The sequence below is a fragment of the Pongo abelii genome, chromosome 8 (genome assembly GCF_028885655.2).
Source record: "Pongo abelii isolate AG06213 chromosome 8, NHGRI_mPonAbe1-v2.0_pri, whole genome shotgun sequence".
NCBI lineage: Eukaryota > Metazoa > Chordata > Mammalia > Primates > Hominidae > Pongo > Pongo abelii.
The window spans coordinates 54,346,981-54,419,069 of NC_071993.2; the positions used below are offsets into that span (position 1 = coordinate 54,346,981).

At 46.3% G+C, this 72,089-nt stretch overlaps 1 long non-coding RNA gene across 2 annotated transcripts; it reads right to left on the reverse strand.

The window, feature by feature from the left end:
* Nucleotides 1-28,938: 28,938 nt before the first annotated feature.
* LOC129048518 (uncharacterized) lies at nt 28,939-50,005 on the reverse strand. Of its 2 annotated transcripts, XR_008510891.1 has the most exons (5): nt 49,880-50,005; nt 45,848-46,088; nt 43,219-43,295; nt 29,935-30,149; nt 28,939-29,231 (listed from the first exon to the last, which is right to left on the reverse strand). It is a non-coding gene; the product is annotated as an uncharacterized LOC129048518 (long non-coding RNA). The 2 variants fall into 2 exon arrangements; XR_008510890.2 differs by lacking the exon at nt 29,935-30,149.
* Between the last annotated feature and the right edge of the window lie 22,084 nt (nt 50,006-72,089).

The following is a 72,089-nucleotide window of genomic DNA, read 5'->3' on the forward strand; positions in this document are numbered from 1 at the left end:
GCCTCCCCAGATGCTCTAGAGAGCTCTGGGCCCAGGCCCAGGCCCAGCAGGGCAGCCCTGTGGTTTGCAATCTGGCCATGCATAGCTGGCTCTGAGCAGGCACTTATTCTTCCACGACCACCCAGTCAGTCCAACGCAGCCTGGAAGTGCAGCTCTAGCTGCCCAGACCGGTGGCGGCTCAGTCCTCACTGAGCCCTGCTGCTCCCACTCGCTGTCTGCCACCCCCGCTGTAGCCGGCCCCGCCTGCCCAGCTGAGCGAGCGGTCGCTGGAGCCCAGAAACAGCAGGGTCTGAGCATCCCTAGCAAACCACAAAGGGAGATTCACAAATCAAAAGGGCCCTAGAGAACAAAGCTGTCACATCAGTCCATCATGGAGCCGGATCTCAAAATACCGCCGGGCCAGAGTCCTGCCAGCTGTGAGTCACCACCCGGCCAGAGCAGCCGCAGCGGGCCCCCAGCCGCACGGAAAAACACCTCGGCAGCCAGCTGGCTGCTCTCTGCCCAAACTTGAGAGGTGTAGGGTGTCTGTGGGGTGGTTCCACACCTCCATGCTGCGGTGTGGAGAGGAGTCAGCCGTGGTATGCTTGCTGTAGGAGCAGGAGGGAGGGGACAAGGGAACGGCCATACCGATGACGGCTTCTGTCTTCCTAAGGACGCAGTCCAGGCCCGCTTCATCCCTCCAGCCCTGCTCCAAGCCTCTGGGATAACCAGCAGTGTGAGGCTGGTTGACGACAGTGGCTCAGCACAGCCTTTGATGTCACCCTTTTTATGCCTCCCTGTGGCCCTACACTGCTGGTCCGCCTCTTCCCAGGTGACGAGGAGTTGGAGTCAGGGCCTATGTGAGTCCAGCATCTCATCACACAAATGCCTATGGCAATGCACAGACCAAGAGCCTGCACTCGGTGTGCTGAGTCCCTCTTCACGCACTGCTCCAGTTCCTACCCCAAGCCCTATCATTACACGTGGTGGGGAGGGGCATGGGGGCACCCACATAGGGATCATGTCCTTTTGTAGGAGTTTAGGCATTCTCCTGACATTGCTTCTCTCTCATCCACCATCCTGAGACCTCATTCCTTCCAATCAGCATCCTTTGTTTCTCCTGGCTTTGAGGCCATGACACGTGTGCCTATAAATATGAAGTGGCCTGAATGACAAAACAAAAAGTTCTGAACTTATTTTTGTTGTCAGCTCATTTCTTCCTTCTGTGCCTCATTTTCCCCATATGAAGAGTGAGACGAGATCTTACAGAGACTTTTGGTTCTAAAGGCTGAGGGTTTTAGAATTTGGGGTGCCACCTGCCATCCCTCCCTGAGCTGGAGCCATAGCATATTCTAACGGGCTTCATCTTTAGTGAACTGAATATTAATGAGGAACATTAATGTTTTATTCAGGCAAGGAGGCAACAAGGACTCAATTTAAGGGAATATGAGATGTCAGTCCCAGCCCCTTCCATTTTCTGAGCCCCCTTGCTGTCTTGTCCTTGGCGCTCTCCTCTAAACCCTGGCCTTGGGGCTAAGGCCCCATCAGAGCTGAATGGGGTCACCTCTGGGTTGGGTAGAGCCTGCTGGGGCACAGATTTGAGGCTTCAGTCACCTCTTTGCCCTGCAGAAATGACCAGAGCCTGCCTTGAACTTCTTTGCTTGCAGCCAGAGTCTCCTGCACTCAGCTGGGAATTGACCAGGTACGGGTGCAAGCTGTGATGCCCATTTCCCCCTCTCTCCTGCTGTTCATCCCCATGCAGCCCCTCTCCACCCTGCCCATGGCCTCTGCTTGGCTGTTCTGGGCTGCTGTGTGATCATGCTTTCCTCCTTGGAGGCATTGATGCTGAAGGCATGGAGAGAACCTGGAATGGCAGAGTCCTGTCCACTGTGCAGTGATCTCTGCAGACCTGGGCCAGGAGGTCCTTAGAGAGAGAAGTCATGGGCCTCAGCCAGCAGGATGAAGGCTGCTGAGCAGCAGCTATGCAGAACAAGCATAAGCGGTGACATCTTCCCTGTCCCAGATGCCACAGAGGGCAGGGGTGTGCCCAGATATGTATGTTCCTAGGTGGGGTGACAGAAGAGCACTGGCCACCTGCCACCTACCACCTCTCCCTGAGCTGGAGCCACAACAAATTCCTGAGTACCCAGTGTCCCTCTACCCAGCAGTCAAAGTCTCTGAGAGCTCAGGTACACCTGGGCCCGTTCACAAGTTCGTAGGAAAGGGCATGAGTGTTTGCTCTCTGGTGTTACATGCCCTCCAAGGAATCACTAAACTTAAGCTAGAGGAGATTTGCCTCTTATGATCGCCCATTCTCTCCCCTGTGGGTCCCCCCACCACTCACTTTATTTAGTTATCATATTCAGTAAATACCTTTGAGGGATCTGGAATTTTCCAGTTGGCATAGACACCATGCATTAGTTTGTAGCCACCCAATTTGAGGGATCCTGAGTGTCGGAGATAACTGTGATCCTGTAATTAACTTAAAAGTTCCTGCTTCCCCTTTTAACCATAACCTAAAAATTACGTTTTAAAAATTAAGATGAAATTCACGTAACATATAATCAACTGTTTTGAAGTGTATATTTCAGTGATAATATTCTCAACACTGTGCTACTTCTAGCTGTCTAGTTTCAAAACTTCTTCCTCACCCTACAAAGACACCTGTATTAACTAAGTAATCATTCCCTATCTCACCTCCTGCCATGCCCTGGTAACCTCTAATCTGCTTCCCATCCCTGTGGTTCTACTTCTAGATATGTCATATAAAAATAAACACAACATGTGACTTTTTGTGTCTGTCATCTTACAGCACTTAGGATAATAGCACTTAGCACTTAGTTTCCTTGGTCCACTCATGAACCTTTTCAAGATTTTTTCTTTTTTATAGCTGAATAGGATTCCATCTTATGGATTAGCCAAATTGTGCATGCTTTCATCCTTTGATGGATTTTTATGTTGTTATTCATGAATAATGCTGCTATAAACATTTATATACAAGATTTTGTGTGGATGGATGTTCTCATTTCTCTTAGATATATGCCTAGGAGTGGAATTGCTATATCATATGGTAACTCTATTTTTAACTTTTTGAGGTACTGACGAACTCTTCTCCAAAATGGCTGCACAGTTTTACATTTCCCCCAGCAGCATATGTGGGTTTCAACTTCTTCGCTTTTTCACCAACACTTGTTATTATTGGTCTCTTCAACTCAAGCCATCCTAGTGCGTATGAAGCAGTGTCTCATAGTTTTAAGTTGTGTTTCCCCAGTGACTAACAGTGTCAATCATCTTTTCATTTGCTTATTGGTCATTTATATAGCTTCCTTGGAGAATGTCTATTTAGAAATTTGCCTATTTTTAATTTTTTTATTATTAAGTTATAAGAATTCTTTATAAATTATGGATGTTAGGCCTCTATCAGATATATTATTTGCAGGTATTTGCTCCCATTCCATAGCTTGCCTTTTCATATCCTTGATAATGTTCTTTGATGCACAGCTGTTTTAAGTTTTGATAAAGTCCAATTTATCTAATTTTTCTTTTGTTGCTTATTTATTTGGTGTCATATCTAAGAATCCTTTGCCAAAACTATGATTGTTATATATTCTTACATTTTATTCTAAGAGTTTAATAGTTTTAGCTCTTATATTTAGGTGTTGACTGATTTTGAGTTGATTTTTGAATACGGCACAAGGTAGGAGTACAAATGAACTCTTTGCTTGTGGATATCAAGTTGTCCCACTTGAATGGGCATGTTTAGAGAAAGGATAAATCAATAAACTGATGTCTTTTACTAGTTAGATGATCAAAGGTGTCCATATAGAGATACACGTAAACTGGTTCACATTTTTCATGTTCAGCATTGTTGTGAAGTTATAAAATAATGTGTGTAACACTCATGTAGTTGAATAGGACCTAATGGTGCCACTGAAGGTGAATTTAGGAGACATAAATGATTAGAATCTTTGGCAGAAAAAAGTACAGGAATCCCTCCCTTCGTGGGGGCTGCACTCATCTGTGTGGCATTTTCTGTTTTGCTCTGAAGCCCTGCATGACGTCTCAGCCTACATTCACCCTGGGTGCACTGGCGGCATCTGCCTCGTTGCTGGGTCATTGGGGCAGACAAGGCCAGCCCTCAGAGACAGCTTCTGCCCTGGGAAGGCAAAGCTGCCACCTGGAGCATCTCCCAGAAGCCATAGTGCCTTGCATCTGGCTGTGGGGACCAGCTCTGGGTCTCTCCCTATTAGTGGAGGACTAGTCCCAGATGTCACCACCACATGTCTGGCTATCCATCAATACAGGAGAGTGCTGAACTGAGAATGTGATTTTTTTTTATGGGTTCACATCCCAGGAACAGGGTCATGAGCTCCACTGAGCTCAGTTCTTAAATAGTCATTATCCTAGGTGGCCACCCTTGGGAGTGATTGCTCTGCCCTCTGGGACTTAAGTCCCTTCAGTGATCTCTTGCTTGATCACTTCTAATGATTGTGCTTGCTTCTCTGCTACCCACTTATGCCATCATCCAGAACAAAATGTTCTTTCTTACTCCAGAGCTTCCTCCCTTCTAACCGTCATCTTACAGCACTTAGCATAAGTGCTTGAATCTCCCAGGCCATCGCTCTCTCTCTGCCTTCTCCCCACCTCTTGGATCCCCACTGCCTTCATCTGCTCCTTGCTTGCTTAGACTCCATAGATCACCACTGCAGCCACTCTCCCGCAGGTCTCTCCTGCTTTACTTTCCTTTGGTTTAGGCCCCAGCAACACCCCAGCCATGAATTAGTCCATCCACCCCTTTCTCAGCACTGACACCTGGCCTGTTTGGTGCTGCCAAAGAACATCAGACCACTGGTGTATGTTTGGAACCAGAACCATCAGAACTCACGCTCCTCCTTCACTCTCAGCGTTGCCTCACCTCCAGCCCAAAGCCACGGTGGGAGCAGCAGACGCTCTCTCTTCAACCCATCTGTCAACCTCAAGACGGCTCCCTGTGCCCTTGCCCTTAAGGACTACTTGCTGGGGCTTTGGTGGCACAGTTTTGCTCCTGTCATCCTCTTTATTTACCCCTTTTTGGTTGCCGGTTGCTGCCTTACTCTTCCTTCTGAAAGAAAAAGGGAGCCCAAATTTGCCCCATTCCTTCATGTCCAGCCCCTTCCTTTGCTCACTGGCTTCTACCCCATAATCCCAATGAGCCACTGTAGCCCAATTATCGAGCCCCTTATGGCTGAACTCAATCCAAGGAGCATCCTCCAGCATTAAGCTCTCATGGATTCTCTGCAACACTGGAGTGTGAACCACTTCCTCCTTGGTTTCCACAGTGACATGTCCCTTGCAGGTGCTCCCTACATTTCCCAGCATGCTTCTTCTCCGTTTCCTTTACAGGCACCTTTTCTCTGCTGGTAGTTTAGATGTTGAGTTTTCTCTGGCCCTCTCCTTGCTCTTCCTCTCTCCTCTCCCTGGCTCACCTTGCCAACCTGGAGTCTCCCGTGGTCTGGTGAAACCTGGAGGTGGGTGGCCCTTCTCAGCGTGTGCTACCTGCTGTACTCTTTGTGTGGCAGCCGGGCTGGGAGCAGCTGGTGGCTCCACCAGGAGCACCATGAAGACATTGGCCTCTGGGGGTCTGGGTAGTTGACCCTTTGGACAGCAGTTCTGGGGAGGTCCCTGTGACTGTGCAGCCAGTGAAGCAGCATCATAGGCATTGCCTGAGAGCTTGTTGATCTAACTGAGAGATTGGTAGATCTACCCGAGAGCTTGGTAGATCTTGGCTTGTTAGCTGAGAGCTTGTTAGATCTGCAGGGTCTTGGCCCCCCAAGCTCCTGAACCAAATGCACGTGTTGACAAGCCCCCAGGAGTAGTGCCCATACAGCAGCATGTGAGGGGCTGCTGGGGACCCGTGTCAGCCTGCTGAGATGGGGCAGAGCCGAGAGAGAGTCAGGGAACTCAGTTTCTTAAGATGCTTTTGCTTCAAAATAGAGGTCAGGTTTCCAGTAGAAATTTGATGGAAAGAGCCCTATATTTTTTTTCTAATGGAATGGAAGCTTATACTTGGTAAGCAAAAGATTCTTATTTGAAAATAACTCTTGCTCCAACTTTGTGGGCTACCAAGGGAATCGAATTAGAGTAGAGGGGAGAGAAGAAGTAGCAGCGAAGCAGCCTGGCCTTGCCTGACGCGGGTGGATCTCAGGGCTGAACTGTTCCCACCCTCAGTCTGGGGCCAGGCCTGGGCCCAACACCACTCTGGGAGAAGGAGATGATGATTTTCTCTGAGGGGCTGTGTGCACCCCCTCAGGTTCCTCCTTCCTAAAGCAGCCAAGGGCAATGCCGTCCAGGGTACTGCATAGGTCCAGCGAGGCCTGTCCTCCCAGCCCTGCCTCCCTCTGCCCCTCAGGCCGAAGCTCAAACCCTTTGCTCACTGAACTGGGCCTGCAGAACTGGAGTACATGGGCCTGCGACAGCTGCATATAACCAAAATCACCCCTGGTTTTGAGCCGGCTCCTGAGGCCAAAAACTACAACTCCTTCTGCTACGCATGACCAGGGTGGTTTGGGTTTAGTTGGTAACTCGCCCGTTGCCATCCCTGCCTCCATAATGAGCACCCGTGGGCTGGGCAGAAGAGGCTCGGGCTGTTTCAAGAAACAAGAGCCCCTCTGTGGGGCCAGTGTGTTCTGGTTCCACATTCCAAATAGAGATGATGGGGATAGAGAGGAAGTGAACTTGGGATGGCACCAGGCTCTTATGGTTTCAGACAGAAGAGAAACAACAGAACAAGAAAGCTCCTGGCACTGTCTGGAAAGGGCCAGGGTCTGGGCTTCAGTCCTTCAGCCACAGTCCAGGGTGTTGCCATGACTGGCCATCATCTCCTGACCCTTCCTGTGCAGATCCTTGGCCATGGGCACCCTCCTCCACTGCTGAGTGCCTCTCATCCACTGCTAAGCCCTATCCCTGACCTTCCGGGACAGGTATGTCCCACATCTCCATAGGACCCTGGTTCACCAGCCCCTGGGTACTAAGCACTATCATTGTAACTGCATCTTGCCTTTCCTGTAAGACCCACATGGCAGGCATGGAGACTCACTGCCTAGGACCCCTCTAAGAAAGTACTTGCTGTTGCCCAGATGCAGGGTGTGGTTAGTTGAGGGCTAACCTCTGGGTGCTTCCTAGCCAACGCCACTCCTCCTGGGGCCTCCCCCAGGCACTGACTGAGCAGAGTGGTGGTATAAGGGCATAGCTGTTCCTGTCCAGCAGGGCCTCTCCTAATGGCAAATCCCTGCTGCAGAGCTCTCTGGGCCTGGCAGAGACATTGTCTCAGCTGCATCCCAGCCTGGCCACTCCCTGCCCAGTCCCACTCCCCGCCTTTCCTTCCTGTGTGGTACTCCCAAGACACCATTTGCACTCTTAAATCTGTCTCACCCTCTGCTGCCCAGAGAACCCAGCTGGGGCAGCCTGGCAGCACTGGGGCCAATGCAGCTTCAGCACCTGGCATGCAGCTGTCACCAAGCCCACCGGCCAGGTCAGACTTCAGAGTAGGAAGGTGATGACTAGGCCAGAACACAGAGAGCTGCATCCTCAATGGGGACCATATTCCTGCCTTTTGGGGAGGGAGTGAGGAGACTGGGTGATCTAGAACCTCCTTTACCACCTGGTCTGCCTGAGGCATGCTCTGGCTGACACCATGGTTGCAGGATTCCCAGGGATGCCTGCTCAATGTTATATCCCTGAAAGTGCATCTGAGGTAGAAAAGCATGGGATAGGGTGTGCATGGGTGTGTGCATGTGCATGGAGGGGCAGCTGTGGGCGGTGGGTAGTGGGAGACCTTTGACATCCCCTTGTGGGCCTCCTAGGCCTGGGGACTGGACTTGGGAAGGGAGTCAGGGTGGATGAGTTCTGGGCCTCAGCCCAGCTCCCTTCCCAAACACAGGGAGGATGTGAGAGTTTAGGAAGAACCTAGGAGGCTCCATCCCCGGGTCTCAGCCCCAGGGTCAACTCCGTATGGGTCCAAGTCCCTGAAGGGTGTGGTGTAAGTGGGGCCAGAAGGAAGTCTTGACCCCAGGGCCTCTCCCTGCCTGTCTTCCAAAGCCTGAAATGCCACCATTTGGGAGGCCTGCCTTTGCAACTGCACAGCTTCAGTTTTTTGGGGGGCAAAATCCTAGGAGGTGGTGAAGCTTTAAGACAAATTCAGCCTTGCAGAAGCTACCTCAGCCTTCAACTCCCAGCTCATGTGCCCTCACTTGTGCCTTGGCCACACCTTGAGGCACCTACAGCAGCAGCATGGCCTGTACTGCAGGTCTTCTCACAGCTATGAGGGACTGAGCCCAGTTATCCCCTCACCTGGCACTGCTTGGCACACAGCATGCGCTCATCAATGAAGATGCGGTGAAAGTCAGGCCAATGGCAAGGGAGACAGCACTGTCACTTGTGACTCAGGGTTGGGTGCTGGTTTGCCTGGTGCGGGAGGAGCTGTTCTGAACACTCCACGTTAATCCCTTTGCTTCATCCACACAGCTTCATCCTCATGAGGGTGGTGCTATTGTGATATCTATTTATGAGGAGGACTAAGACACAGAGTAGTTAAGGAATGTGCTTGGGTGTCACACAGCCCGGCAATGGGAGGAAGACCCCGCATGATGGGTCAGGCTGCGGTGGGGTGGGTGTGGGGGTCCTGGGGCTGATGCTCAAGCTGCAGGGCCATCTCCAAGAATCATTCATGTCCCATCAGGCTTACATTGTCCTGGGGCATTCTTGAAAAGGTCCAAGGAGCCTGGTGGGAATGGGAAGAGACACTGTGGTCTGGGCATCTGTTTCCAATGACATCTGCACTGTTTAAGCTGCAGCCAGGCTTCCCTCCTGCCAAAGCACCAGCTCTGCAGTGCTGCTGGCTGGCTGTGCCTCAGCAGGTCTGCACTGTGCTCAGAAGCCTCATCAGCATGTTTTTCCCCAGGAGGCTGGGGCTGGTGGGCACCCTGGGACACGACTGTGAGTGGAGGAGGCCAGGGCTCTGGGGCAGAGGCAGCCCAGGCCCACTGCAGGGCTGGCCCATCCTGTGCTCCAGCTGCTGAGCCTACCCCCACCACGCCCCCCCCCCGCCACCCCGCCGGAGGGCACAGGGACAGGCACCTGCCAGGTGAGCTTGTGCCCAGAACACCTGGGGTGTTTTCACATCCCCGTCTCACTGAATCCCACGGCACCTCTGTGTTCTCCACTTTTCAGGAGAAAACAGGCTCAGCAGTCAGGGAGTTCTAAGGCCACCCAGAGGTGAGTGGGTCGGGTGGCCAGGGTTTGGACTCAACATTCAAAGAGATGGAGAAACATATCCATCCCGGGTCTGAGTCTAAGCGGTGAGTCACTTGGGCCAGGCATTAATCCAGACCATTCTCATTTGGATGAGAAAATGAGTGGCAGGTGAGGCTCCCCCGAAGAGCCAGCACCCCACATGAAGGAGGGGCAGGCCCAGCCCCCCAGCTTCAGGCAGGTCAGCCGGCTCCTGCATGACACATCTACATTGTTCTGGGCACTTCCCCACCTCATCTTCATGCATGGGGTGGGGTCAGGAGGGAGCCCCGCCTTTCTGCCTGGACCAGAAGCCCCTGGTGTTCCCCACGTGGTGGTCCTACAGACCTGCCCTTATCCTGAAGCACAAGGCAGGCTGGGGTCCTGCTGACCTGTTTCAGCATTCTGTTAATCTGGAATGCTAACGCATTTTTCACAGAGCCGTGGGGAGGACACGAAGGCATGTTATAGGCATTACAGAGCTGCAGTGCAGAATCATAAGCTATTGCTATGAGAAGCTGAGGAAGAAAACTGGACCGGAATTCAAGTGTCGAAGGCAAGGGTTAGTTTGTGGGGCAGGGATTTCCAAATTTCTGATCAGGGGTCTTTGGGTGAGGCCCCGGGCTGAGTGAGCCCCTCTGCTCTTGTCTGTCCCTGCCTGTGGCTAATGTCAGAGCAACTTTCTGAGGGTCCTGAGAGGCGCGGTCCTCCTTCAGGTGTCACACTGGTGAGATGCTGTCTGGGTTTTTATTGAGCCTGATCAGAAGCCATAAATCAGCCGTGAAGCAGATGCTGGGCCTCATCCCAGAAGTGTCCACTACGTATGAGAGCTTCCTGGGTGGCCAGGCAGTGCCCTGTCTGGAGCACACTGGGGCTTGGCTGGCCAAGGCCGGCAGGCTCCCAGGCTCCCTGGAGACTCTAGGGAGGAGGATGGCTGTGCTAGGAAGAAGGGCCACTTTTTCACTTTGCTTCATTACCAGTGATGAGAGGCTGCAACTGGCTTGCACAAGATGGTGCAACCCACTCCCCGGGGGCCCACAAGTCAACAGAGGCTTAAGCGTCTTGCCTGCCCTTGGCTGTGGCTTTCCTGGAGGCAGAAGGCTGGCTGTGACATGCTAGGAGGCCCCTTCTGATTTTACATTTCTTCTCTGGGGCCCAATAGGGCCTCCCCTTTCTCTGAGCTGCTGGAGCAGAGTGTCTAGGAAACACACGTTTTCAACTCCTGCACAGAGTCCCTGGCTTTGGCCTGGGCTAAGTTTGCCACTCTCCCTATTCCTTTCCACTTTTTGCCCTTATCAGAGAATCAACCCAACCTGCCACCCTGTTGGGCTCCGTGGGACTGAAGAGGGAGAGGCAGGGCAGGCCCCACTTCTTTGCTGTGGAACCGGAAACCCAGGCCACCCTCAGGTGGGAGAAGCAGCACAGGCTTAGCAGAACATGGCCCACAGGGAGAAGTGGGACTCAGCAATCCGGATCATGAGCTTGAAAGGAGGCAGGGCCTGGGTTCAAATTCAGATGCAGACTTCCCAGCTGCACTACTGGCCCCCTGCGTCTCCCGGGGCTGTATATGAGCACCCTGTAGAGCAGTTACAGGTAAGCCCTTTAGTGCAATGTCTGAGCCCCACATGCAAGGGGCTGGGGAAGTCGTGGGAGTTATTACTGGTGCCATGCTACAGAGTGTATGTGGCTCATCTCAGCCCCTTGATGGTGCGGGAGGTAATATTATACCCATTTTACAGGTGGGGAAAGCTAAGGTAGAGAAGACAATAGACCATTTTGATTTGCCCCAAATCTCACTGGAATCCTGATGTTTTTAGCCCCAAATCCTGGACTGCTATTTACTAACTTTCGCATTATCTCCTGGGGTTGAGGTTTGATGCTCCCAGTACCCTGGATGCTGGTAGAACTGGGTTCCTCCAGTGCAGGACTTAGAGCAACAAGCTTGTTTTGGCACAAGCAACACCCACCATAATTGAGCATTTCAGAGATGAGAAAGTATGGCTTTCTTCTACTCCCCACCATCTTCTAACAAAGACATGTCCATTATGACGCCACAAAAATAACAAACCAGACCAAGGAAAACAGAAAGTAAAAGTGGAGAAGCAAGGCTAGGTAAATAAGACACATATCCATCCACTGCAAAGACCAACATAGATGCTATAATTGAGCCCTGGAGTTCACCCCGAACTTCTGGCAGCAAAAGAGATCCTCAATAGGTTATAACATTCTCACAGACACAAAGAAGCCCCACTGGTTGTAGTTGTTCAGAGACACTCAAGATTTCTATGGCAGGGCTTGGCATGTGTGGCGGGGCTTCCAGACCTTCTCAACCGCAAATGGTAATGGCCCTCCCTCAGCTGCCCCTGAGGCATTTCCTCCATGGAAGCCGAGATCTCAACTCCTTAGGTTTCTGCATTTCTGGAAAGGGACAGGCTTATTCTCCTTTCATGGAACACAGGTGGCTAACTCCACCAAAAGTCGGTCGCTCAATGGGGGAATTTATCTAATGGGGAGATGCCTGTCAGAACAGCCACTGGACTTCTAGACAATGACTGTGTACTTCCCAAAGGTTCACATTTTCCAAAGACATTCTGGCTTCATGGACACCCAGGGCTGTGGCCACACAGAGGGTGGGTGTGGGTTCTGGTGCTGCACTTGGCTGCAAGTGGCAGAGAGGTGGGCTTGGGGCATGTGGGGCCAGCGGCTGAGATGGCGATGCGGTTAATTAGAGTCACACGCCCATGATCCCTCACTGCTCCCTGGCACCTTCCAAAGGAACCCAGACATTTTCTCAGAGACACAGCTAGTGCCAGAAGCTGATTCCTTTTGATTGATCCTGGGGCGATGCCACGGGAAGTTTCCTCTGAAATGCAAGTCTGTCTATTCCAGGCTGCAGAGGGGCCTCTAAATCCAAGGGCCCTGCTCTCTTCCCCTCCCCAGGGTAAGTGAAAGGCTGTCTCAGCTTCTTGCTTGAAGAATACTCCAACTTTCACTCTCAGAAGAGAAGTGTGAGTCAAGAGGGAGAGAAATAATTCCTGAGCACCTACCTTGTACCTGGTGCCTCCAGTGGGAGAGTCAGCTTCTCAGTTTGTCCACAATGGAGGAGTTTTCTGGGACACTCAAACTGGAATAGGTGGTCACCCAGCTTCATTAACCCCGCAGCATTCTCATGAGGTGGGAGCTATCACTGCTCATTACAGATGCAAAAGCTGAGGCTTTAGGAAGCCATTTGCCCCATTTGGGGTCCCCAGGGTCATGGTCCTTCCACTCCCACATCTTGTCACTCCTGAGGGTATGAGAAGACATTGAAAACCTAGCAAGCTGAGTTCCCTGAAACCTTCTGGCTTTCCTGGGCTTGTTCTTTGCTTGCTGGTGGGGAGGCCCTCCTTCCCCCTGACTCCATGTCTCTATGGAAAAGGAATCCCCCCATTAACCTCCGAGGCCTCTGTGTGCCCCAGATCTCACTGGAATCCTGTGGCTGAGGAATCCTGAGCCCCATGTGGCTCAGAGCCAAATTACAGGCTGTGCTCAGATTTCTGTACCTTGTCGGGATCACTTGCCCTGCAGAGAACACTCTTGGCCATGTGAGGTTGGAGGAGGAGATATGTCTACCTGACAGGTCTGTATAGCTGCACATCTAATGCCGCATTCTTCAATCAGCTTTGCCCTACTTGCCACCAATAAGTAGGGCTACTGCTTGTCCCTCCTAATGGATGCCTAAAAGGAATGTTATGTTTTGAAACCCCAAAAGCCCCAGTATGTAAGTTTTCCTGTGTGTCAGAGACTTCTAGCAAGACCTTTTACCCCAGGAAAAGCCGCAAAGTGCTTTGCTAGAAGTAAAGCACTTTGTGGCTTTTCCTCAGGGACCCATGGACCACCACAATTTTGTTTCTCAGAAGAAAGGAGCCTCGTGTGCAGAGGCTAGTTAGAGTCTTGTGAGAAGTCAGGCTCTGAGCTTTCCCAGCTGAGGGTCCAGCATTAAGGCCAAACCTTTCTGTGGCTCCCAGAAATGGGAGACTTGAGGGCTTATGGGACAATGCAGAGGCTTCCAAATCATTCTCCTGAGAAATGTTATGCAGGGGCTGCAGGAGACCTCTGTTTCTTTCTTGCCCGAAGAAATCCTGCCTCTCTGGTCTCTGGCTGAAGCCAGAAAGAATTCTACCCTCCTTACCCTTCCCTCCTCCTTGCCCTAGAGGATCCTGAATCAAAGGGGACCTCACGCCTGGCTAGTTCTTATCTTGATTGGTGCCCTAAGCTTCCCCCCTTGGTATGTTCAGAGTGAGGGCTTAGGTTAATCTGAAAGTCCTGCTGGAGACCACCCACCTCCGTTAAGCAAGCAGCTCACCTTTCAGCCTAGTGCCGCCTGTGCCTGGGATGTTTGACAGGCATGCTCACACTGAAAGTGGCTGATAAGCCCTGGGAACTGTGGCTCTTTCACAGATGTTGGAGCCAGAAAGCTCACTGGCAGAGTCCTTCCTCTGAATGGCATCATTTTGTCCATTGGCCTGGGACAAGGCAGTGAAGGTCAAAGGTAAGATGATGTGGCAGAGGGGACAAGCACTATGGTCCCCTGGCTGGAAGATGGACGTGGGAGGCTAGAAAGCTCCCGACCTCCAGACAAAGCTTCACAGGGATCTCACCCACATTGCCCAAATGTATGGCTCTGGGGCAAGGATTTAGGGGGTGAAGATCAGATAGAGCTCACAGTTTGGTTTGCAAATCCTCAGGCGCTTCTCCTGGTGTCCTCTAAAGAGGAAGTCACCGCCTCAGGCTAAGAATGGCATGTGCAGGGCCCCACCTGAAGTCACTTTCCTGTGTTTGTCACTCTGTTGTCTCATCTTTGTCCCTGTAAGGAACCTGTAGGAAAAGCCTTAAATTTTGAGTGACCCTGGGCTTATTAACAGCAGAAAGTAGGGAATGATGATACCAAGGGACAGGATGAGAGAGAAGGCCACACTAGGAAGAAGATGAAGCTGTTCAAAGTGTAGGGTCTCAGGCAGGAGAACCAGGGGGTTCAGGCACCTGCAGGTCTGTGAAGAGCTGTTTCAGTTAAACATTCCACTCCAAAACTTAGTAGCTTGAAGGAACAACTTATAATTATTTCTCCTGGTTATGTTTTGGGTTGACTGGGCTCAGCTGGGTGGTTCGTGTTGAAAGTCCTCATGCAGTTGCAGTCATAGGGTGCCTGGGCTACAGTATGTGAGGGCTCTTCTAGGCAAGACACAGCTGGCTGCTGATGCTGGCCTTTGGCTGGATACTCAACTGGCATGTCAACACCTGTCTGTGGTCTCTCAGCGTGGCTTGGGCTTCCCACAGCATGAAAGCAAGAGGCCCAGAGAACATCCCAAGGGTGAGCTGGCAAGAGGCCCAGGTGGAAGCTATAAGACTTCTTTCAACCCAGCCTCAGATGTCCTAGAATGTTACTTCCATCGCACTGTATTAGCCAGGAAGTTAATGAGGTCAGCCAATTTTTAAGGGGGCGAGGATTAGATGCCACCTCTTGATGTGAGGAATTAGTTGTGCATGCACAGGGGGGGCAAGGACAAGAGGGCAGCACCTGGCATCTGTCTCTTGCTGGACTTGCCAGGTAGAGTGTGGAAGGCAGGGATGAGGGTTTTCTTCAGGCTCTATCTGGTATTGCTGTTGGCAGCAGTGACAGTGGTGAGGCTATTTCCCAAATGCACTTCACAAAACATTTTTCACATCTACATGATTTGCCAGCGAGTAAGCAAGAGGTTAGTGAGAAGCAGAATGTTCTTTACCTACCTTTGTTAAAGGTGAAGAGACAGGCTTGAAGCAGTCAAGTGACTGCTCACATGACACGAGTTTTCTGCCATTTGCCCCAGCTCAAGCCCACCCATCCTCACAGGTGACACCCTCCATGTATTAATGTGCTCCTGTCCCAGGCTTTGCCAGCATCCCCAAGACCTCTTCATGCCTCTGGGCAACAGATCTCCTCCTGGGCTCTGACCTGGCTCTCTTGCTGTTTGCTGAATGCCCAGTTAGATGGCTTCACTTCCATGTGACTCCGTTTTTCCATCCTTAGTGTGGAATTGGAGCCAGGACTGGGGAGCAAGGAAAGGAGTTGGAGAAAGCAAAACCTTTCTGGGTGGTGCAGAGTGGGCTCTGGGAATGGCCTGGGGGCAGACAAGAAGGCCAATTCCAGCTGGCCCCATGGCCTCCTTGCTGGCTGTCACTGGGCAGCTTGTTTTCAGGCCACTGGTCCAAGGGGAGCACAGGTCAAGGGTGATCCCTAACCCAGGGCAAGCCCAGAGGCTGCAGTTATGTGTGGAACAACTGCCCCAATCTTCAGCTGTTGAAACATGAAAAGTAATCCTGTTTTGCCTAAATGTACTCAAATCATTCAGGAGTGTGTGTGTGTGTGTGTGTATGTGTGTGTGTGTGTGTGTGGTATTTAATGAGTGAGTGGATATTTTAAAACAGATTTCATTAATAAACTGTACTTACCATTCCCTGCCCAAGCCCCTACTCTACCTCCTCCAACTCTGAACTATCTGGGGGTGGTCTTGGCTAGTATTACACTCAACACAGGTGAGGACCATCAGTAACACTGGCTGGAGTCCCCTGAATGTGCCAGCCAGTCTGGAAACTGTGGGCCCAAACAGCAGCAATGTCCATGGCTGACCCCTGTCTCACTGTCACATCCTGGTACTGTTATGGAGCCCTGGCCCTCAAACTCAGGGAGCACACTGGTCACTTCCGTGAAAAACCACACGGTGCCCCTGATGGGGTTAAAGCACTTCATCTACGGAGTGAGCTTGTGTGTCTTACAAAAGGGCTGGGCATGGGTGTAAGAATGGAATTTCACCCCAAGGATCAAGCTCTGTTTCGACCCTGATATAAGAGGAGGAGGAGGAGGAGGAGAAAACTGACACCATACAGAAGAATTAAACCCCTGACATATGATTTCCCTCCCCTGGATGGCAGCCCAGGAAGTGGTGCCCCCTGTTGCCAGCATAAACACTATTTGCAGCTTCTGCCCTGGGCCACCGGTCATAAAATATAAAGTACACAGAGCCCTAAGTCAACACCAGGGAGAGCCACCACACATGGTGGGCTCCAGTATGGCCTGGGGGTCAGCTGGCATGGATTCCTTGAGCCCCTGCCCTTTCTAGATCTTTCCCAGGTTCCCTCGGGGAAGCCTCACCATGCCTGGGATGGGCAGCAGCAGGACATTTCAGAGCTCAGGGGTGGAGAAAGGGAGACTTAGCCAGGAAACAAATGGCAGGGCCCTGGGCATTGCCCATATCACTGGGTACTGCCAGGGAAACTAGCAGTCAGCAACAGGCAACCCCAGGAGGCTCCAGGGCTCCGTGCCCGGAAGAGCTGTTTGGAACCTCTCTGACTTCCGTGGGCAAGAGTAAAGTGGGGAGAGGCTGGTATCCTTGGTATCCACATCTGGCAGAACTACTAAAGCCAGTGGGGGCTGGGGGCAGGGGTGACACTCTCCTCTTGCTCCAATCCAGGGAAGTGGTCCCGGTGTCTGCAGAGAGGGTGGCCTCATATGGCTTCTTCAGTTAATGTTTCGTGTATTTCTGTGTGATAAACTACCCCAAAACTTAGACACTCAAAATAATTTATCATGCTCTTTCACAGTCCTGAGGGTTTATGGGGCTCAGCAATCAGATATCACCTAGGACTAGAGTCATTTGAAATCTCACCTAGGCTGGACACTCAAGACAGCATTTTCTCTCTCATGCCCAGTGCCCAGACTGAGATGGCTGGGCCAACTTGGCTGGCTGGGAATCTTTCTCTACAGTTGACTTCTTTGTGTGGGTAGCTTAGGCTTCCTCACATCGTGGTGGCTTCAGAAGAGTTGTACTTCTTACCTTGTCATGCTTATTATGGATTAAATAAGGATGTGAATATTGGGAAACATGGTTCATTAGGGAACCATCTTTAGAGACCAGCTTCCATAGGTAGAAAGAGAGGGGCTAATATTGGGGTGATTTGGAGACCTTTACTTCTCTTTGTTATACTCGCTGTAGAGCCAAAATGGCCAATGGGGGTCATCTGGTTCACTACTTCAGACTGTTAAGCATGGCCTCCCAGTGCCCTGAGGGTTCTGGGGTGATGTCCAGGCAGACCCCCTGGTCCCTGCAGCAGTTTGCTTGCCATCAATATATCCTGAAATGCTCCTCAGACAACTTGATCCCTTGTTTCCATGTGTCCTGCTATCCTATTGTCAAAGCAACTACCCAGTCCTGGGAAGTCTTATTATTATTTGTCTTTTTTTATTATAGCCATCCTAGTTCTTGGTTCTTTATTTCCTGTAGCGATTTCTTTTCTATTGTTTTCACTGTCTCTAGCCTCTCTTTGCTCCAACCCCTGCGGCACATGATTGCCAAGGTAATTATCATCAGATGTAGATCTTAGCCTAATATTCTCCTATAGAGGAACTTGGAGTAGACATGAAAATGCTCCAATGAGAAGTTCAGGGAAAAGAAAATACATCAGGTCCATATGAAGTCAAAGTCATTTCTCTTTGTTTGATCCTTAAGTGCATAGATTGCTTCTTTGAGTTTTTTGGTGTCGTATATATACAATTCACACATTCATGAAATTCATTCTTTTAGTGTGCAATTCAGTGGTTCTTAGTATGTTTACAATGTTCTACAAGTATCGTTCCTATATAATTCCGGAATATTTTTATAACCTCAGAATGAAACCCCATACCCATTAGCATTCACTCTCCATTGCCCCCTCCCCACTCCACTGACAATCTAATCTATTTTTGTCTGTATGGAATTGCTTATTCTGGACATTTTCTATAAGTTGAATTCTACAATATGAGGCCTTTTGTGCCTGGATGTCTTCACTTGGTGTACTATTTTCAAGGTTCATCCATGTTGTGATATGTATCAGTACCTCATTATTTTTATAGCTGAATATTTTATTGTATGGATACACCACGTTTTTTATCCATTCATCTAATTGATGCACACTTGGTTTGTTTCCACTTTTTGGCTATTCTGAATAATGCTATTATGTCTATCCATATTCAAATTTTTGTGTGCACATATGTTGTCATTTCTCTTGACTGTATACCTAGGAATAGCATTGCTAAGTCATGGTGTAACTCTATGTTTAATATTTTGAGGGACTGCTGGACTGTTTTCCAAAAAGCCTGCACCATTTCATATTCCCACAACAGTGTATGAGGGTTCCATTTTCTCATGTGCTCACCAACACTTTCTATTATCTGTCTTTTTAATTATAGCCCTCTTGGTGGATGTGAGCAGTATCATATTATGGGCTTTATTGCATAAAAAAGGCTAATGAAAAGATACAAGTATCAGGTGGTCTAAGTGTAAACAACCTTGAGATTATGAAGGCAGAGTTGCAATCTAAATGCCTAATGGGAAGAGTTCCCGATCCTTCTGCATCATAAAGTCCAAAGAGTCTTGATGGGACAGAACCCTCTGTGAGGGCTCAGAATCAGGGCTAGCAGACTCCTTTCTAATTCTTATAACATGGCCTTCCTTCAGGAAAGCTGGAGTCCCATCCCTTTTAGTAGAGCCGACTGACCACTGCTGTCATCACCATGAACAGGACCTGGTCCACCAAGAACTTGACATGATGCAGATGTGGGACCTCACTCACACACATGAACCCAGCAGGCCAAGGCAGGACATTGTGTGAATAGGACCAGCAGCATGAGAGCATTGACCTTGAGGAAAGTGCTCAGGCCCCTCTCAGGCTCAGCTGACCCATTTCAAAGGCGAACAGGTGGGATTGCTATTCTACTCTACCGCTTTTGAAAGAAGAAAATCAACAGCCCCCGCCTCTATTGGTTGCCTAGGGCAAACATAACAAAGTACCACAGACCGATGGCTAGGTGACTGAAATTGATGCTCTCGCAGTTCAGGAAGACAGAAGTCCAAAATCAAGGCATCAGCAGGGCCATGCTTTCTCTCCTCATTTCTTCTGGTTCCCAGCGATCCTTGGCCTTCCTTGGTGTGCAGCTGTCTAACTCCAGTCTCTGTCTCCATCACCACAAGGCTGTCTTCCCTCTGTGTGTCTGTGTCTTCATGTGGCTTTCTCCTCTGTGTGTGGGTCTGTGTATGCTTCTCCTCTTATAAGAACATTCAACATATTGGATTAAGGGCCCACTTCACTTCAGCATGACCTCATTTTAATTTATAACTTAACTATATACGCAAAGGCCTTATTTCCAAAAAAGTTCACATCTACAGTTACCAGGGGTCAGGACCTCAACATATCTTTCAGGGGGACACAATTCAATCTACAGAACTGCCCATGGCTCGATCTTTTTTGCCATATTCTCTACACTGCTTCTCGGTCCATCAGGAATGTCTTTCTTCTTTCCTATTCCCCCACCCTCCACCACACTTCCCCTCAGGCCTCTACCGCTCCTTCCAGCTTCTACTATCCTAGTGCCTCTCTCTATGCCCTGATGACAAAAGCTGTAGAGTTAGCCACTGCATTGTACCTGGCACTAAGTGGTACCTTTCTCCATCTGAAGTTAAGAAACTTGGATAGCCTCTCCTACTAACTTTATCTTCAGAAAGCATAAAGTCCTTCCCTGTGCTTGCCCTGGATTCTTCCGCAGGTGGAGGGATGCAGAGTTGTCTGCAGGAAGGTGTGTGCCTGGTTCTGTAGTCTGTATAAAGCAGCATACTGTGCAAATCAGCAGCATTTAGAAAGCTCTCTGCATCTCCTGAGAACTTGTCAACCACACAGATTTTCAGCCCCTAGATCAGACCTACTGAATCAGAAACTCTAGGTGGACCCCGGCATTCTATGTTCTGACAAGTCCTCCAAGTGATTCCGATTCATGCTGAAGACTGAGAGCCACTGGCGTAGACAAGTGCTTTAGATCTCTTGAAGAGGCTGATAAGTCAGAAGGCAGTAAATAAATTGCCAAATGTTTAGCCTGCAAGTGATGAACTGAGACCAAAATGTGTGTCTGGCTGACCTGACAAAAGCTGTCCATGGGCTGCTAGCTCCTGGGCAAGGGACAAAGCAAGTCTTTAACAACTAGGGGGAATTGGTGACCTGGTTCCATCATGCTGCCCCAGTGAAACTCTGCAGAGTGAAAAAATAAAAGAAAAGGAGTAGAAAAGTAAAAATCACATATGAGGAAACTAGAAAACAGGTACATTTGAGCCACAGTTGGTGAGGAAGCATGCATGGCCTTCCAAAGGCAAGCTGCACAAACTGAGGGATCTAAGGCCAGACTCCCCCTTTAGAATGACACTGGGGGACATGGGAGGGTTCTTTATGCAGCACAGCGTGTAAAGGGTAGGGAAGCAGGGCAAAGAGATAGAACATGGGGAAGCATGTGGACATGCATCTTTGCAAAAATGTGGATACCAGCATGGGGGCCAAAACAGGGAAGGCAAACCAGCAGTCTTACCATTCTGATCTTGGTAACTAGAAGGAAAGGAAACATGAACTCCTAAAGATGTACATAGAGATATAGAAATAAACCAATTTTCTGCATACATCCATGATATTAGGGGCTTCACTCTAAGCTTGGAAGATCTCATGACTTGGCAACATCAGATTTTCAGGGAAGAATGTAGATGGAAATACATTCACAGACAACAGGGCAGAACCAAGCTGCCTACTTATCTGCTATTCTTTAACACTTAGCAAGAGTTAAAGACTCCCTTCCAAGATAAGTAGTGATCAACAAGAAGCCAGCATGATATCTATGGAAGGTATTGAGGAACATGAAAAGGAAAAGAGTAAAGACAAAGGGCAGACGAGAAACACATATCTGGAGCATGATGACATCAAACACATGAAATTAGACCCCAAAGCCAAGAAATCAATAAAATTAGAGGAAATGTCATCACTCTGAAATGAGAGCTCAAAGAAGAGGTATGAGAACTTGAAGAAGAGATGATAAGATAGCTAAGAAGATTTAAAAAATGAATCTGTAGCAATAACATTAAAAATTGTATAGAAAGAACAGCTACATGACAGTCATCAAAAAAGAGACCAGATACTGTTGAGTAAATCGGCAGTGAGAAGAAGGACAGAATTGAGTAAATGAAGCACAATGAAGTAGAAAAAAATAAAGATCTAATATAGATAAGAAGAAAGGGAATACATATGTAACAAACCTACAGGTTGTGCACATGTACCCTAAAACTTAAAGTATAATAATAATAAAATAAAATAAATAAATAAATACAGAAGAAAGTGAGATTTGAAAGACAGACAAATGCTGCCTCAAGTACAAATAGTTGATTTTTCTGAAGACAATAGCAGAAAACACAGAATTGAAAAATAAAGATATAGTAGAAGAAACTATCCTCGTGTAAAGAAAGATCTAAATTTACCTGAAATTTCATGACCCAGAAAAATGGTCATAGCACAACAAAATATGAGTGATATTCTGATGGAGATACTTTAATTAAAATGTAAAAAAGTCCCAATTCATTGGCCATCTAGGTTTAAAAACAATGAACTCAATTGCAAAAGAAGAAAGTTTCTGATAGTGGCCTGCAGTTTTCACCACAGAATCATTCAAAGTTAGAAGACAATGTGGTAATCTTAATCTTCAGAGAAGAAAACATTATTTAAGTTTAAGCAAGTAAAGCTGTCATTTTAAGAGTAAATGGTGGGCTGGGTATGGTGGCTCATGCCTGTAATCCCAGCACTTTGGGAGGCCAAGGCAGGTGGATCATTTGAGCTTAGGAGTTCAAGACCAGCCTGGGCAAACCCCAGTCTTTGTGGTAAAACCCCATCTCTACCCAAAATACGAAAACTTAGCTAGGTGTGGTGTCATGCGTCTGTGGTCCCAGATACTTGGGAGGCTGAGGAGGGAGAATTGCTTGAGCCCAGGGGCAAAGGTTACAGTGAGCTGAGATCTCACTACTGCACTCCAGGCTGCGCAAGAGTGAGACTCCATTCCAAAATAAAAAAAAAAAAGATTAAATAATGATAATGGTAATAATCAATTTTACTGAAAGCCAGACCCTTTTTAAGTGCCTGGCATGTGCAAACGTGTGCCAGAGAGAAAGGGGATGAAATACTGTTTACTGCTGTCATCCTACCACCTCAATCAGAGTGACTCTACAACACTCCACAGGCATGTTCTCCTGATAGGAGGCATGTGTGTTTGTGTGTGTAGGGGTGGTGGCTGGGGCCGGTTGTTAAAAATCACTTGACCAGCTGCGACAAAAATAAGGACCACAATAATGAGTCATGGCTCCCATTTAGCAACTAAAACAGAATTAACCTTTTCTTTAAACAAAACAAACTCTTTTTATTATAAAATAATACTCATATAGACTATTTAGAAAGTATAGAAAATAAAGAGGAAAATAATAGTTGCTAGTAGTATAACTTTAACAAAGAATAATTTATTTCTTTTTTTTTCAGTGCAGCCTCTTTTATTTTTACATAGTTGTTCCCAAATAAATATAGTTTTTATTTTGCATGTCACATTTAATGTTTTTGTACCATTGGCATTTTTTAATGTCTTCATACATTTTATATTCATAGCCTAATAATATCCCTTATGTGGAATACATGTATACCTAGCTGGGGGCATAAAGTTTATTTCTATGTGCTGGCAGGAGAAGGGTTTGGCTTCTGCTGACAACTCTTATAAATAGCAGTGCAGGGCATAAAGCCTTTGGAAGGCGGATTGCTTCTTGGAATAAATTCTCATGAGTGAAAATAATTAGTTGCAAGATACATCTGGGCCTGACACAGAATGCCAAATTATTTTTTGGAAGGTTCATGATGGTTCACACTTTCACCCACAAGGCAGGGAGAACCACTTCATTACACCCCGCTCATCCCTTGAGTATTCTTCCAGAGGAGAAAAATGACTCTGCAAGAGGCTTTTAATTTTTTGTTTCATTGATTGCTAGTGAGGCTAAACCTTCATTGCATGTTCTGCAACTGAGTAAATGATCTTCTACTGTGGCCTGTGCATCCACTGCCCGGCTCCGAGCCCTGTTTTACTTCCTCCCAGTCTTCAGCTCTCCAGCCAGATGCCACCCATCCCAGCCCCAGTCTGGGTCAGTGTTCTGAGCACACCCATCCCCACCCAGCTGGGAGATTCCTGCATTGAGATCTGTCCTCCACTACAGCACGACTTCCTGAGAGCAGGGAGACACACAGGGTAGACACATCATCTGTGCTCAGTGCTGAACCAATCTGTGTCTTCCTCCCAGTGCCATCTGATGAGACTGCCTTTGAACTGTTATTTCCATCTTGAGGTCTTGACTTCTAGGCTCTGATCCTAGAACTGTGGCTGCCACTAGCTACAGAACTCACCCCAAATGTCTTCCATTTCTTAATAAAGTCATCTTTCTGGGCCTCAGGAATCTCAAATCCCTTCTGTAGAGCCTCCCAGCACAGGGCTGCTAAGAGTTAATTAATCCACTTGGGAAGCCAGTCTGCCCTGGCAGGGTTCAGTCCATGGAGACCATCACATTTATCAGTTAGTTAAAGGCTTCATTTAGCCCCTGCCCTGAGGTGCGCACAGAGACGTTTTCTTGGGCAAACTTAATTATTGCATCAGAAGAAAAAACATGTTCTCATGTTAGTTTTGGGGAGGGAGCAAGCACCAGCAAGGCTTCCTGTAATTTTCATTACCAGTAATGACATTTTCCACAATCCTGAATTCATTGGGTTATTTTAATTCTTTTTATATTCTTTGTCTAAATGGTGAAGGAATCTATCAAGGGGAGGCATGATATCACTTTTCATAAACTCAAGAAGTTGTAGGGTATTTTGAAAATCACCTAATCCATGCCTCTACCTTCAGACGGCAGAACCATAGCTAAATCCTTTGACAGCTAGAACCTCCTGGATCAGTCAAGATTTCTAGAGGAATGACTTCCACAGTCTCCCTGAACAAGCTGTTCTGTGGTTTGGAAACTCGGAATCAGGAAGGTCTCCCCAGGTCTGATAATCGTCCTTTGCAATAGCAGTGACAGTGTAAGGCTCCCTGGGTGCACGTGGAAATCACTGGGAAAATTTGAAGTTCCTGATGCCCAGGTCACACCCAGACCAATTAGATCACCTGCCTTGGGGAGGGAGCAGAAACCTGTCTTTTCAATGTCCCCACCCTAGGGGATGCTGATGTGGAGCCAGAGTGAAGACCCTGACTCCATTTCTGCTTATTTGTCAAATGTCTCACCTGCAAGAGACATTAACGTCCACCTGGTTCATGGTTCCCAGCCCTGCCTGAACAACAGAATCACCTGGGAAGGTTAAACAACCTATTGGCGCAGGGACCCCACCCCCACTGGTCCTGACTGAATTGATCTAGGGCCTGGCTACTTTTTGAGAGCCCCCCAGGGCTCTCTATCCAAGTAAGGAAGGTGGCCAGGTCTGCTACCTTATGTGAGAGGAGCTAAGGCGGACTCCAAGAGACCTTCCCATATGCGAATGCATTCATTTTGCAAGGGCATTAAGAGTTCCTGAGTTCTGCTGTCAGGCCAACGGCGACTCTAGGACCCAGCGGCCACTCCATGTGGGTTACTCAGAAAGATGATTTCTTATCATTTGGTGCCTGAGAAGGTCCTAATCCCTGCAACCTGTGAATGTGAATTTCTAGGCAAAAACAATGTATTCCAGATGTGATTAGGTTAAGGAATTTGATAAGGGGGATTATCCTGTAGTATCCAGGTATGCCCTAAATGCATCACAAATGTCTTTATAAGAGAGGCAGAGGGAGACTGAAAACAGACAGAAAAGAAATGATGTGACCATGGAGATGGAGAATGGAGTGATGCAGCCACAAGCCGAGGAATGCTGGCAGCCACCAGAAGCTCAGCCAGGCAAGGACCACAGTCTCCCCTTGGGACCCTGGAAGGAGCATTCCCCAGCTTCTTACCTGTAGAGGGTCTTGACTGCAAGTTGTCCAGGTTCTTGGTGTTTTGAACAAAGAATTGAACAAAACACACAGCAAAGCAAGGAAAGACTGAAGCAACAAAAGTAGAAATTTATTGAAAATGAAAGTACATGCCACGGGGTGGGAGTGGGCCAGAGCAGCAGCTCAAGGGCCTTGGTTACAGTATCTTCCGGGGTCCGAATATCCCCTAGAGGTTTCCCGTTGGCCACTTGGTGTTCACCCCATGTAAATGAAGTGGTGACCGGCAATCAGTCTAATTGTTTTGGAAAGCAACCAGAGTCTGAAGTTACAAAGTTACTCTATGCAAACATCTGATTGTCTGCTGCAACCAATCAGAGGTACTTTCAATTATCTATCTGCCTCAAATAATGACAGCTTTGATTATTGCTTTCCAATCTCTCTTTTATTTATTTTTTCTTCTTACTGCACTGCCTAAGCCCTTTAATGCATTACAGCGTTGAAAAGATAAAACATTTTTCTGATATTAAAGGGAATATCTTAAACACCTTTACATGTGATTTGCCATAGGTTTTGTTTCTTTATTAAGTCATGAGTGGATGTTGAATTTTATCAAACAGATCTTTGCATCTATAAACCTGAGCATGGACTTTCTCCCTTCGATCTGTTGATATGACACGTTACATTAATTGATTTTCAAAATTAAACATCCCACTGACATTCTGGTGGCTTCCTGACCTTGCTGCCTTTTATGGCTCTTCAGGCTTCTACACTTTTTTCTGTTCCCATGGGAGTATCTTTGGAAGAGAGTGGCCCTGCTCACCCCAGAACTAGACATTACATTTTTCATGACTCCAGCAGTGCACTTGCAATCGGGCTTATGTTGATGGACAGGGCTAGCTTCCTTCCATCATGCTGCCTCCCTCGACTGTCCGATCTTGGGACATTTGACAGCAAGCCTCTCGGGTGACCCTCAAATCATCTTTCTCCCAGACTTTCTGACAGTTCACCTTATTGTCTTTGGCCTTGGGACCTCTCTCTTCATCATTCTCCTGCATCCCTGATTCTCTAGGACCTCAGTCCTAGGGGCCAGGCCTTTGCCTGGCTGAGGAGCACATCCTCCCCTCTGCTCCCCTCCCTGCTGTGCTGGCCTTTCTGGCTGTGCTGTGAGACTGGCCACATTGTCTAATGGGAACCCCTATTTCTGGGCCTCCTGTTGCTCAGCTTGGTCTTTCAGAGGGCACCCCTCAAAACCCAAAGCACCAGATGGCAGCCACCCCCAGGTCTCCACGTCACCTATGAGAAGCGTTCAGGCCCAGCACACGTCCTGGCCCCAGAGTGGTGCTTAAGAAATGTTTGTTGGTTCTTGCTCTTTCTTATAGCTGAGCCTGGGTCTAGTGATGCCCACCCTGGCCAGGCATGGCTAAGAGGTGGGGTGAGGGGCTTCATGGGTTCGCTGTGTCCCCTGCAGCACCCCTCACTGCAGGCTCAAGCTTACCGGGACCCCCACTACCAACTAAACACACATGTTGGATCCTACTATTAAAAGCAATGAGAATGTAATCCTTCAGAGTTCAGCTCAAACATCCTTTTCTCAGAAGACTCCCTAACCTCCCAGACTAGGTCACTGGGTTGGTCAGAGTCCCTGCGGGAAACGGATGGTATATTTAAATTGGGTAATTTGATCAGAGTTCAATGAGGGGACTGTCTACAAAATGTGACTGGTTTAGGTGAAGCCCCTGGGGTGGGGTAGTCCTCTAAGCCAGTGGAACTACTTTAAGTGGGACCTGATGGAGTGGGGGCAGGAGTGATTCTCAGAACCTTGTGCAGCATGGGGGCTGGGCGGGAGCTGGGCCTGCTGCAGAGAATGCAGCGGTCAGGGAGTCAGAAAACCAGTGCCCACATTCCTCCCTGCTGCCTCCAGCCTCTGGTCTCCAGCTGGCCCTCCTATCAGGTGAACGCAGCTGGAAGGCATGGGCCAGCCTGTAGGGAGGCTCTGCAAACTGCACATGTGTGCGATTGTGTGATTGTGTGTCTGCCCCATGAGAGTGTGAGCTCCACGAGGAAGGAAATGTGCACATCTCACTCACAGCACAGCATCTGGCACATTACCAGGGCTCACTAAAAATCTGCTGACTGGTGCAGAGGTGTAATCAATGGACTGTCCTGGAAGACATTACTGAGGAACCCAGTAGGGACTCATCACCCCTCATTCCCTCGACTACAGTGCCCTTACTGTTTTCTCTTGTCTCTTCATGGAACTTGGGAGGTCCTAGATGAAAGGTCTCAAGGGAAACTCCCGCCTCATCTCCAACTCCATGGCTAGAGCATGCTCACCCCAGCATGGCTAGGGGCCTTCAGCGTGGCTTGACATCCTCCGAACACGTGACTGCTCTCCTGAGATGTGTGGGTGTCTCCTCTGCTCTCATGCCCCAACTTCCCCATGTGCCTTGCTATGGACTGAATGTCTGTGTTCCCCCAAATCTGTATGTTGAAGCCCCAAGCCCCAGGGTGATATTATGGGAGGTGGTGCCTTTGGAAGGTAATTACGGTTAGATGGGGTCATGAAGGTGGTGCTTCCATGATGGGATTAGTCCTTACGAGGGGATGAAGAGACCAGAGCTTTCTTTCCCACATGTGAGGACACAGTGAGAAGTCGGCTCTCTGTCAGCCAGGAAGAGAGTCCTCACCAGGGACCCACCATGCTGGCTGGCACCTTAATCCCCAACACCCAACCTCCAGAACTGTGAGAAATACATTCTTGTTTTAGCCCCTAGCCCCTTGGTCTATGGAATTTTGTAGTGAAGATATCTCCTGGAAGCTTCTTTCAGACCCCCCAACTTCCCTGTCTCTGGCCCTTGACACCACTCTTGAACTTCCCTCCTGTCCTACATGTGGTATCTAAGGAGGAGTCAATGTCCCTTCTGAATGCTGAAAGGCCCTGAATGGTCGGGAGTGCCTCTGGCTTCCAAAAAGTGAAAGTTAGTCCTAGAATGACAGGTGGGGGCTAGAGGGAACAGCCCCTCCATCCTCAGGACAAGTGGGGGCGCTGGCCTTCCAAAGCTTCTCTTCAGGTGCAGAGGAGGGCAGGCTCATGTGAAGCAGCTGCTGGCTCTTTCCCTTGGTCTGCACGAGGCGCATCCTGCCCTGGGCAGGCCTGAAACTGAGCGCTGGGGATGCAGAGGGAACAGCCTTGAGGGGTTCATGTCTGGTCACCAAAGAGACAGACAAAGAACAAGCTGACAGGATGGGATGGGAGTGTGCAGACGGCCAGGCCTCAGGGAGGAAGGAGTCATGAGGAGGTCTGCAGCATGGGGGGGTACCGGGACTCAGAGGGAACCTGAGCAAAGGGGAGGACTTGAGCTGAGTCTAGGGGGACCAGGCCACTTTCCACATGCAGGGAAGATGTTGGCAGAAGCCCTGAAGAGAAGCTGTGCCTGCTGAGAACCATCAGACACAGGGTAGATCCATACAGGTCTCACTCAAGGGCATGGTGACCTTGAGGCCCCAGCTTCAGATAGGTAGGTTGCCTGCATTCTTCTGTCATCCCCGACTCCTCTCATTTGACTAGGTGTGAGTGTTAGAGTCAGTGTCTCCTAACTCATGAGATATCACCTGGCCACACATCAAAGTCATGTAGGCAGCTCTGTGAAAAGACACTGGTTTGGGGGCTCCTCCTCCTGAGATAAATATTGACTGGGCTGGGCAGGGGCTGGGAGATTTGACAGTTTTTAAACCTCCTGCAGCTATTTGAGTGTGTAGCTGGGATTTAGAACCACTCGTCCAAGGAATGTCTGCAGAGGCAGGCAAGCTCTTTCTCTGCGTGTCCCAGCCTATTAGCCGCCAAAGATGATTCCAAAGTCCATTCTTTCCACTTTAAAATACAAGATGCTGTTTGATAGATCTCATTTTATGTTTTTCAAAGCAATGGTTTTTTTTTTTTTTTTTTTTTTTTTTGGCAGAATTGAATGACTGTGGAGTTTGGGGAGAAATAGAGGCTGAGTGCCAGCTTTTCTTCCTCCTCTTGGAACTGGTGCATCAGCTTGTGGAAGCATGTGGAGCTTCTGTGGGGTCCTGGGGCATGGACAAGTGGGAATCAGTCAGCTGATAGTTCAGTAGGGCGTAGGGAGTGAAGCTTTGACTGCACCCAGGAGAGCTGTAGAAAAAAGTCACCAAGAGATATTAAATGTCATCACTTTCAGATTATTCATTATATATATAGGAATAATTTTAAAAGCAACTTGAGAGATCAACTGAAGAGGTGTGGACAGAGTTTTATGCACAGAGATACACATATTGAAAACCACCAACTTTTTCAGCAAAAAGAGAAAGCTGCTGTGCCAGATGACAGAATCCAGTGGAGAAAACATTTAGTGACAGGGAGATCACGGTATACTGCTAAGCCAAAGAAATATATAAGCCTATACATAAAGTAGCATCTCAACCGTGTAAAATTCAAGAATTAGGCCACAATTTTTAAGTATTTTCAAATACTGCAGCCTTTCAATTATCAGTTAATGGTATTACATATGAGTTATTATTTCTTTCTTATTTGTTAGTATTTTTAAAGATTTTCTGTAGAGTGCATTATTTTCATAATCAGAAAAAAAATTATAACAAAAATGTCATAACAAGTCAATTAAGTGGCAAGTGGCCAACTGGAGGAAGGGTTTCCACATCTAGCAAATAAAAAGATAGAATGTTCATTGCATTTGAATTTTGGATAAATGACAAATAAATGTTTAGTATAAGTATATCCCAAATATCGCCTAAGATATACTTATGTTAAAAAAGTATTTGTTACATCTCTGAAATTCTAATTTAATTATGTATTTCTTTAATTTATCTGATAACCCTACCTGGAGGGGAAGGTGAACAGGCCCAGGCCATGTGGGAGATTTCAAGCCATCCTGAGAGCTCCCGGGCTGCCCAAGACACAGGCTTAGGCTGGGCTTCCCTATGCCAAGTGATGGAAGGCACCATCTATGCAGCAGCCTTGCTGTCTTCTGAGTCCTCAGATCAATTGTCTTCTTATTTCTGGACTTAAGTACAGCTGTTCCAGCATATACACCTACTTCATGCAAATGATAACAATAATATTTATTTGTGTTGCATGCTAACATTCTCAATGGGCATCATATTACTAATCACATGTGTGGATTTTTATCTCTGATGGGACACCCAGCAAGTGTCAGGTCTTAACACAGCTTCTCTAAGACAGGGTCTATTCTTAGTCCCATTTTGTGGCTGAGGAAACCAATGTTCAGAGAGGACAGAAGCTTGCTGGAGGCCACACAGCTGCAGGGTCTGGTCTCAGAGCCCGCTGCCCTGCCCCCACTGAGCCTGGTGCAGGAAAGCTCTTCTCTGTGCTTTGCTCTGTCACTGTAATCTTGGAAGCAGCCCTGGGAGATGGCAGCCCTGGGAGATGCCTACCTTAGGAAAGCTAAGTCCCCTCTCCTCCTCCCCCCACCCCAGCAGGATCCCATTGGTTTCTTCTGATCTTTTTCCCTCCCTCTCTGCAATGGAGGTTTTTGGAATCTGCTGGGTCTGCCAGATCCTCTCACTGTCTCTGAACCTCAGGCAAATCACCAGAGCTCCCAGTGCATCAATACTCTCACTTAATCCAGAAACATGAACTTGGCTCTCAGTGCAAACACCCTTCCCACCGGGTTGCAGCATTCCCAGGTGACTTTTAAGTGGGTTACGGTGAAAGTTTCTTCAAAAGCATCTCTTTTGCTGCTATCAGGGCTTTAACTGCTGATTAATGATTTATAATATAACAAACAGAAAAGTGTTTTTTTTTTATGGTTGAATTTCTGGCTTCGGCTCTTATCAATCTTATATTGTCTAGAAAAAACCAAGATCATGACTTCTGAGGAAAACCCCCACATACATCTCATTGTACTTATTTCTTGGTGAAATCCTTAAACTGAAGTCTTGTTGTGAATACATTGTTTCTAATTTTTCTTATTTCTTTGAGTCCCTTCAAGGCCTCTCACCAAACCAAATCCTAAAGCTTTCTTGGAAATCCAGAAAATTAAGTGAAACAAGAACACTGTAGAATATATTAAATGGTCTGGCACAAATTAATGAAAAGCTCTTTGCTTGTAAAAGAAAATAAAGATTCAGTTCACTCAAACAAGGAAAGCTCTGTGGCGAAAGCCCACATTTTCCATTTGGCTTCAGCACCTCCAAGTGCAGTGAGTGGTGAGTGAGCAGCTCAGTGTGCATATGCCACTGTCTACACGGGTGGCATGAGGAAGAAGAGTGGCCCAGCACAAGGCAGGGTCTGCTCAAGGACGGTAACAGATAGAGAACACCGTGTTCATTTTCTGCGTGAGGAGATGGATCCTCCCATGCACAGAGGGGTCCAGCAACATGCTCAGAATCTCCCAGCTAGTAAATCATGAGGCTGGACCTGACCCCAGACCCTGAGCTTTCCAGCACATGGCTCTGCCTCCCTCATGGGCCAACGTCTCCAAAGTCTAAGGAAGTATCAATCCTTTAAAGTCAGCATGTACTGCAGTTCAGAGGTTTATGAACCTGGGGTTGGCTTTGAACCATCTCCAGGGCCTGCCTTTGGGCTGCCCTGGAAGCTTTCTTGGCACCTTCAGTCATCATTGGGCTAGCCTCCATCATTCCTATCTCCCTCTGAACTGATTCTCTTTTCCAGCTTCAGCATGAGGGAGAATGCCAAGGTCATAGACCATGGCCAACAAGTAAACTGTGAAGATTTGTCCCCTTCACAGTGTGGTACCCTAGAGCAAGTTATTTGACCTCCAGGACTGTCTCCTTGTCTGCAAAGTGGGTATACTAATGATCACTTCCAGGACTGTTGCAAAGATTTATGAGACACTGAAGATGTTCAGTAACCTTGTCCATCCTCCAGCTCTTTGCAGGTTCAAATGTTTCAGATAAACCAGACCCTGAATGAGTAGGAGAAGGAACATGTGAAGAAAGCTAGGGGCCCACAACATCCCTCTCTTTGTACAAGGTAATGCAGTTCTACTCCTAAAAATCATCCTCCAATAAAACTGTATCTAGGGTAGAACTTGCCCAGTGATACTTGGTATCTCTCTGTGGTCAATGATAGGACTAAGTTGGACATGAGAGATGCTATTCTCAGAATTAAAGGTCAGGGAATACAATGTGGTGACTGCAACCTGGTGCTCAGCTACCCATTAAGAAGCTCTTTAAAAAGTAAAGTCGTGGTGACATTCAGGGATGGTAGTGTGGCCACTTCAGGTGACAGACACTCAAAGCTCTATGTGGAATAGTGGAGGAGCCTCAAACTGTTCCCTGGCCCCGTCCAGAAGGAAATGCCCATGCCAGGCGTCTTGGGCATGGTGTTCTTGCCTCTCGCCTGGCTCCCCATCCAATCTGCAGCCCTCTGCCAAGGATTGAAGTCATGGCCACCTCCACTTCCAACGCCCGCTCTGTGGCTGTGCCAGGAGTTGGGCATTAGCTCCCTTTCACTTATTTGTAGAGGATGAATTATGCCAGGGTCGTGTTAACCATCATTTGGAGATTATTTCTGGAGACAGAAAACCCTTTAGCAGCAAGCACTGGAGGTTATACAACGACTGTGCGAGGGAGACTCTTGGATACTCAAAATAGACCTTCCAAGGTGAGGTCATCATCAAATGGCGCTCTGGGGACAGAGTTTACGGACTCACCTTTGGAATACTGTGTGGTGAGCGTGCCGTCGCCCCAGCCAAGAGCAGGGCCTGCTCTAATGCAGCTGGGCTCGCCCTCATTTATGTTGGGATGGTGCTCAGTGTGGATTGATGGAAAGAGGTGGAGCAGGATCCAGAAACATCCACTACCTCACTCATGTTATCTGATAGCACAAGGGATCCAGTGTTAGGGAGACCCAGGGCCTGGCCCTGGACATTTCACATGTCCAGTTCTTTTTTAACCCTTTGCTGCAATGTGCTGTTTGGTCTGTGGATCCTGTGGCTGGTTCCCACATGCTTGTGTTTTTCTGTCTTCATGATGAGAACTGTAGCTCTAGATCTTTGAAGCTTGATTTTGCTTGGGGACCCACTGCATGAGAGCACTGCATCATAGGAAATGTTAAGTTCCAAATATCCCCAAGAGAGCTTCCCTTACAAACTGCAGAATAGGACTTTGCTCTTTTCAACCATTAATGAGGTCTAAAATTGGAAAGGCCAGCCAGTGAATATCTAATGTTTTTGACTGAATTCACCCCATAAGAATTATATTATATGTCTGTATTAGTCAGCTAGGGCTGCCATAACAAACTGCCACAGACTTGGTTGCTGAAAACAACAAAAAATTAATTATCCCAGTTCTGGAAACAAGAAGTCCAAGATCAAGATGCCAGCAGAGTTGGTTTTTCCCCAAAGCCTCTCTGCTTGGCTTGTAGATCCCATCTTCTCACTTGTCCTCACATGGTCTTTCCTCTGTGTGTCCATGTCTGTGTCCCAATCTCCTCTTCTTATAAGGACACGAGTCATATTGATTAGCATCCACTCTAAGGACCTCATTTTAACTTCATCACCTCTTTAAAGACCTTGCCTCCAAATACAGTCCCATTCTGAGGTTCTGGGCGGCAGGGCTTCCACTATGAATTTGGAGGGGGTACAACCCAGCCCATAACAATCTCAACATTCAGTACATAAAGATAACTAACAAAGGCTGGGTGTGGTGGCTCATGCCTGTAATCCCAGCACTTTCGGAGATCGAGGCAGGTGGATCACCTGAAGTCAGAAGTTTGAGACCAGCCTGATCAACATGGTGAAACCCTCTCTACTAAACATATAAAAATTAGCTAGATGTGGTGGTGCGTGCCTGTAATGCCAGCTACTTGGGAGGCTGAGGAAGGACAATCGCCTGAGCCTGGGAGACAGAGGTTGCAGTGAGTCAAGATCATGCCACTGGACTAAAGCCTGGGTAACCAAGGGAGACCCTGTCTCAAAAACAATAATAATAATGATAATAATAATAATAATAATGAGATGTGAGTTAAAAAAAAACAGAACAAAACAGTACTTACCTGATACGGTTTGGCTGTGCCCCCACCCAAATCTCAACTTGAATTGTATCTCCCAGAATTCCCACGTGTTGTGGGAGGGACCCAGGGGGAGGTAATTGAATCATGGGGCTGGTCTTTCCCATGCTATTCCTGTGATAGTGAATAAGTCACGAGATCTGATGGGTTTATCAGGGGTTTCCGCTTTTGCTTCCTCATCATTTTTTCTTGCTGCTGCCATGTAAGAACTGCCCTTCACCTCCCACCGTGATTCTGAGGCTTCCCTGGCCATGTGGAACTGTAAGTCCAATTAAACCCCTTTTTCTTCCCAGTCTCAGGTATGTCTTTGTCAGCAGCAACAAAACGGGCTAATACATTACCTTTACGATGTGGGAGACCATTTGATCTTTGCTATTCTATTCTATTTCTTTAAAATAACCCTGGTAATGACCCACCAAAATGATTTCACAATCCACTAATGGTTACAACCCACAGTTTTTCCAGATCAAGGCCAAACCCTGAGAATACTTATTTCCACTCTAATCTAAGGAGCTAAGCAAATACTAATCAGAATCAAAGACTTTATCTTAATGATGGGGGAGCTGAGACCATGGATAGGCTTGAGCAGGCCTGGTCAGGGAATGGTGGTTACAACAGTGGCCCCAGTCTGGGGACCAGGGGTTTGAGCTTCTTCCAGAAAGAAGGATGGCCAGGCAGGATCAGGATGGAGGGGGAGTGAGAACTGTGTCTGAGACACAATGCCAGGGGACAAAACCAGGGGACCATTCAAAGAGAAGTGCAGGGCAGAGAAAAGAAGGAGCTGACAAAAAGGCCAGACTCAGGGCAGAGTCAGGGACAGAGGAACGAGCTAGAGCCACGTGGCTGCAAGCATCCTAAAGGTCAGAGCTCATCTATGTTGGGGATGGTGTTGGCACAGGCTCGGTCCCTGCGTGCTGTAGGCTACAAAACAAGTGTTGCCCTTTTAGGTCCACTTCGTCTCGTTAGCCTTTTCCATAGAACACGTGGGAGCTCTAGCTGAGTCCATGTGACAGGACATCTCACAACAGAGGGGCCCTGACACTTTACACTTGAAAAGTTTGGGGAAGCCAAGGAGAGGAGTCTTTAGCTACTGGAAAATCACCAGAGAAAGCCAAGCTGCAGAGAAAGCCATTTCTAAAATTCCAAAATGGTCATCCCAGCATTATGCCAATTACCTTCCTAAAACACAGGCGCCATACACCCAATCCCTTGATTATGTGAACACACACTGTTTCCTGATGGAGTATATAGTTGTTGCTTTAGAACAGAGTAAAAATTCTTTAACATGGAATTTAAGCCCTAAGGATTTTTTATATCATCCTCCAACTTAAATCCTTCCAGCTTCTTAATTTGTCATTTATACCCCCTGCCACTTCCTACTGTATATACATATTTTAATATCATGGTAATAATACCAGAGATATGGTGCTCTGCTTTTTAAAAATAGCAGAAAAGAATTTCAAACAAGCTATTTTTAATAATAAGAATTGCAAAATAATCTAATATAAAAAGAGCCCAAAAAGAGTATATGTACAGCTGAAACAAGAAAAATCCAATAGACATCATGAATCCACCATCCAGCTTAAGAAACAGACCTTTTCAAATGTACGAGAAACCCATAATGTCCCCTTCCTCAATTATACTGCACCTACTCCCTGCAAGTGACTGTCATCCTGAATAATGTCTTCATCACCTGTTGCTTTTCTGTGTCATTTTCAACACAGTATCAAACTTTAAAAAATCATATTTTGTAAATTCAAGTTGCTGATGTTCAGAAATGCAATGTGACTTTCGTGTTTTGAATTTAAAAAAATTCAACTAGTAAATTTGTCTATTCTAAACAATTATCTGTGGGTTCTTTGGGGTTTTCTATATAGAAAATCTTAACATCTACAAATAATGACGCTTTGTTTATTGCTTTCCAATCTCTCTTTTATTTCTTTTTTCTTCTTACTGCACTGGTTAAGCCCTTTAATACATTATTGAGCAGGAAAGAGAAAAGCAGTCATTCTTGCCATTTTTATGATCTTAAAGGGAACGTCTTAAACATCTTTACATGTGATTTGCTGTAGGTTTTGTTAGGTGCTCTTTATTAAGTTAAGGAAGTTCCTCCCATTCTTGTTTTGTTACAAGTTTTGTTTTGTTTTAAGTCATTAGTGGATGTTGAATTTTGTCAAACAGATCTCTGCATTTGTAAACCTGAGCATGGACTTTGTGCCTTCGATCTGTTGGTGTGATGTGTTACACTAAATTGATTTTCAAAATTAAACAACTTTGTATTCCTGGGATAATCTCAACATGATTATGATATATGATTCTTTATACATTTTCCTTTGTGTGTTCTTTATGGCAGTTTTGTTTAGATGTCTTCACTCTTATTTATAAAGAAACTTAATCTGTAGCTTTACTTTCTTGCAGTTACTCATCTGTTCTTAGTATCAGACATATGATAGCCTCATAAAATGAGTTAGGATGTGCTTTCACTTTTTCTATTCTTTGGAAGAGTGTGTGTAAGATAAAATTATTTGATCTTTGATGTTTGATAGAAATCAACTGTAAGGCCGCTTGAGTCTGGGGTTTCCTTTGTGAAAGAATTTTAACAACTAATGAGGCCTCCTACATCTTCTTGAAATAATTTTAGTAAGGTTTTTTTTAGTTATGTATCTTTCTTGTCATTTATTGCTATGACATTGTTCATAACATCTATTTGTTACTAGTTCATAGCATTTTTCTTTGTCCTTTCCTTTTGTGCCTTATTTTGGATGGAGTGCTTTAAAATCAGATTCCACTATTATCCTTCTACTTGTTTTACAAATATAATTGTCTCTTCTATTAGTGATTATCTTAGCTATTTCAATATGCGTGTTTAAGAATGTCCAAAGCTTATCAATATCTACTGTAATCTCAACTGATACACTTGATATACTGCATTTCAAGGTTTATTGCTTTCCACAAGTGGGTGTGCTGTGAAGCTAATGAAATATGAGTTTTTCAGAATGCTTCATTTACATGAGCTCTTTCTAATCTGCTGAGCCTAATTTTGCTTTTTAAAATTTGGTATTCTTTTTGTTAACAAGGCACATTTTGTACATTTACAGTCTCACAGAACCTGGATTGACCCCTGATATTTTCAAATCATTCTGTGGATTTCTAACTTCTGTGCCAGCTCAGCATTATATTTAAAAATATATTATTTGTGGCTGGAAGTGGTGGCTCACACCTGTAATTCCAGCACTCTGGGAGGCTGAGGTGGTCAGATCACCTGAGGTTAGGAGTTTGAGACCAGCCTGGCCAAAATGGCCAACCTGTCTCTACTAAAAATACAAAAAATACACAGGCTTGGTGGCAGACACCTGTAATCCCAGCTACTCAGGAGGCTGAGGCATGAGAATCATTTGAACCCGGGAGGGGGAGGCTGCCCTGAACCGAGATTGTGCCACTGCACTTCAGGCTTGGCAACAGAGTGAGGCCTCATCGAAAAAAAAGAAAGAAAGAAAGGAAGAAAGAAAGAAAGAAAGAAAGAAAGAAAGAAAGAAAGAAAGAAAGAAAGAAGAAAGAAAGAAAGAAAGAAAGAAAGAAAGAAAAAAAGAAAGAAAGAAAGAAAGAAAGAAAGGAAGGAAGGAAGGAAGGAAGGAAGGAAAGGAAAGAAAGGAAAGAAAGAAAGAAAGAAAGAAAGAAAGGAAAGAAAGAAAGGAAAGAAAGAAAAGAAAGAAAGAAGAAAGAAAGGAAAGAAAGAAAGGAAAGAAAGAAAAGAAAGAGAAGAAAGAAAGAAAGAAAGAAAGAGGGAGAGAGAAAGAGAGAGAGAGAAAGAGAAAAGAAAAAAATAATTTGTATTGTATCTGTTGTTTCATCTGTCTCAGCAGATCTAAGGGATCTCACTGCTGTGGCAGGGACTGAGATCATGAAACTTGTTACTTGACTGCAAACATGGCCATTTCTTATAGAAAAGTTAAGATATCAAATAGTGGATCCCAAAGCTTTTGAGGACAATGAATTATGGAGTCAGTTCTAGGGAATAGAACCAGTTTCTAATCAGGGACATTCTCTTATCCCAGAGCAGGGGGTTCTGCTGGAGCCCAGGTAGATTTCAGTAGTTGTAATGTACCTCCCTTTCATCTCCTTCCGGGTGGAAGTGTCTATTTAGTTATTCTTCTGTCTCTGTCTCATGATTGTACTCTGAATTAGGAATTAGGGGCAAATAATTTCTTTTTTTAGTTTTTAGGTCTTTGTGCCTGACTTAGATGACAAGATCCTGAACTTTAAAGAGCTTGATGTCATAATGAGATGAAACTTTTGGGTCTAGGGGTGAGAACACTTTGCCAGATGACCGTGCTTTGGGCTCAGGAAAGCCCTTGACCAGAGCCTGGTTCTGCTTCCTGGGTCCACAGTCTGCTCTTGGAGGCACTTGGAGCCACTCCTAGTTTTTGCTCTGCATCAAAAGCTAGTAGGGTATTTCTGGAAAGAGAAGTCCATCCTGGGCTTTTTTTTTTTCTGAACATTAAATATAGACATTAAGTATAAACACTAAATAAAATAAAAATAAATATTAAATATAAATAAATATAATAAAAATATTTTCCAAGGTGTTAATTCATTTAAAACAAATAACTGAATAAAGTATCTTTGGGTGGCTGCTAGAGTTAATTAAGTTACCTATTTATTTTCAAATATTCATGCCCCTCTTCATATAAATAATTATTGGAGGGGGCTTATGAAAATTGATATGGGTTAAAAAAGAGTCAGTGAGGCTAAGAGAGTAGAAATAGTAAGATGAGGCATGAAATATGCTTTCTAAGATCCCACACACAAAGGGATCTTAAAGTGTTTCTGGGACTCCAAGCAACCCACCAGAAAAGGAAAACAGGATCCTGTGACATGGATTACAGTGTCCTTGATATAAACAAACTGTAATGATTGCATACTGCACTTTATGCTGCTGATACTTGAGACCCACAGCCCTGTCACTGAATAGGGCCAGGGACAGCGTCCTTTACCAATATCCTCACAGAGTTAGCAATGGTGGGTTTCCCAGCTGCCTTTGAGTTTGCTTTCCACATGTCTGCACTTTAAGCAGGAAGCAAACTTTCATGAAAAGAGCTCCATGGGAGGGGCTCTGAGAACGAGGTCCATGCTGCTCTGGATTAATCCTTCGCTAAATTCTCAATGAATTATTTTTTCTCAACTTGAAATGTGAGGTGATGTTTTCAAGGTTTGACTCCCTGATACTTGCACTGAAGCTGGTGTTCCTTGCCCTTCCATTTGAAGGATGACAGAAAAATGCTTAGTCAGAGCGAATCCCAGATTCCATGCTCTGCAGAGAGCTGGACAGCTGCTTAACCAGGACACCAGCTTGAGAGCAGGTCATGCTGCCTATCCCACCCCTGCCCAGCATCCAGGGCTGACCTCTCTCCACTGCACAAGAGGCTTCTGGAGGGTCAAGCCCATTCCTGACTTGCTCACTGTTTGTATTGGTCTGCAGGGGCTGCTGTAACAAAGTGCTGCAAGCTGAGTGGCTTAGAGAACAAAATGTATTGTCTTGAAATTCTGGAGGCTGGAAGTCTGAAATCACAGTGTCATCAGGGCTGGTTCTAGGCCACTCTCCTTGGCTGTGGATGGCCATTGGCATATTCATATGGTCTTCTCTCAACTGTATGGCTGTCTCCAAATTTCCCCTTCTTATAAGGACACCACTCCTCCTATTAGATTAGGGCCTGTTCTAATTACCTCACCACACCTCTGTAAAGTCTCTATCTCCAAATAAGGTCACATTCTGAGGTTCTGTGTGTTAGGATATCAACATATGAATTTTGGGTGAACACCAACCTTAACACCATCATAGCTCCAGTTCCTAACACAGTAAAAAAAACAACTGCACAGCACTAAAAAAATTTGGAGAATTAATGTAAGAAGACATAAATTGGAATCTATTTTATCAATAGACAGAATGTGTTCCAGGCCCAAGATTTTAATGTTATAGCAATAATTCTGGGCTGGAAAATTTAAAATAGATGTTACTAAATGCTCATGTTAATCATAAAAGGCTTAGCAAAGTTTAGCAGAAGTAAGTTATGTGACTTTCTGAGGAACACTCCAAGATGAGCCCATTATAAAAAGTACCTCTTAGCAAATGAATGAGTTGAACTTGCACCTACACAGGGTCGTTACCCAAACATATAGGCACATCTTGGAGATACTACAGGTTTGGTTCCACACCACTGCAGTAGAGTGAATATCTCAATAAAGCAAGTTGTATTCATCCATTTTCATACTGCTATGAAGGAATACCCAAGACTGGGTAATTTATAAAGAAAAATAAGTTTAATGGACTCACAGTTCCACACGGCTGAGGAGGCCTCACAATCATGGTGGAAGGTGAAGGAGGAACAAAGGCACATCTTACATGTCAACAGGAAAGAGAGTGTGTCCAGGGGAACTATCTTTTATAAAACCATCAGATCTCATGAGACTTATTCACTATCACGAGAACAGCATGGGAAAACCCCATCCCGCACCCCATGATTCAATTACTTCCCACCGGGTCCCTCACATGAAACGTGGGGATTATGGGAGCTACAATTCAAGATGACATTTGGGAAGAGACACAGTCGAACTATATCACAAGTCACACAGGTTTTTTGGTGTCCCAGTACATATAAAAGTTATAATTTACAGTATACTGTAGTCTACTAAGTGTTCACTGTCTAAAAAACATACCTTAATTTAAAAATACTTTGCTGCTAAAAATGTTAACAATCATCTAAGCCTTCAATGAGTCATTATCTTTTTGCTGGTGGAGGGTCTTCCCTCAATGTTGATGGCTGCTGACTGATCAGGTTGGTGGTTGCTGAAGGTTGAGGTGGCTGTGTCAATTTCTTAAGCTAAGACATCAATGAAGTTTTTAGCATCAATTGAGCCTTCTTTCAGTGAAAGATTTCTCTGTAGCATGCAGTGCTGTTTGATAGCATCTTGCACACAGAACTTCTTTCAGATTTGAAGGCCATCCTCACAAACCCTGATTTATCAAATAAGTTTGTGTAATATTCTAAATCCTTTGCTGTCATGCCAATGATGTTCACAGCTACTTCACTAGGAGTAGATTGCATTTCAAGAAATCGGTTTCTTTGCTTATCCATAAGCAACTCCTCTTTCTTTTGAGTTTAATCACCAAAAATCAGCAATTCAGCCACATATTCAGGCTCTGCTTCTAATTCTAGGTCTCTTGCTATTTCCACCACATGTGCAATTACTTTCTCTACCGAAATCTTGAATCTTTCAAAGTTATCCATAAGGTTTGGGATCAACTTCTTCCAAATTCCCACTAATGTTGATATTTTGACCTCCTCCCATGAATGATGAATTCTCTTAGTGGCATCTATGATGATGAATCCTTTCAGAAGGTTTTCAATGTATTTTTCCCAGACCTATCAGAGTAATAATCATCTATGGAAGCAATGGCCTGACAAAATGTATTTCTTAAGTAGTAAGACTTGAAAGTTGAAATTACTTCTCGATTCTTGGGCTGCAGAAAGGATGTTGTTTTAGCAGGCATGAAAATAACATTCATCTCCTTGTATACCTCCATCAGAACTCTTGGGTGATCAGGTACATTGCCAATGAGCAGTAATATTTGGAAAGAAACCTTTTTTCTGAGCAGTAGGTCTCAAAAGTGGGCATCAAATATTCAGTAAACCATGCTGTAAATAGATGTGCTGTCATCTAGACTTTATTATTCCATATATAGAACACAGGTAGAGATTTAGCATAATTCTTAAGGGCTTTAGTATTTTTGGAATGATCAATGAGCATTGCCTTAAATTTCATGTCACCAGCTGCATTAGTCCCTAACAAGAGAGTCAGCCTGACCTTTGAAGCTTTGAAGCCAGGCATTGACTTCTCTCTACCTATGAAAGTTTTAGATGACGTCTTCTTCCAACAGAAGGCTGTTTTGTGTACATTAAAAATCTGTTGTGGCCAGGCGCAGTGACTCACGTCTGTAATCCCAGCACTCTGGGGGGCCGAGGCGGGTGGATCATGAGGTCAGGAGTTTGAGACCAGCCTGACTAACATGGTGAAACGCTGTCTCTGCTAAAAATACAAAAATTAGCTGGGCATGGTGGCTCACACCTGTAATCCCAGCTACTCAGGAGGCTGAGGCAGGAGAATCACTTGAACCTGGGAGGTGGGGGTTGCAGTGAGCTGAGATCATGCCACTGCACTCCAGGCTGGGTGACAGATCGAGACTCCATCTCAAAAAAAAAAAAAAAAAAAAAAAATCTGTTGTTTAGTGTAGCCACCTTCATCAATGATCTTAGATCTTCTGGATAACTGGCTGCAGCTTCTCCATCAGCACTTGCTACTTTAGCTTGCACTTTATGTTGTGAAGATGGCGTCTTTTAAACCTGAAGAACCAACCTCTGCTAGCTTCAAAACATTTATTTTGCAGCTTCCTCATCTCTTTCAGACTTTGTAGAATTAAAGAAAACCTGGGCCTTTCTCTGGGTTACGCTTTAACTTAAGGGAATGTTGTGGCTGGTTTGATTCTCTATCCAGACCACTAAAACTTTCTCCATATCAGAAATCAGCCTGTTTTGCTTTCTTATCATTCATGTGTTCACTGGAGTAGCACTTTTAATTTCCTTCAAGAACATTTCCTTGGCATTCACAGCTTGGCTAACTATTTGGCACAAGAGACCTAACATTTGGCCTATTTTGGTTTTCAACATGCCTTCCACAGTAAGCTTAATCATTTCTAGCTTTTGATTGAAAGTGAGAGACGTGTGACTCTTCCTTTCTCCTGAACACTTAGAGTTCATTGTAGTGTTATTAACTGGCCTAATTTTAATATTGTTGTTTCAGAGAATAAAGAGGCCTGAGGAGAAAGAAAGAGACAGGGGAATGGCCAGTTGGTGGAGCAGTCAGAACACACTATTTATCAATGGAGTTTGCCGTCTTGTATGGGCATGGTTCCTGGTGCCTCAAAACAATTATAATGGTAACGTCAAAGATCACTGACCACAGATCACCAAAACAGATGCAATAATTATGAAAAAGTTCAAAATATTGTGAGAATTACCAAAATGTGACACAGAGACACAAAGCGAGCACTTACTATTGGAAGAATGGCACTGATAGACTTGCTTGACCCAGGGTTGCCACAGACCTTCAATTTGTAAAAACATGCAACATCTGCAAAGCGCAATAAAGTGAAGAACACAAAAATAAGGTATGCTTGTAGTTAACATGAAAGGAAAGCTTCCAAAGTGATGACTTGGGTTTGAAAGGGCTGGTCTTGATCTAACACTAAGGAGACATCCAGTGAACTATCTGGCTTCGTAACTTTAACATGAGCACTTCTGCTCCAAGCTGTCTGTGCCATCACAGCTGCAATTGAGAGGCATTCCTTATTCTCCTTCCCTCACCAAAATGTAAATAGCTGTGTTTATTTTTTCTGATTGAATGGGTAATGCATGCTAACTGTAAAGAAGATAACTAACAAATCTGAAAACTAAAAAGAAAATGTTCCTTATAAACCTCTAGAAGTTTATGATAGCAACTTCACAATGAAACTGTATATCATTCCAAACATTTAACTTAAATATGTGAAATATGACATACATTTATCCAAATGGGATCATACAATATGCACTATTTCATCACTTGAATTTGGCACGTAATAAATCATGACCGTGAAGCATGCTGAAACCTACTTGGTAGCATTGTAGGATGTAGCTCTCCCTAGAAACCTGGCTCTTTACTGAGGAACATGCAGCATTTCTAGTTTCTGCTACTAAAAATATCATTTCATAAAACTTCGGATAGGTACACATTTGTATGATCACCCAATAATTTCCTAATGAAGTGCCCAGAAGTAGAATTGCCACATTAAAATGAATACATATTATCCTACAGATTTTTACAATATTCTTCAGAAATATTGTACCAGTACTCACCCTTACCAATAGTCCTTGAAATTGTGTTTACCCACAACTTAAACTATATCAGACGTTATTCTTTTTAAATTTTGCCAATTTGATGGATAAATGTAATATCTCATGGTCAGTATAATTTACATTTCTTTTATAACCTGATCTGTTCATTGGCCACTTGCTTTTTTTCCTTTTTGATTTTCTTTTTTCATTTTTTATGTTTATTATTTATTTGTCAATTTTCTCCCCTACATCTTCTCCATTGTCCCTTTCTGAAACTTCAATTCATTCAATTTTGGATGTATATTTTGGTTTTTCTTTTGCTTCATATTGTGTGAGAATTTTGTTTATTTTCTAGAATGTCTAATGACTTGCTATCTTGGCAATTATATCTCTAAGAAGTCTTTATTGTTCTCAGATTGTTCTCTTTTCATAGTCCCTTCTTCTTGCTTTAAATAAATAAATATATAGATATATTTGCTGCTTCTTAATTAGCTTATTTATTTATTTATATCTATCTATCTGTCATCTATTATCATCGTATGTAGATACATCCTTTAATTATTTTGGCTTCCAAGAGAATAGGTTGAAATATCAGCACTATCCGTTTATATGAAGTTGCCCATATTGTGCACAAGTTCCACACTCTGTAAGTAGTTTTGGAATGGATGGAGGGAGAGAGGTATTACCAGGTTTGTGACTGCCTTATAGTTCCCAGTATCCTCAGTTTCCTTTTTCTTCACTTTTGAAACATTTGTCCATTTTCACAGAAGCCATGATTACTATATTAGTTAGAGTCAGTTTTGGCACAAATAATGCAATGCATTCAAGAGTAGCTAAACATATTACTATTACAGGATGGATATTGTTGTTTTTCCTCATGTGCCTAGGATCTGGTTCAGAGGTTCAGGACTGTCAGAACCATGATCTGAAATTCTTGTGGCCTTTCCTAAATGGCTGCAAGATGGAAACACACTCTTGTTTTCTGGGAGGGGGAGAGTGAAGAGATAAGGAAGAAAGAGTAACACTTAGAGCTGGAAGCAGAAACTGCCTGCTGATGCTGCTGTCATCGCATTGGCCATTTAGAACAATTTCCCAGCATCCCTGGGGTTTGAGGTGATCATGTGACACTGTGACTGGTGCAGACACTGCTAGCTTCCTATCTACTGCCCATTCTTAACTTCTTTCTTACTTATATGCCTCAGAGTTTTGCTTAGTCTGTTTTTGTTTTGGTTCCTGACAGATTTTAGGACTTTTTGGAGTGACCTGTTAATTACCCTATTTTAAAACTCCCCAACAGTGCTTAGCCTAGGCTTGAGCACACAGCAGGTGTCCACAGTTCCTGGAATTTGGTTGGCTGCCAGTCAAGAACTTAATAAAACATAGCTACTACTTCTTGAAATTTTCCTATGCCAAGTACACTTCCAAATGCATCACGTATATTAATACATGTTATCCCACCATAGCCTTATGAGATGGATATTATTATTATTACACCCACTTAACTGATGAGGAAACCAAAGCACAGAGCGGCTAAGTAACTTGCCTGAAACCACACAGCTAGAAAGCAGAAAGGAAGGAATTGGAATTTGAAGGCAGGCAGCCTGCTTCCTGCACTTGTTTGCTACCGAATTGCATTAGTAAATTAAGCCGTAAGTGGCTTACACCTTCAAATCTTCATTACGTGATGAAAAGTGATAAAAAGCAAGAAAATATACAACTACTTTAAACCTATACATTAAGGGGAAACTGACAGCCATGGAAAGTCAAGGAACTAAAGAAACCTTGATGCTCAGACGTTCCATCTCTCACCTCTTGTCCACGTGGATCACACTGAAAATCTAACCACCTTCTTCCTCATTCATTCTGTGTTTGTGGAAACTTCCCAGTGATCAAAGCTGTCTTGGGGTGAAGGGTGAGCCCGGCCGTAAAGTGAGCTCTGTGAAGACTGCTGCCTTTCCTCCAGCCCAGGGCTGTCAACACAGTGGCTGAGGAGTGTTGTGTGACTCTCCTTTGAAGCAATAGGTCCATTGTGCAACCTCCATAGCATGGCCTAGTGAGAAGACAGAAGCCCAAGGGGCTCAGTGTAAGCTCATCCAGAAACTAGGAGACCACAGTTCCAGATCTATAAAATAAGGCTAGTTTGGATTTCTGGGAAGGAAATAGTTTATAAAATCAGCAGATAATGTGTAGATCCAGATGTAATATGTTGGCAGGAACAATGGGGGTGACTTTTTCTCACCAAAGAGAGTCTTTGATCTTTGCACAGAGCCAAGGTGGCAACTCTAGCAGCCTAGTTTAACTTCATTTCACGATCTGTGACCTTCTTGGTTCCCAAACTTTCATGTAAGGTATTGCCCGTTTAACAGGGAAGGAGACCTAGTCATGGCCTCTGGGAACTGGAGAAATACATACAGTGCTCCAAGCCTCCATGAAAATAGGCAGACCCAGGGATCTGACTCTCCTTTTATCTGTCTCTTCAGAGCCCTGCTCATCTTCTCTAGTCTCTTCTATGACCCAACAGGAAATTAACATGCCCTTTGTTCTCACAGCATAGCAGCTAGGGTAGGCTAAATCGTGCTGCAGTAACAAATCACCTAAAACTCTTTGTGGCTTACCACAAGAAGTTGATATCTTGGTCTCATAAAGTAGACTGCAGATCTGGGTGATTCTCCAGGCAATTTTCCTCCATATTTAGCAAGTCAGATTGTTTCCTTCTTTTGGCCTTTCCATTTCAACACTAAGCAATCCCCAATTGGTGCGGATGAAGAAAGAGGTGGAGGGTCAAGCAGCTGTAGTTAATTGCTTGGGCCTAGGAGTGGCACTATTTCTATTCGTGTTTCTTTGGTGAGAACTATTTACTTAGTCATACCTAAATTCAAGGAATACCTTATGATTCTCTGTGTAACTGAAAGTAGCAGAGTACTAAATATTGGTGAACATTAGCTCTGTTGATCATACAGACCAAAGCTCTCTTCATTTGCTAAAGAGTTCCATCTGGCTAACCTCTGAGCTATTACCTTTGTGTTAGCCAGATTCAGGATTATGGAGTCTTGGTGAGGAAAAAACTTGGAGGCCATTAGTCCAGTTTATCCCAAGTCAGGATCCTTGATATTAATCCTAACAAATGATTATCAAGCCTCTCTTTGGACACTTTCACGATGGAGTCTTGCTATCTTATGATATCTTATGAGCCAGAAAATTCCATGTTGAGACAGCTTTTTGTAAAATTCCTCCATGTTCTGATCCTGTCTACCTTCCTGGCAGGGCCAGTTCTCAAGTCCAATTCTCTATGCTTAATAGAACTGGCTCTACCCACACCCACTGTTCCATGCCCCTTCAAATGCCTGAGGCCATTGGCATGTTTCCATTTCATCTCCTCCTTGCTCGATTCCATAGCCTCAGTTCCCTCCACCACCCCCACATGACCTCCAATTTCTCCCTGTCTTGATCACCACTCTGTACGTCACCTCCTTTTAGTGTGGTATTCAGAACCTCTTGGTCTGATGGTTGTCAGATAAAGCGTTATCACTGATCTTGTTCAAGGTGTTGCACTATTCTAGCAGTGTGACCAAAGCAGCATTACTTTTCCCAGCAACCACATCACACTCTGGGCTTATATTCCAACTGGAGCTATTGGGATTTGAAGTCTAAAACTGACCCCCTCTTCCCTTCCAGGGTTCTGTCCCATGGTTTATAGGCAAAAAGAGACGTAAATAAAAGTGACAGGCTGATTAATGGTTGGGCATGCATCCCAAGATTGACAAAAGGCAGGCCTCTTTGATTTAAACTGGAATAGAGAATTCATCTTGAATTTTTGAGGCTGAAGGGTGACCGCAGCTCTCTGCATCCTATATTGAAGACAACTGGGAACTAATGTAAGGCTGACTTAACTCACTCATTTGAAGGTAAAGAAACTGGAATACACACAGGTATGCATACACACACACATACGCATTAGAAGATGGCCAGGCCTGCCTACAGAAGATGAGCCCTTGGCCTGGCCACTTATGCTTAGACTGCAGAGAAGGAGGAAGAGGCTTCTGGCTCCTCTACTGGCCTTGAAGCAAGCTGTGAAATAAATGTGTGAAAAGACACAGTAGCCCTGTCCATTAGCTAAGGGCTCTGAGTAATATACTTTCTTTCTTTCTTTCTTTCTTTTTTTTTTTTTTTTTGAGGCTGAGTCTTGCTCTGTCACCCAGGCTGGAGTGCACTGGCGAGATCTCGGCTCACTGCAAGCTCTGCCTCCCTGGTTCTCGCCATTCTCCTGCCTCAGCCCCCTGAGTAGCTGGGATTACAGGCGCCCACCACCACGCCCAGCTAATTTTTTGTATTTTTAGTAGAGACGGGGTTTCGCCGTGTTAGCCAGGATGGTCTCTATCTCCTGACCTTGTGATCTGCCTGCTTCGACCACCCAAAGTGCTGGGATTCCAGGCTTGAGCCACAGGCTTGAGCCATCTTTATTTAAATGTCTACTAGACCACTTCCCAATCTAACAAGATCATTTTGAATCATGACTTGATGATCCAGTAGATTAATTTTTCCCCATTCCAGGTGGTGTTGACTGGTTTTGTGTTATGCAACCTACTTAGGGGTAGGTTAAATTGTCACTGCAACACAATTTAACCTACCCTGGCTCTGTGCTTTGAGAACAGAGGATATGTGAGTTTCCTGTTGGATCAGAGAAGAGACTAGATGGGCTGAGCAGGGATCTGGTGAGACAGGAGAGCAACAGTTACAGAGGAGTGGGACACACATCTTAATATTTCTAACCAGGCTGATACTCCTTGAGTATCACTTTTAGCTATAAATTAATATGTCACATAGCATAAGATTAAAAAAATAGTATTTGAATGTGTTCTGCTAAAATTTTACTAATAGTAAAGCCTTCCCAAAGAGGAAATGGGATTGGTTTGTCAGGGCTTGTTCTTGGTGAACCCTTGTTGGCTCACCTTTTCCAGGTATGCCACCATCTTCAATGTAATGGCTTCACTTAGAATCTGTCTATGAAGGAGTATCTTGTCTTGTCTTTTGGAATCCACCCTTTTCTTCTTTATGCTCACCAGGACAACATCTGTCCATCTACCTCTTTACTAGGCTGATAGATTTTTTAACATTCGAAAGGCTTTTGTGCAAGAAGAATGGTTATACTTGTACATCTTGGATTTGATAGGAAGTTTATGAATCTTAAGATTGTAATAATAAATATCTTTACATGATGATAATATTTCCTCTAATCATATATTTCTAATATAATATTTCACAATTATGAATACAATAAATTAAACATTTCCTAATGTTTATACATCATTACAAATCTATTTGATCAAACTTTCCACTTACTAAAAAATGCAGATCAAATATATGAGATTCTCTTTAATGTCTTACATGCTTTGTAATAGTGGTTAAATATCTGAATCTCTTCTGAGTAGCTGCCCCAATCTAGGTCTCCTCTCTGCCTGAGTGCATGGGAGGAGCCTGTGGCCCCTAGCAATCTGATATGACTCCTTGGCCAATTCTGGCTGAAGGGCTGACAGCAGAAATGAAATGTGCCTCTTCTGGCTAAAACACTAAACTGCTAGAACAAGACCTTCCAGTGGTCTTTTCCTCTGTCTCATGGTATTGGTTGTTTTTAGCTACATAACAAATTGCCTGAAAACTTAGGAGTGTAAGACAACAGACATTTGTTATTTCACAGTTTCTGTGGGTCAGAAATTCAGAAATGGCTTCATTTGGTGGTTCTGGCTCCATGGTCTCTCCTGAGGTTTCAGCCCAGATGTACCCTGGGTTGCAGTTATCTCCAGAGTGGAGCTGGAGGATTTGCTTGTATGACTGCTCACTTACATGCTGTTGGTGCAAGGCCTCAGTTCCTCACTGGCTGTTGGAAAGAGGCCTCCACTCCATACCACATGGACCTCTCCTAGGACTCATTGAGTAGCCTCAAACATGGTAGCTGGCTTCCCCAGGAATGAGTTATCCAAGATAGAATAAGGCCCAAGTCACAATGCCTTCTATGACTGGTCTTGGAAAACATAGGTTGTTACTTCTGACACATTCTATTCATCAAAGGCAAGTGGCTAAGAACAGTCCACACTTAAGGGGAAGATCAGTCTCCAATTTTTGAGGGGAGAAGTATAAAATAATTTGTGAACAAAATTTTAAAACCATCACATTGAGTGACTGAACAAGCCGCATTTTCTGGGTGAGGCAACTGTGAGGCTGTGGAGCCCCTGTCAGCCTGGGTTCTTGAGTGACCTGGTGGAGCAGAGGGCCCTTTGCTGAACTAAGATGGATATGAAACACAAGAAAGAAATAAACCTTCATTGTATGAAGTCATTGGAATTTTACCTACACTATCCTGACTAGTAGTCATTTTAAGACATAAACATAAATAAAATCACACTGATAATATGTAAATGTGGTTACAAAATTATGAATTCTCTGTGTTTAAATGATTTTTATTTGTATATCATTCAAAAAGTTTCATTTTTTACACTCACATAGGGCTTCAGTAATTTTATGAGATACTAATAATCACAGCAGATCCCAAACCAGGTGCACACCATTTCGGGAGAGAAGAAGTTGCAGATTCTGGTCCAGGATAAGTCTGTTTGTTTAAAGTGATCCAAACCAAACCCCTGATTGAGTGCCTTTTGATACTAAAGTTCTATTTGTTACATTTGGACTTTTAAGCCTCTGCCTTTCAAAAGCCAAATTCAAAGATTTAATTTTTTAAAACTTGGTGTCTTTCCCAGAAATGATGTACTGTAAAAAGTTTCCTATGGCTGGCTGGCAGTACCTAAACTATTGTCCTGTCATTATGATGAATTGGCCTAGTCTATAAATATTAATTGGAAACTTATGCATGCCTTATCAATATTACATTATAATTAGTGGGGTCATCTTGAGGTTCCATCTACTGAGAGATGAGAGATGGAGTGTGTGCAATGTTTAGCTAATTAATCATCTTAGAACACTGTGAAATTCTCTGTTTAATTGGTTGCTGTGTAGGATCACAAGAGCAATCAATTGTTTGACTCCCTATACTACGCATGTTTTGGGGGATTTTAGTTTATTTATTGTTCCTTGTGTTTATTCTTTCTTATGCACAGAGACAGTGAGAAAGATCTCTATACTTTGTAAATGGATATATGCTCAATAGAAAAATGTAAATACAAACATAAGTACTTTTCTATTTATTAAAGCAATAAAACTAAACAAATCCTAACATGTGCATTCTTTTGCACACATTATATTAACTTTGCTTTTTCAAATATTGTTATAAATCCATGATCTTTCACAAAATCAACTTGTTTCAGCTAACCTTGAGTATTATTTTATTTTTCATGCTCTGCTTGGTTGATAGGACCCTTCAAACTCATACCTTTGTCCTTTCAACAGCAACTTACTGTCATTTTTAAAACAGTCTTGTTTTCTGGCATTGAGATTGTCCATACTCAATATTTTTTCTGTCCTGAGACTTGGGACCAAGAGTCTTAATTCCTTTTGGTAGAAAAAGAATCAAACCTGGAACCAGAGGCACACAGGAGCTGTGGCAGATGCTGCAGCCACCTAGCCTATATCCTTTCTCACCTTCTGTGATGGTTAATTTTATGTGTCAACTTGACTGGGCCACAGGGTGCCCAGATATTTGGTCAAACATTATTCTGGGTATTTCTGGATGACATTAGCATTTGAATGGGTAGACTGAATAAAGTAGATTGCCCTCCCTATTGCGGGTGGACCGCATCCAAACATTTGAAGACCTGAATACAACAGAAAGACTGACCCTCCGGAGTGTAAGAGGGAACTCCTTTTCCCTGACTGCCCTGAGCTGAGATATAGGTCCTCTCCTTTGGACTTCAACAGAAACATCAGCTCTTCCTAGATCTTGAGCCTACTGGCCTTTGGACTGGAACTACATTCAGTCCCTTGGTTCTCAGGCCTTGGTTCTCAGGCCTTGGATTTCAAACTGGAACTACACCACCAGCTCTCCTGGGACTCCAGTTTGCCAACTGCAGATCCTGGGACTTCTCAGTCTTCATAATTTTGTGAGCCCCTTTCATATCATAAGACACACACTCTCTCTCTCTCTCTCTATATATATATATATACATACACACACACACACATATATATAATATATATATACACACACACACACATACATATATATATAGTTGTGTTTCTTTGGACATCCCTGACTAATATGCCTTGCTCCTTATAAGAACTCTGACTGCATGCAGGTGACAATGTGCTCAGCTAGACAGATGTGCCTTCATGGACTCGTGCAGCTGAAGATGGCCCAGGTTGGCATGGTCTAAGCCGCATCAACTCTTGCCTGGATCATTGTAGCTGACTTCTAGTTCCTGATCCTGCTTTGCTCCCTAAACCAGTTCTTTCCACAGCATCCAGAGTAATCCTCTCACAGTGTAACCTGATCACATCACTTTTTATACCCAAGACTCGCCAATGGCTTCCATTCCCACAAAGCGAGAGCAACATCTCTACAGTGGTCTCCAAAGCCCTGTGTGATATGAATACTGAAAGTGTGCCTCAAACATGGAAAGGAATTACATTCTACACCTGTTTCTCCCATGTCCACTTCATTGTTCTTCAGCAACGCAGCAGTGTGTGGATAAAATCTTTCCATTTCCCACTGGATTCACAGTCTTGAGGTATAGTCCTCACATATTACAGTAGACATGGTACCCATTGACTTGCTCCAGGCCTCTTTAAGCTGTCCTCACAGCATGCTGTACCTTGTCCTCCATCTCAGTGTATGACTGTGTCCTGTGTACTGGTCCTGGGTGCTCTGGCACCTCACCAGAGAACCTCTGACACAGATAGTTACAGGCAAATACTTGTCCTTCTGTTTTACTGTCTTGGATTTCTTCTGTAAAGATTGGGGTAGAAGATGGGGTACAACATACACAGTGGTTACAAATGAGAAAGATTCAACTTAGTACTTATTTATTCACTTCACTTCATCCCACAAATAATTCGAAGGGGCTTATATTTCAGCTTAGTATTAAGAAGAGCTGTCCAACAAAGACTCCTAATGGAACAGAAAATTTTAGGAGGCAGTGGGTTCCCCATCTCAGCAGGCATTCAAGTACAAACTGAAGGACAGGTCACTAAGGCTGCCGGAACAAAGTGTTCTGAGAGCAGGCCACTCTGGATGCTCAGTCTGCTTCCTGTCTAGTTTTCCCTGGGATGTTCTCCTCCTTCTGAGCTCCACTGGCTGAGCTAAATGCTGTTCCTTCAGAAATCCTAGAGAAGCCAAGGACCCGTCACCATAGTTATGTTCATCATAGACATAACCATGACAAAAGACAGGAGAGGACCCCCACCTCTCTTTTCACAGGTTCATCTTCTGACAGCGATGATACAGAGGGGAGGGAAGCTGGGGAAATGCACCACCTGATTACATGACATCAGCATCACGGGATGGATTAGAAGTTAGGCTGCTCTCTAAACCAATGAAATGAGTTTGATTTTTCCACCCTTTCTCAAGAATCCCTCCCTCTCCATTGCTTCTTCTAGAGGATTGATATTTAAAAGTTGTTTTTGGCATTTGTCAACATACATTCCTTCCAGATGTTAACCAAAGGTCCCAGACCAGTTTTGATGGCATGGAAGTGCTCAAATAAGTCATAAGAATTTTTTAAAAGACGAAATTGGTGGTGAGTCCAGCCTGGGTCTTGGGTCTTGAACAGTATTTTTTATTTGCTGAAGGCAAAAGCCTGTCCTCAATGCTCTACTGGCCAAAAATATTATTTGCATTTAAAGAAAAATAATCAAATGCTTTTTTGGGTGCTTACACTTATTTTTCCCTTCTGTTTAGACTGAGGACAGTGGGGCCCTGTTCTCAGTTAACCTCAACATTCCCAGCCCCCTGCCTTCATCTCTAATTAAAGAGATAGGACAAATGGCATTTTAAATTTCTTTAAAATTTTTCAATAAACAAACACACATTTCAGCATCCAGCATTCTATTTATTCTAAGATGTTCAGAATAAATAGAACAAACAGAATTTACATTCTCTGCTCCCCACTTCATTTTATATGCCTTGAATGAAACATCTCACCCTCCCTTTAGAAAATATGACATCTATTCCAATGAGATAGATGAAGATCCAGAGTTGAAAAACAGTCTGTTTTTACTTGCCCAAATTCCTACAGAAATGAACCCAGTAGAACCTGGGATTTCTTGGCTGGAACAAATTTGTTGATGGAGATTAGGGCCTAATGTTTTTCTTTTAGTTTTCAACTTAGATCAAGAAACAGTCTGATTTTGGAAATTACCCTGTAGGAAAGATGGAAGAAATAAATTTTTTTCACAGAGTCTGGGATGTCATATTTTAAATATGCACAAGAATATGTGCCTGCAAAAGAGCTTTCTTTGAGCAGATTGCTGCTGGTGCCTGCTTTCGTTCTTGTGCTGAAAACCTGATTTTGGAGAAGGAGGATCAGTGTCAATTCTGCAGAGGGAAAAAGAAGAAAATTTCAACTGGGTATATGTATTTCAATTTATCTGCTATTCATTTTGTGGCAGGTTGTATATTCCAAAAAAGAGTACAACAATATTTTCCATCCTACATGCTCTTTGACAATGTGACTTTGCAACCCTCATATAGACAGACTCCATGTTCCATCCTCTTGAATTTTATGAGCTTGTAAAAAAAAAATAAAGCAATACATCTTCCTCCTTAACCACTTGAATAGCAGTGCTAGAGGCCTGAACTGATTATCCATGTGGCCGCCATCTTATGAGGAAGACAAGGTGACATGGAGAGGCCACACATAGGAGCTGAGTGAAGAGGTCATCAGATGATTCCTGCTGCCAGCCATCAAGTCACACCCAGCTATTCTAGGAATCCCAGCAGAGGCTGCAGACCTTATGGAGCAGAGACAAGCCATCCTGCTGTGCTCTGACTGAATTCCAGACCCAACAGCCATGAGCAAAATAAATGAGGATAGTGTCTGGGGCTGCTCAACAAAAGCACCTGTGACATCCTTGTTCTCAGGCGCCTGTAGGAGTTCTGCGCCCCCACGTCCCCAGGGTAAGCAGAGCAGCCTCTGGGCAGTCAGCTGGCCTCAGGCAAAGGCCTCCACACAGGTTCTAATGAGTGGCAGAGCCAGCAGAGGCCTCTCAGAAGCCACAGCCTCCTGTGGGGGCTCTGATTATGCCGAAATGGATCTGTCTTGAGGCCACTTTGAACTCCTGGGAAACTCCGCAAGTTGAAAGTATTATCCACCGGAATGGCTGATACATGAACTGGGTACTACGGTTGGCTTAACTTTACAGAGGGGTTGGAAGTCAACACACATGTATGGAGCATCCCCTCTGTGCTGGACCTTGGGTTAAGGTTCTCTCTGCTGCAAATCCTAGGCAATAAGCCCTGAACCCAGCAAGTCTCAGTTTCTTCGCCTTAGAGTTGCTGTCTCTGTAAGGCCTCAAGGCTGATAAGAGACAGATCTTCATCATCTCATCACTTGGTGAAAAACTTGGTGCTGGGCAGAGCATGGTCAATATTTGCTATTGTTATTACTATTATTATTATTATCCTCAGTACCTAAAGTCAACTCCACAAAGAGAGTATTGTCACCCTCGTCTCATGTGCAGTAATGAGCACTCAGGAGGCTGAGAACTTGCGAAGAGCCACAAGCCTCTGAGAACTTGAGCTAGAATTCAAACCCAGGTCTCCTGTCCTCCAGGCAGGGCACCAACTGGCAGCCATACCTCAAGCAAGCAGCCCTTGTCTTTGGCTTGGACCTTTGCAGTGGTTGCCAGTGAGGTCTTTGTCCAATTCACTTTCTACTCTGCAGGTATAGCGCTTGGAGGGACCACCCCCTCACAGTGTCCCCCTTCCCAGGTTGCGACTGCGTCCCTTACCCACAGCAGTTTAATCCATAGAGATGGAAAGGAGAATGAAAGTTGTCAGGGGCTGGGGGCTGGGGGTTGTTGTATAATGTGAACAGAGTTTCAGTTTGGGGTGATGGAGATGGATGGTGGTGATGGTTGCACAGCAATGTGAATACACTTAATGCCACTGAACTTAAAAATGGCTAACATGGTATATTTTGTTATGTGTATTTCACCACAATTTTAAAAAGTGACTGCATCCCCTAAAGGATGAGGCCCAAGCTCCTCCACTTGGCATATGGGACTCTCCCCGAAGGCCATCTGGTGGGGCCTTAGCCGCCCCTGCAGCCTCGTCTGCCTGTCCCTGTCTCCCTAGCACTCCGCAGCTCCACTCCTGGCTTCCTTACACACACCACACCATTTCTGCTTCTTGTTCAGGCTGTTCCTGAGATTCTCCTTAATCCCGCCTTTCTTCTCATTTTGAGGGCTGGGCCCAGGTGGGGCCTTGGCAAGGCCACCTCTCCTCACAGGCCTCAGGCTTCCAGCCTGTGCTCTGTGCTCTGATGTATTTGCGGGTCCACCCTGCAGAGGACTGTGGTGATCTTGCCATCTCTCTCTGTTAACGTGGGGGCTTCTCAGACTAGGAACTGCCCCCAAGTCATCCTGTGACTCCAGCTCATCATACCGGTGTTGGCCAATGATCCAACTAGCTGGAGCAGCAGCAACCACGTGGGCAGCAGCCTGGAGCCCTTGCCGGGGAGCAGAGGTCCTGGGGGATGGTGTGGCCCTGAACTCACCCTGACATCCACATCTGGGTCCAGGGATGTGGGGTGGAGGAGACTGGCCTGACGGTATAGGGTTGCACAGGTGGGACACACCCTCACCCTGCGTCACAGAGGGCTGCATGGAGAGTGGGAGAGGGTAGGGGAAGACATTGACAGGGAAGGTGTCCTCTTCCTACATAGAGGCCAGGGCTGTGGGCCAGGGTCAGATGCCTCAGTGCTCACCTTCCCCATCTCTGGCAGACCCTCTGGACTGTGACATCCCATGGGAGCTTGTGTAAGAGCTCCCAGGACATGGGGCCAAGGGGCATGTGGCTGTCAGGTGAGAGAGATGGAAGAGGGTGGTGAGTTTCGTACTACCCTTTCCTCCTGGGATCAGTGGCTGAGGTGTGACCTGGTGCCCAGCCCAGTCTGGACCCAAGCCTGCCATGCTGGTGTCTGTAGAGAGGCAGGAGCCTCAGAGCTCCGTGGCGACAGGCCTTGCCAAGTAGCTGGCACAGGGTCCTTCCCCACAGCATCTCCCTCAGCAAACCTCTCTGGGGGTGATGCCACAGTGATCAAAGGCATGCATTATGGAGCCAGCCTGCCCTGGTTTGAATCCCAGTTCCAGCACTGACTGCCTCCGTGACCTTGAGCAAGTTGCTTAACCTCTCTGTGTCTCCATTTACTCAAAATGAGGATACTGATAGCACCCACATCCTCAGGTTGTTCAGTGTCGGTCCTGTAGAAAACATTATGTAGATCCTGGGTGTTAAAATTATGACCCTGTTCCTGGCATCTCCCTGAGAGGCCAGTAGGGAGAGTTTTGGATGACGATTCTGAGTACGACCTGGTAGATGAGGTCCTGTGATTTGTCCCCTTGGGGACAAAGCCAGGCCATTGTCACTGCAGGTTAGCTCCTTTAACTTTTCCAAGAGGCACATGGACCCTGGGGCTCTCACAGCCTTCCTGCCCTGCACACCACAGTGACCCCACATCCAGGGCAGGTTTGGGGGTCTAGGTCCAGGGGGCACATAGGGGCATCTGGAAGCTCCTCCCCACTCCACGCAGGCTGGCCTGAGCAGTGCTGGGGGAGGTGGGCCACTTTGAGCCAGAAGATAAACATATTAACTGAACTTTCCATCTGTCATTTCAGAGAGTCATTTACTGCCTAGCTGTGGTTGGAAAAATTAAGTCCTTGTAATTTAGAGTCAACATTTCTCGCGGAATCATGTTAGACAAGTTGGCGGCATTCGCAGCCTCTCGGCAGTTGCCTACAATCAAAACAACTTTGCCCTGGCCCCGTGGACTCCCCTGCCAGTGGCACGGCTGGCTGTTCTGCACTGGATACAGAGCACTACAGGCCATGGGGCGGGCCTGGGCACACCAGGCCTGGGGCCCCAGTAGGAGTGGCAAGGCAGAGCACCCTCCTCCCGGGTTTTCCCCTTTGCCTAATGTAAAACCAATCTCCCGTCTATTAGTGTGCAAGCGCCGCCATACAAAATACCACAGACTGTCCTTAAACCATAGACATTTATTTTCTCACAATTCTAGAGCCCTGGAGCCTGCAATCAAGGTGTCGGCAGGGTAGATTTGTCCTGAAGCCTCTCCTTGGCTTGGAGATGTCACCTTCTCCCTGTGCCTTCACACGGTCTTACCCCTGTGTCCATCTGTGTCCTAATAACTTCTTATAAGAACACCAGTCATATTGGATTCGGACTCACCCTACTGACCTCATCTTAACCTAGTCACCTCTTTAAAAGCCTTATCTCCACATACAGCCACATTCTGAGGCACTGGAGTTAAGGACTTCAGTGTATGAATTTGTTTGGGGGAAGGTCACAATTTAGTCCATAACACCCAGTCCATTTTGGATTAGTACATTCTCAGTCTACCTAGGAGAAACTGGTTTCATTGGCTCCATTTTTCAGATGAGGAAACTGACTTTGGAAAGACAGGTGGTGGTCCCCAGGTCCCACAGCGGCAATGCCAGGCTGGAAAGCCAGGGCTGGGATTTCTGGTTCACACAATTTGCATCACAGCACAGCTATGTCTGCCCCACAGCCCCAAGGTGAGCATTCTACTGGGTCCCCTGCACAGGCCCCGGAAACCCCCAGAAGCTCCATGGCAGATGATAGGGAGATGGGCTGCAGCATAGGTGGAAGTGTCCAGTAGTGGGCGGGGAGCCCTGGGAAGCCTCAGGCAGAGACACCTGCTTGCCTCGGGAGGTTGTCTTCAGTGATGAACTCTCTCATACGCCGTCTGCTCTTGCTGACCCTCCATCCTTACCCATCCTGAGGGGCTTCCCCAGAGACTTTCTCATTATTCAGCCTAGTTTTAGTAAGGGAAATATTGGGGCCCACTAAGTACTGGTACTAGACAACTTAGTTTAAAAAGGGGCCAGGCGTGGTGGCTCACGCCTGTAATCCCAGCACTTTGGGAGGCCGAGGCAGGCAGATTACCTGAGGTCAGGAGTTCAAGACCAGCCTGGCCAACATGGTGAAACCCCATCTCTACTAAAAATACCAAAAGTATCTGGGCATCATGGTGGGCACCTGTAATCCCAGCTTCTTGGGAGGCTCAGGCAGGAGGATCACTTGAACCCGGGAGGTGGAGTTTGCAGTGAGCCAAGATCACGTCACTGCACTCCAGCCTGGGCAACAGAGTGACACTTCATCAAAAAAAAAAAAAAAAAAAAAAAAAAATCACAGCAGACTGTCCCAGAATCAAGGGGGCTTATCCCTAGACCTTAGGCTACATAGTGGATATTGTAGGACCAGCCCAAATTCCTCATTTTGAAATGGGGAAACTGAGGCTCAGAGTACAGCCCTGGTTTATCCAAGGTCACTGTCTTAGTCCATTTGCATTGCTATAAAGGAATAGCTGAGGCTGGGTAATTTACAAACAAAAGAGGTTTATTTGGCTCATGGTTCTGCAGGCTGTACAGGAAGTGTGGCGCCAGCATCTCCTTCTGATAAGGACCTTAGGGAGCTTCCACTCATGGTGGGGTGGAAGGAGAGTCACCTTTGGTTTCCTTGACTCTGTTTGGTAAAGGCTGTCCTAACTGTATGCGAGAGACGGCAGACACAGGCAGGCAGAGGAGAGATCGATCTTTCAAACCAGGTTCAGGCAGACTCGACTTCTCCCCAGTGGAGCGGAGCAGGTCGCTGCCACGCAGATCTGCAGTGTGGTCTCCGGGAGCAAAAGGCATGTGGAACACATCAACTATATGTGGCCATCAGAAAACTTGCTCTCATAAAGGTCTCTCTCCATCCTGCACCTACCCCCATATTCTGAGGTGGAAACTGAGGCTCAGCCAGGCTCAGTGACCTGCCCGAGGCCAACAGTGAGAGAGAACCCAAGTTCCCATCTCCAACCCCAGGACAGTCACTGAGACTCAGTATTGACTTTCAGGTCCCACATGGGTTTCAGCCTCACAGTCAGAGACCTGAATTCTGGCCACTGGGCTGTGGTCCCTGTTCGGAAGCCCTGCTGCTAGGGAGTTGAGTGGGGCATGCCTCTGAGTGACGGCCCCTGGACTGAGGCCAGGGCATCTATTTCCAAAGTGGGGAGAGTTCTCTGACACCCCTCACGCTGTGTGCCGAGGCCCCACACACATCTGCTATCACTTCCAGGGCCTCCTGCCCTCTGCTTCCCCTGACTGGGGAGAAGAAAATATTAGTGTGGCTGCCCCAGGGGTCTGAGGTCTGCTGCCCCTCTGTGTGTGGCATTGCCCTAATCTCCCAGCCCTGCCCTCCCACAGGCTGCTCTGCTCCCCCGCCCCTGCACTTCCTTAGGAAGATGCACAGGGAAGGAGGTACAGTGCCTGCAAATGAGAAATCCATCTCCTCTCTGCTCCAGCCGTCTGCCTTGGGGACTGCAGAAGGCCCCTCTCCTGACCAAGGCCTCCCAGCAAGAAAGAGCTCTCCTTGAAAACGTGGTTCTTTGCAGCTGCCCAGGACAACTTAGTGTGTGTGGTCTGGAGGCTTCCTCTGTGAATCCATTGACCTTGGAAGAGGGGACCCCTGTGGTGGGCAGATTCTAAAATGGCCCCAAGATTCCTGCCCCTGCATGTCGACACCCATTTAATTTCTTTTGCTGGACTATGGGCAGGACCCGGGAATATGCTGCGGAATCACCCTTGTCATCAGGTTACTGTATCTGACAAAGGGGCCTGGGCAGCTAGAATTAAAGTCCTTGATCATTTGGCTTTGATTTAATAAAAAGGGAGATTATCCTAAGTGGGCCTGACTTTATTAGGTGAGGCCTTAACGGGAACACCTCCAAAGCTTTCCTGCTGGTCTGGGAGAAAGCAAGCAGCCACACCCGTGGAGGGTACGACAGGGCCAGGGACTGCCTGCCGGATCTCTAGCAGCTGAGTGTGGCCTCTGGTTGACAGTCCTTAAGAAAGCAGGTACCTCAGTGCTACCACCACAAGGTGCTGGATTCTGCCAACCATTCGAATGAGCCAGCCAGCTCCCACCATGATTTCAGTCCAGGGTGACCCTGGCCAGAGGACCTCAACCCCCTGCACCTGGAATCTTGGACCCTGGAAACTGAGATGACAGGTTTGCATTGTTTTAATCCACTAAGCTTTGTAGCCATCCAAAACTAACATGGCCCTCTCCACCCCCAGGTTCCTCCTCCCGATAAATCTCTCAGAGCTCAGCCTGGCATGACAGTGGGCAGGGATATATCTCAGTTCAAGCATGTTTGACAGGAAAAGTTAATCATCATGCTGACGACATAACATTGAAGCAAAAGTAAATCCATTACTATCATGGTTGTGGGACAGAGGTGAGACCAATGAGAGGGAGAGAGAGAGAGACAGATGAACACAGAGAGAAGCAAAGAAAGAAAAAGACACACACAGAAAGAGAGACAGAGAGAGACAGAGAGAAAGAGAGAGAGACTCAGAGATAGACTCCTCAGCTGTCACAGACACGGTGCTTTTGTTACAAATGCTTTCATCTTGCTTCTGTTTTACTCATTCATTTATTTTTAAACCTTGTCGTCCTAATAGAGCCAAGAATGAAATAAAGCTTAGTAAATTAATCCTCACTACTTCTGATTAGAACTTTATTTTTCTTTCTGGGGAATGGCTGGTCCCTGCAGACAAGGGAGCTAGCTCTGGGGGAAGAACAAGCCTAGATGGAGAGACTCCCTTGGCGTGGCACCGTGTAGCTCAGCAGCAGGCATGGCCCTTAGGCTGCCTGGGTGTGAACACGCTTCCCGCTCTGTAAAGTGCCCCAGGAGCAATAATTCTGTAGAAGGTAAATATCTCCATTTTGAACCTGGAAAACGTAAAATAAGGATGGCATTTGAGTCATTTGCTGTGGTTTCAAGGTGCATCTGGGACCTCATGTATAGTGTTGCCTTTCTTAGTCCATGGTCAGGGCATTGAAGGGTGACACCGAGCCATAGGCACCAGGAAACTTTCCCAAGGGATCTCCTGGCAGCACTCAGCTCACAGCAGGTCCTTGTGGCCAATGGCGCTGCCCCGAGGTAGCCAGTCCCCACCTCCTTCCCAGCACAGAGCAGGCTAGCCTCCTCCGTGGGGAAGGCCATGAGACTGGTTTTGACCAGTGGGGTGTGAGTGGGAGTGATGTGAGCTGCCTCCAGGATGGAGCATTTAATTATGGATGGGAGCCACTTTACATCTCTTGCCCCTGTACAATCTGCAAGGGGGACCCACAAACCTCCAGGCCCAGCAGCTTGCATTCTGAGTGAAGACAGTGAGGAGCAGAGTGCCCAGTTGAGCCACTCTAGACATGTAACCTGAGTGAGGAATAGACCTGTGCTGTTTGGAGCCACTGACATTTCTTGGTTGGTTGTTACTGAACTAACCTAACTCATATTGACCAGTGGAGCCTGTCAGGGCCACTTGGTGCAAGCAAGTATCCTTACTGGCCAGGTGCCTCAGTGACATGTGCACTGACCTGAGCCATGCAGGGGTGCTGCCTTGTAGAGTATGATCTGGAGTTAGGAGGTGAGGGACAGATAGGTTTCCTGGTTAACAGAGGAACATTTAAATCTATTAGAACTCTGAAGTTCTTCAATTTTATTTTCTTGTACACAGAAATACTTGAATTTTTATTTACTTGTACACAGATATACTCATAGTATACATGCAGTTATGTTTCCCACTTTTTGCTCATTTTAAACATTTCTCCGTGTTGCTATAGAATGTGTAAGAATCACTTTTAATGGTTGAGTAAATACTTCGAGTGGATTATGAAAGAACTTAATCATCATTCCCTGTGGTGGGACATTTGGATTGTTTGCAGTTCTGTGCTCATATAAGTACCACTGCAATAAACATCTTTGTGCATAAAGCTTGTTTTCTGTTTAATATTATTTACTTTGGCAAAGTTCCCAGAAATGGAATACCTGGGCAGAAATGGCATGAAGCCTTGCCTTTTTCAAACATAGGTTTTTAAAGTAAAGCATTCATCCACACTGATGCCATAGGATGGTAAGTCCGGGGAAAGTAATGCACTCTGTCCTTAATCATGAACCTGAGCCAGGCCTTGGCCCCCGATCTGACTGTCTGTTATTACTCTCCAGGACTTCAGGGATGCAGGCCAAGCTTCAGAAGCCCAAGCCCACCTGGGGGGTGTGACCCAAGAATGGGACCCAACAGCTTCAGCTCCGTACTCTCTGGCTCTAGCCCAGCTCACAGAACTCCCGAGGGCCCACCACTGTCTCCCCAGACACCTCCACTGACTCATCGGCCCCCAGGGTGTCTGCTGGTGGTTGGTGGCAGCCTTCCTTCTCCACCTTGAGGTTCCCAAGCACATCTGCCTCTGGCTGCTGATGCCACCTCTGCAGGCTCAGAGCTGCTGCCCTGCCCCAGGCTACGGCCCCTGCCTGCTGTTGCTCCTCCCTCTGAGTGGCAGTGCCTGCAGCTCACTGGGGTCTCACAGCTGGAGTGCTGCAGGTATATCCTCTATTCACTGGGAAAATGCCTGTGTTGGGCTACACACCAGGATCCCTGGGGCCCAGCTTTTTCCTGCCACCTCTTCTAGATCTTTCCCCTAACCCACAGTCCTGGCTTATCTCCCTGGGAGCCTGAGAACCCTCTGAGGCACTCCACAGTGCTTCACTCAAATCATTCTTTCCCTTCCATGCCCATGCAAACCCGTGCCTCAGACAAGCCTTTCTCTCGTCAAGGGTGACAAAGACTCTCTCCTTGATAAAATTTTAACCAGGCTCCTCTGAGCCCTGTTTCCACCAAGACCTTGGCCTTGCTCTGTCCTTAGCAGGCTAAGCCCAGTTTTAGCAAAGAATCCTACTAACTCAGTTGATGACAGTCTTCCCATCCTTGATAGCTGATCAGACTCCTCTTCCTCCACCCCTGATTCCTACCCAAACTCCTCCCAGTAATTTTCCCTCCACCCTTCTCCCTGCTTTCTGTAAATTCCTGCTTGCCCCTGGTATATTCCAAGTTGAGTTCAATCTCTCTGCCCTACTGCAATAATCCCAAATAAAGTCTTGCAATTTTTAACAAGTGTCAGAATAATTCTTTTTGACAGAGGACATTTCTTCTGTCCAGGACAACAGGATGGGAGAAGTTAGTACGTGGGGTAAAGTTAGCCTTGGGGAATGGCTCTCACCATCCCCTAGACTACAGCCTTATCTCTCTGATAAAGAACATGATCCTTGGTGTAAAACCAACCCATCACACACACAACAGTGGGTGGGTCAGGAGATGGCCCCTGGAAACTGGAATATCATGCAGGACATCTGTGCCGTGAAATTTCTGTGCTGTGTTGGAGAGCTGGGATGCCCTGATAAAGGAATGTTCTGAGCATCTTCCCTAGAGAACAGAGAATCCCATGCCCCCCTACCTAGCATCCCAGCCTCACCTTCACCCCACAGCATTTCCCTTTAGACCAAGTATCCATTCATTCAGCATTCATTGATTGTGTTCCTCCTACATCATCTTGTCTTAAATTATTCGTGGAAACTCAGTATCTTCAGGGTTTCTTTCTTCCTTAACTTTTAGTTTTATTTTATTCATTCAGCAAATATTTTTGAGTGGCTGAGCACCTGTGAGGTTCTGAGGACATCACCATGGGTTGCGAGGTGGACCGAGGCTCTGCCCTTATGCAGCTCCCAGTCTCAGAGAGAAATTGGCCTGAAGCAGAAGTTTTGTGTCTGGCAAGATGATGCCTGGTCTCAAGGCTGAGTTGTCAAAGACTGGGTCACAGACTGGAAGGTCAAGCATCTAGACAATGGTTTCTTTGTGTGCATGTGACATCAAACATTTCAAGCAGATTGCAATAATTTTCAGGGTGTGATAGGAAATAAATTCTTTGCACCTTTCCCACTTCCTACTCCTTCTCCTCTTCCTCTCTTCTTTCTCTTCCCCTTCTTTTCTTACTCGATTGTCCCAGAAGGTCTAGAGGTAATTCCACTATAGGCTGTGCAAACTCGCCCTCACCACATCCTGGTAGGAAGGTGGGGCCTCAGGTACCAGCAGAAGCTCAGGATGGCAGTGGCCGGGCTGTCATCCAGTATCCCAGTGAGAACCTCACCTGAGGGTCTAGTCCCTCCTCTCTGCCTCCCTCCACCCTACCTCCTCTTCCCCACCCCCACCTCCACCCTGCCACCGTGAAACCGTTGCCTGGTCCTCTGAGGAGGAGGCACCACCCCTGCCTCACTTCCCTGCAGGCTTTTGCTTCCTTTGTGGCCCTTGAGCCCAGTGACACTGTGGCTGAGGGTGTTGGCAGATGTCTCTCCCTCATCAGATGGCTTACCCTGAGGATAGAGATTGTCTTTCTGTCAGAGCACCTGACACACAGTAGGTGTTCAGAAGACATGTATTTAGAATATGAAGGAGAAGCCAGTGATCCATCGTGGTTTCCCTCTATAGTGGCCACAGAGGGGGTCCCCTTGCTGTGGCCCCACACACTAGCCCTCCTGCCTCAGCTCAAGGCCTCTCTCAGAGGCCAAGGCTCTCAAAAGAGGTAATGTCTGGCCAGATGGTGTCTGACCAGGCCCACTTCACCTGGGGCCCATTCAGAGAAGGCCCAACCATGCCATGTTTCTGTTAACTTGTTCTAGAAATGTTTGTATTCTTGAAGTCTCCATTGCAGGCAGGCTGTGGGACTGCCCTGCAGCGGGTGAGCCTGTCTCCTCTTCCTTGGGGAAGTGCGTCTTCATGGCCAGCTGCCTGCATCTCTGGCCCACCGAGGTCGCGGTAAAGATATGAGGTCAGCAGTTCAAACCAGGTATCCCTGCAATACATACAAACGCGGAGGAATGGACGCAGCATCTAGTGTGGGCAAGGGTGCTAGCAAACCACCCCCTTCACTTGGGCACCCTGCTCACGTGAGTGGGGTGTATATGCACTTTAGAGTTCCGATGAGAGAGAGAGAAAGAAGGGGGCAGGTGTGAGACAGAAAGAGAGAGTGCCACATGGTGACAAAGCAAAGGGCCAGCAACAAAGTGGCCAGATGAGGAGGACACATGCCCTTGAGCTCCGCTCAATGAAGCTCTGCAAGGCTGCTGAGTGAAAAGGACCTTTTTGCTTCACCCCTGCAGCCATCCTTGCCTCTGCCTTTAGACATGTTGCATGGTGCACGCTTGCGGACACTGCCGCTTCTCTGTGGTTGATTCACTCCCAGGCAGTTCCTAGCACATGGTTGCCCTAAATGCCTCCCTTCTCTCGGGTCCCATCTCCCCCTGCTCTCATGACTGTCTCCTGCCTGCTTCCCAGCCCCAGCTATCATGTATGTTTGTTCAGAACTTTGCACCTTAGGGTCACCTTTCTGCCCACGGTCACGTTAGTCCACACGGCAGCCTCAGAGGTGACACTGCTATTACCACTGCAAAGACAGTCAGGGTGGCACCCATCAGGGTCAACTCCCAATTGCATGTCTACTTTCGAGGTCAAGATAGTTCTCCATGTTGGATGGACAGGGAAGCTGCCATGCAGAGGCTGCATAACTGCTCCAAGATCCCACACAGCCCATGAGAAGAGACAGAGAAGATACGGCAGGCTGTCTTTGTGACTGGATTCTTTCACTCAGCATAATGCATTTGAGATTCAGCCACACTGCTGCATGGATCAGTAGTTATTTTCTTTTTATTGATGAGTAGCATTTTATTGTTTGATGTACCATGATTTGCTTATTTACTCATGGACAGCCATGTGGGTTCCAGTGTTTGGAAATTATGAACAAAGCTGCCATAAACATTTGTGAGCAGGTCTTTGCATGGAGTTCCATCTGGGTCCATCTGGGTCCATCTAATGGCCAAGCCTCTGTTCCTTAGCCACTAGCTTCCACTGACACAAAACGCAATTGAGAGAGCATTCATCCTGTCAAACAGCCACTTTGGAATACACTGATAATTGTCACCTTGTTTCTTGAGGTGTATATATTGTGAGGTTTCCATTTTCTCATAAAATTAACAGAATTGAGACCCAATTATAGAATACATTAAAAGACTAAAATACCCAGCACACACAATAGACATGTCAGAAAGACTAAACAGGAATCCTGACCATACCAAGGGCTGGTGAGGATGTGGAGCAGTTGGCGCTCTCCCACACTGTGGGTGGAAGGGGAAACAGCACAGCCACCGTGGTGAGCACTCTGGCAGTGGTGAGAAGGTCACTGTAGAGTGAGCCATGCACTAGCCATACAACCCAGCAACCCCACTCCTAGGTGTCACCCAAGAGAATGCAAAACATGACTCCATACAAATGCTCACAAGTGTTTATAGCAGCTTCATTTATAATTACCAAAAGCTGGAATCCACACAGATTCCATGAATCAATAAGCAAATCATGGTACATCATACAATGAAATTCTATTTATCAATAAAAAGGAAAGGACTACTGATTCCATGCAGTTGCACGGTCAGATCTCACATGCATTATGCTAAGTGAAAGAAGCCGGTCACAAAAACAACACACTGTCTGATTCTATTTATATGACATTCTGAGGAAGGCAATGCTATAGAAACAGGGAGATTCAGGTTAGGGGAGAGGTTTGACTACAGTGGGGCATGTTCAGGAAATATTCTATATGGACATAGATGATGAAATATTATTCCAAATATAATAGGTGGAAATACTCTGTATCTTGATTATGGTGGTGATTACATGGCTATATATATTTGCCATAATTCATAGAAGAGTACATCTAAAAGGACAAATGTTATTGTATGTAAAATTATACCTTAATAAATCTGAGTTACAGAAACTACCTAGCTCAGCAGATGCTCTTTGAGAGTGAGTGAGCCCAAGCTTCACCCTTGTAGGTTATGTAAATGCATAAACCTCTGTGAAAACAGTGATTCCTGACTGTCGCTGCAAGTTACCAAGCTGAAGGTGAGCGGCAAGAGAGGTGCAAGGTGTAGCAGGAGAAAGTGTGCCAAAGCGCAGAGAGGAAGGTGGGGAGGGGCCCAGGCCGGAAAGGAGTTAAGGTGCAGCAGGGCTCAGAGCTCTGCACCTCCGGAGTGGGTGTGGCCTGCCTAGAAGAAGCAGTAACCAGTTGGTGATGGAAATAGAATCCCTGGAGAGAGGGGCAGGTAGGGGCAGGACAGGGGTCGAGGCCCTGGCTGGGGTTCAGGAAAGGCCCAAGATTGCCAACACAGCAAGAATAGCAGATCTTGGGGGCGGAGGCTGCAGCACAGCTGGGCTCATGGCCCCCGGTGAGACCTGCACACAAGCACTCAGATCCGGGAACCTGGGCCTGGCAGTACTGGGCGCCAGATGAGGTGCTGTCCACTCAGGAGACCAGGTTGTCCTCCCCACTATGAGGGTGAGAATGGCATGCAAGAAGGCAAGGGCCTGCAGCTGTTACTTCACCCAGGACACAGTCCAGGGCTGTAGCCCATGCTCTGTCCTGTGTGCTACAGTCCATAGCTTCTCTCGTGGCCAAGGTGGCCCTGTGCAACCCTATCTCAGGCAGCAAGATGTATTCTGGGCCCCAAGTGGTGTCCCTGGGGCACCTTGATGTGGTCCCCTCCAGGCAAAGTAACCCAGACACAAGGGGTTGGCTGGTGGTCAGAGAAGTGTTGGCCTCTGCAGCCATCTGACTCCAGCATAGCGAAGTGGTGACATCTGTCACCCCTCTGCAGCCTCTGACCCTGGTTTTCCAGCTGCACCACTTGAGGATGCTGCAGAGCCATGAGGTCAAAGAAGTAATCCTTTCCCTCTGAAGTAAGGACCTGGAAAGTCCACATTTGCTGGAGAGCAGGGGAGGCCTCTGCAGGATGGTTACGCCACTTGTCACCAAATGGTACAACCCAGCCCCAGTAGGGGTGTGGGCAGAGCAATTTGCTCCCTTTGAATATCTAGTTCTGTGGCCTGCAGTAGCTTAGGGAGTGGCCCAAGGGGGTTTCTCTAGTTAAGTCCTGCCGGTTCATCACCCCAGACTCAATACGCACCTGGCATTAGGCAAAAGTGGTGAGCCCAAAGAGGCATAAAACAAGGTCAAAGCCCATAGGCAGACTTACCCATTGACTGGAGATAAAACATACCGAGGGATGATCCAGCTGCCTGGTGCCCATCCCTGGGAGGGGCAGGTGGCTGTCTCTGAGGGTGGTGGGCCACTGCACTGCCAGTGAGTTTAGAAGACACGGCCCCTCAGGTGCCGGGAGCACTTTCTGTGTTCCTTCCTCTTCTTGTGGCTTGTCCTGTACCTGCACCTCCAAAGGCTTTATTTTCATTGTATTTCATTGCTGGGCTCTGCTCTAGGGAGGGGCCTGTTTAAAAGGCGCCTGTTCCTTGGCACCAAAATTGTTCTGGGCCTGCTCATGTGGCATCCGCCTCATTGTGCACTCCCTGGGGGCCGCTCTGCCTCCAATTTTGTCCCTCACCCTGACTCCTCTGTGTGAGGCCCTCTGCCCTCCAACCACAGAGGTGCTGCCCCAGTTTGCCCCTGGCTCCTTGGCTCCAGGGAGAGGCTGTGCTTTGCATGTTGAGTTGATTCCTTCAGCCTTGCTGGAACGTCATGTACCCATCCTGGCGGGATTTCATGATTCAGAAATGTGAGGTCTTCTTTGGCTGCAGAGCCCTGTGTAATGAAACAAGTCTGGGAAATATAACCTGTGATAGGCTAGGACTTCTCCAAACCTGGACAGTCCCTCAGACAAAATTACAAAGCTAATTGTGAAGTCCCAGCAGTCTGTGGTCATGGCTGCTCTGTTTGCCACATACAGCTGTACCTTCAGAGCTGCAGGCAGATGGGCGGAAGGACCAGTGCTGACTCTTGCAACTGAGTTTCATCATGGCAGTGTGCTCCAGATCTCTGGGCATCTGGAACGAATGTGTAAGGAGTGAGGACAGGGAACTGCAGCCTTTGTCAGCTCCCTCTGCCCAGGTGGTGGGGTTGGGGAGGCCCAGCGGTGCCAGGTTCCTAGGATAACTTCTCTGCTGCTAGACTTTGATTATGTCAGAGTCTCCTGGCCAGACTCCTTATGTGAGAAATGGGGCGGGGATGTCATTGGACAAGTCCAGCCACCAAGCCCTCTAGGTCCAGGGTCTGCCCACATGGGGGACACCTGGAGGCCAGATGTGTGCCCACAGGGCCTGGTGAGGTGGGAGGGTGAAGAGAATCTCTTTGTTGTGTGAACTATGTCCTTTGAGTGGGGCAAACTCCCATCCAAGCCTCTTCAAATATTTACATGTCTACCTAGGCCTGGACAGCTGTTTGGCAAGGGAGGCAGCTGGTCAACCTCCATATGCTTTCTAACTTGAAATAGTGCAGATGAGCTGGTCCTTGCTAAATGAATTAGGCTGTGACTATTTGAGTCCAAAACCTGTCTGGCTCAAGATATCTGGTCCTTCACTCCCAGACACCTGAAGATCCATGCAGTGGATCCATCCCTACCCTCAGCCATCCAGCGCCAATGGCCAGCCTTCTATGATTTACTTAATATTTTCTTTAAATTGATCCACTCATACTGCCTACATAAATAGAATTTAAAAGGAAATTTTATACCACAAGTATAAATAGGAAACTATTAATACTTGCCATAAGTAGAAGGGAACTATATTTTAAAATACAATGAAAATAAAGCAAGTTTATTAAATTCTAGCAGGATACTGTTTTGCCAAGTTTCTCAGACTGAAACTGTTCCCTCTTTGTTAAACAGTGAAATTATCATGTGTTAGAGCAGTGTTACAGACATGCCTTTGAGAATCTAAAGAGAACTAGAAAGAGAATCACATTCACATTACAAAAGTCAGTGTTATTTCATTCATTCAGTTATTAAGTACCCAGCAAGTGGTTGAGTGGAGTGGATGGTTCTTAGGACTACGAAGGCAAAATTAAATATAATCCTGTTTCCTTGTAGAGCTTATGATCTAGCAGAGAAGACAGACAAGGAATAAGTAAATAAATTTAAAAAATCAATTTCAGTTTGTGGGAAGAAAAGAAAGCAAAGTATGTGCATAGAGAGGAGTATATTTTGAGTAGGTGTGTGTTGCAATGTGGGGACTGCACCTAGAGTGACCTTCATACTGAGTTTGAGACTCCAAATGGATATTTGAATGGTGACTTGAACTGGGTCTATGTGGAAAGGCTGGGGCTGAAATGATAAATTAGGGATACCAGTAGCATAGATGGTGTTCGAAGCCACAGGCCCAAATGCCTAGGGGGCACGTGTGCATGAAGAGTGGGATCTGAGGGCTGAGCCCTTGGGCCCCCACATTAACGAGTCAGGAAGGAGAGAAGGAGCCAGCCAGGGAGATGAAGGTAGGCAGACCCCTGTGGTCTTCCGTGGTTCTGTGGAAACACAATGAGAGGGCTTGGGAAGGATGGAGCGATCGACTAAAAAATGTTGCTGAGGCATTGAGTCAGATGAGGATCCCTGGGTTTGACAAGATGGCAGCAGTTTTGGTGGGACAGTAAGAGTGAACACCTCATTGGAGTGGGCTAAAGAGAAGACAGGGAGCGAGGAAGGGGAGACAGGGAGCACAGGCTTCTCTTGAATTTTTCAAGGAACAGTGCTGGTGTTGAAGAACTCATCTGTGCTGCTGAGCCTGCAGCAGCTCATGAGCCACTCGAAATCAAACTGTGGATCACATGACCTGAAAATCCACCCTGGATACCCAACCCCTGAGACTGGTAACACCCCCAGGAGGGTGACTTCTAGGTTAGTTTTCCCCCAGGAAGGGTCTTTCCTCTCTGAGAGCTGGGGACCCAGGGGCCCACACTCAACACAGACGTGTATAGCAGCAGGGCAGGCCCGTGCCAGGGCCACACGGCTGCACACAACCCGGGCCCTTATCCCAGAGCACAGTGAGGCGCCGGGCCAGTCATGCTGCAGCATGGATATTTATTGATCTTGATTCACATGATCCAAGAAAAGCTTTGCCACAGAGCCTTTGGTTCAGTCACAAGGATATGGGGGTTGGGCATGGGCAAAAGAGAAGGAAATGGAATTTAAAGAAATCTGTCTTT